Source organism: Salvelinus namaycush, chromosome 37, assembly GCF_016432855.1.
Source record: "Salvelinus namaycush isolate Seneca chromosome 37, SaNama_1.0, whole genome shotgun sequence".
NCBI lineage: Eukaryota > Metazoa > Chordata > Actinopteri > Salmoniformes > Salmonidae > Salvelinus > Salvelinus namaycush.
The window spans coordinates 1099060-1171148 of NC_052343.1; the positions used below are offsets into that span (position 1 = coordinate 1099060).

Consider the following 72089-nt stretch of genomic DNA (forward strand, 5'->3'; position numbering starts at 1 on the left):
TCTCTGATACTTTGCTGGGCCTGCAGGACTTTCTGTAGATTTATACAATGGCTTTCCAATGTGTTTTCCCCTGTTATATCCCAGACAGATCTCTACTTTACCTGTCAGCTCCTGGATGGGAATGGGGTGTTTTCTGAGAATTAAATCAGAAATTCCCTTTCAAGAGGGTTCACCCCCCCATTTCTGTTAAATGGAACAGAGAGAGGAGGGGGTCACTTCCTCCAGTGTGTTTTTTCGCTTGCACACATGTCATTTACATGCTACTGGGCGATGGGAGAAAGCAATGGGGTGTCGTATTTGTTTATCGATGTGCATTCCCCAGCTCTGCTGATTCGATAGATTTTATCCCCTCTATGTTGAGTAACCTAATACACAGGGAGGAATCATAACTGAACTGGCTTGCATCATGATTATCCCACTCTGATCAGAGATAATATTGTTGATAACAGGGATACTAGTTTGCATAGTGTTGTGAAACTCAAAGCTTGTCTGCAGCTAACTTTACAGTATAGGTTTTTGTTTAGCAGAGCTCAAGAAAAGTCTTAAAGGGTTCCCTCTGGGTAGCAGCCAGGGGCTGCTTTGCTCCAGTCCTGACAGGAAGGTGCTGTTGGGCGAGGGGTCGCAGCCCCTGCATTTTCTGCCTTTTGGGGCTGATGCGTAACAATATAAAGTCACCAACCCTATCAGTTCCAAGACCCCAGATATTTTTTCTTCATTTATCTGACTTTAATTTATCTGCATGTCCAGCCCTAATATTTAGGCTCACAATGAAGTGTTTTACCATTTTCTTTTCAGGACAACCAGGGCTATAAGTAAAACACAAAACAATTTGAGATAAATAGTTACATTCATGAGTTTAAGTGACAAATGTCAATAAAAGTAAACAATTGATAAAAATGAATGTATATGAATGCTGTAAGTACAGAAATTGTTTGCTCAGTCATTAGCCCCGGGCCCCTTCAGGATCCGCCCTTGTCTCACAAACACCGCTCTAGCTCAGCCTTTGTTAATCACACAGAAATAGACAAATACAATGGTACATACCAGAAGTCTGCAGCTCAAACACACAATGTTTAAAATGGGTTAGAAGTCCAAAACGTGCCGACGTCACAGTGAGACTGTAGCAGAGGAAGCAGTTGGTGTTGGGATGTCCCAGACATCCCAAGATGACTGGATTCTCTGGACGCCTCTTCCCGATAGCTAAACAACCGCATGCCTTCTGCACATGTGCTACTTTACCTTGAAAGGCATGTTGTGCAAACTTATTTGCTGTAACTATAAATTATGTACTAGACATGTTGTACAAACATCTTTCCCTGAAGTGTTGTAACTATAAACCACATAATAGACAAGTAGCCTACAAATTTTGATTGCAACTATAACAAATGACATGTTGTACAAAGTTGTATATGGCATTGAGGAGTACACCACATCAGTCACTGGCTTCATCAATAAGTCGTCCCCACAGGGACTGTGCATACATACCCCAACCAGAATCCATGGATTACAGGCAACATCCGCACTTAGCTAAAGGGTAGAGCTGCCACTTTCAAGGAGCGGGACTCTAACCTGGAAGCTTATAAGAAATCCCGCTATGCACTCTGACGAACCATCAAACACGCAAAGCAGGACTAAGATCGAATCGTACTACACCGGCTCCGACGCTCGTCGGATGTGGCAGGGCTTGCAAACTATTACAGACTACAAAGGGAAGCACAGCCGAGAGCTGCCCAGTGACACGAGCCTACCAGACGAGCTAAATTACTTCTGTGCTTGTGTTGTGCGTGGCTTAGATCTTCGTGGGCTATACTTGGTCTTGTCTCAGGATGGTAAATTGGTGGTTGAAGATATCCCTCTAGTGGTGTGGGGGCTTTGCTTTGGCAAAGTGGGTGGGGTTATATCCTGCCTGTTTGGCCCTGTCCGGGGCTATTGTCAGACGGGGCCACAGTGTCTCCTGACCCCTCCTGTCTCAGCCTCCAGTATTTATGCTGCAGTAGTTTATGTGTCGGGGGGCTAGGGTCAGTCTGTTATATCTGGAGTATTTCTCCGGTCGTATCCGGTGTCCTGTGTGAATGTAAGTATGCTCTCTCTAATTCTCTCTCTCTCTTTTCCCTCTTTTTCTCTCTTTCTTTCTTTCTCTCTTTCTTTCTCTCTTTCTTTCTTTCTTATTCTCTCTCAGGGAACCTGAGCCCTAGGACCATGCCTCAGGACTACCTGGCCTGATGACTCCTTGCTGTCCCCAGTTCACCTGGCCGTGCTGCTGCTCCAGTTTCAACTGTTCTGCCTGCGGCTATGGAACCCTGACCTGTTCACCGGACGTGTTACCTGTCACAGACCTGATGTTTTCAACTCTCTAGAGACAGCAGGAGCGATAGAGATACTCTGAATGATCGGCTATGAAAAGCCAACTGACATTTACTTATGAGGTGCTGACCTGTTACACCCTCGACAACCACTGTGATTATTATTATTTGACCCTGCTGGTCATCTATGAACATTTGAACATCTTGGCCATGTTCTGTTATAATCTCCACCCGGCACAGCCAGAAGAGGACTGGCCACCCCTCATAGCCTGGTTCCTCTCTAGGTTTCTTCCTAGGTTCTGGCCTTTCTAGGGAGTTTTTCCTATCCACCGTGCTTCTACGCCTGCATTGCTTGCTGTTTGGGGTTTTAGGCTGGGTTTCTGTACTGCACTTTGTGACGTCAGCTGATGTGAAAAGGGCTTTATAAATACATTTGATTGATTGATTGCTCGCTTTGAGGCAAGTAACACTGAAACATGCATGAGAGCCTCAGCTGTTCCGGACGACTGTGTGATCACGCTCTCCGCAGCCAATGTGAGTAAGACCTTTAAACAGGTCAAACATTCACCAGGCCGCAGGGCCAGACGGATTACCAGGACGTGTATTCCGAGCATGCGCTGACCAACTGACAAATGTCTTCACTGATATTTTCAACCTCTCCCTGTCTGAGTCTGTAATACCAACATTCTTCAGGCAGATCACCATAGTCCCTGTGCCCAAGAACACTAAGGTAACCTGCATAAATAACTACCGACCCGTAGCACTCACGTCTGTAGCCATGAAGTGCCTTGAAAGGCTGGTCATGGCTCACATCAACACCATCATCCCAGAAACCCTAGACCCAATCCAATTTGCATACCGCCCCAACAGATCCACAGATGATGCAATCTCTATTGCACTCCACACTGCCCTTTCCCACCTGGACAAAAGGAACACCTATGTGAGAATGCTATTCATTGACTACAGCTCAGCGTTCAACACCATAGTGCCCTCAAATCTCATCACTAAGCTAAGGACCCTGGGACTAAAGACCTCCCTCTGCAACTGGATCCTAGACTTCCTGATGGGCCGCCCCTAGGTGGTAAGGGTAGGTAACAACACGTCCGCAACGCTGATCCTCAACATGGGGGCCCCTCAGGGGTGCGTGCTCAGTCCTCTCCTGTACTTCCTGTTCACTCATGACTGCGTGGTCAGGCACGACTCCAACACCATCATTAAATTTGCCTTATGACACAACAGTGGTAGGCCTGATCACTGACAACGACGAGACATCCTATAGGGAGGAGGTCAGAGACTTGACCGTGTTGTGCAAGGACAACAACCTCCCTCAACGTGATCAAGACAAAAGAGATGATTGTGGACTACAGGAAAAGAAGGACCGAGCACACCCCCATTCTCATCGACGGGGCTGTAGTGGAGTAGTTTGAGAGCTTCACATCACCAACAAACTAACATGGTCCAAGCACATCAAGACAGTCGTGAAGAGGGCACGACCTAACCTATTCCCCCTCAGGAGACTGAAAAGATTTGGCATGGGTACTCAGATCCTCAAAAGGTTCTACAGCTGCACCATCGAGAGCATCCTGATGGGCTGCATCACTGCCTGGGTAAGCAACTGCTCGGCCTCTGACCGCAAGGCACTACAGAGGGTAGTGCACACGGCCGAGTACATCACAGGGGGCAAGCTTCCTGCCATCCAGGACCTCTATACCAGGCGGTGTCAGAGGAAGGCCCTAAAAATTGTCAAAGACTCCAGCCACCCTAGTCATAGAATGTTCTCTCTGCTACCGCATGGCAAGCGGTACCAGAGCGCCAAGTCTAGGTCCAAGAGGCTTCTAAACAGCTTCTTCCCCCAAGCCATAAGACTCCAGATCATCTAATCAAATGGCTACCCCGGACAATTTGCATTACACCCCGCCCTCTTTTACGCTGCTGCTACTCTCTCTTATTATCTATGCATAGTCACTTTAATAACTCTACCTACATGTACATTTTACCTCAATTACCTCGACTAACCGGTGCCCCCGCACTTGACTCTGTACCGGTACCCCCTGTATATAGCCTTGTTATTGTTATTTTACTGCTGGTGTTTAATTATGTTACTTTTATTTCTTACTTATTTTAGGTATATTTTCTTAAAACTGCTTTGTTGGTTAAGGGCTTGTAAGTAAGCATTTCACTGTAAGGTCTACAACTGTTTTTTGGCGCATGTAACAAATAAAAATGGATTTGATGTATATACACAAAAGTATGTCGACACCCCTTCAAATGAGTGGATTCGGCTATTTCAACCACACCTAACAGGTGTATAAAATCGAGCACACAGCCATGCAATCTCCATAGACAAAAATTGGCAGTAGAATGGCCTTACTGAAGAGCTCAGTGATTATCATCATGGCACCGTTATAAGATGCCACCTTTCCAATAAGTCAGTTCATCAAATTTCTGCCCTGCTACAGCTGTCCCGGTCAACTGTAAGTGCTGTTATTGTGAAGTGGAAACATCTAGGAGCAACAATGGCTCAGCCGCAAAGTGGTAGGCCACACAAGCTCACAGAATGGGACCGCCAAGTGCTGAAGCGTGTAGCACGTAAAAATCATCTGTACTCGGTTGCAACATTCACTGCCAAGTTCCAAACTGCCTCTGGAAGAAACGTCAGCACAATAACTGTTCGTCGGGAGCTTCATGAAATGGGTGTCCATTGCCGAGCAGCTGCACACAAGCCTAAAATCACCATGTGCAATGCCAAACGTCGACTGGAGTGGTGTAAAGCTCACTGCCATTGGACTCTGGAGCAGTGGAAACCCATTCTCTGGAGTGATGAATCACGCTTCACCATCTGGAAGTCCGACAGACAAATCTGGGTTTGGCTTATGCCAAGAGAATGCTACCTGCCCGAATGCATAATGCCAACTGTAAAGTTTGGTGTAGGAGGAATAATGGTCTGGGGCTGTTTTTTATGGTTCAGGCTAGGTCCCTTAGTTCCAGTGAAGGGAAATCTTAATGCTACAGCATACAATGACATTCAAGACAAACACAGGTGGGAACAGGCTGCCTAAGTATGACTCCCAATCAGAGACAACAATAGACAGCTGTCCCTGATTGAGAACCATACCCGGCCAAAACATAGAAATACAGAAACCTAGAAAACAAAACATAGAATGCCCACCCCACATCACATCCTGACCTAACCAAATAGAGAAATAAAACGGCTCTCATAGGTCAGGGCGTGACAGCTTCCAACTTTGTGGCAACAGTGTGGAGAAGGCCCTTTCCTGTTTCAGCATGAAAATGCCCCCGTACACAAAGTGAGGTCCATATGGAAATGGTTTGACGTGATTGGTGTGAAAGAACTTGACTGGCCTGCACAGAGCCCTGACCTCAACCCCATCGAACAAGTTTGGGATGAATTGGAACGCCGGCTGCGAGCCAGGCCTAATCACCCAACTTCAGTGCCTGATCTCACTAATGCTCTTGTGGCTGAATGGAAGCAAGTCCCTGCAGCAATGTTCTAACATCTAGTGGAAAGCTTTCCCAGAAGAGCGAAGGCTGTTATAGCAGCAAAGGGGGGACCAACTCTATATTAATGCCCATGATTTTGGAATGAGATGTTCGACGAGCAGGTGTCCACATACTGTTGGTCATGTAGGGTACATATAATGACATTGCAGTATTACATACACTGCCGTTCAGAAGTTTGGAGGAACTTATAAATGTCCCTGTTTTTGAAAGAAAGCAAAAGGCGTACAGAGCCCCATTATCAGCAATCATCACTCCTGTGTTCCAATGGCACGTTGTGTTAGCTAATCCAAGTTTATAATTTTAAAAGGCTAATTGATCATTAGAAAACCCTTTTGCATTTATGTTAGCACAGCTGAAAACTGTTGTCCTGATTAAAGAAGCAATAAAACTGTCCTTCTTTAGACTAGTTGAGTATCTGGAGCATCAGCATTTGTGGGTTCGATTACAGGCTCAAAATGTCCAGAAACAAAGAACTTTCTTCTGAAACTCATCAGTCTATTCTTGTTCTGAGAAATGAAGGCTATTCCATGCGATAAGTACATTAGAGTGTCTAGTTTGAGAAACAGATGCCTCACAAGTCCTCAACTGGCAGCTTCATTAAATAGTACCCGCAAAACACCAGTCTCAACATCAACAGTGAAGAGGCAACCCCGGGATGCTGGCCTTCTAGGCAGAGTTGCAAAGAAAAAGACATATCTCAGACTGGCCAATAAAAATAAACGATTAAGATGGGCAAAATAACACAGACACTGGACAGAGATATGTCTTTTTCTTTGCAACTCTGCCTAGAAGGCCAGCTTAGAGGTACCCAGCGTCATGGCTTCATTGCTCAAGACCACAACAAGGTGGAGTTAGAGCACGCATTTGGGTCCCAAGGTTTTTATTTGACCAATCATATCGAGTGGTTCCAATGATGAATTTGACGCGAGCCACCCGTCCCTGGGCCTTTCTTCAACAAAAATGGCTGACAAAACATTACGGTGGAACCAAATGTAAGTAGTTATAACGTCATAACAAGTCAAGCAAAAAATGTAGAATTGAGAGGAATATGTTAGTTAATGTAGAGACAACCGTTTGTGCATATTTTTTTGTCATAAAGTTAATTTACGAAAATCGCTATTTAGCAAGTTGTCTGACTAGCTAACATTAGCCAGCTAGCTAGCTAGTGTTATGACAGGAGAATGCATTTGTAATTCGTGTTGTTTAATGTTTTAGGGACTCCTGAGAAAACCAGCAAACCAGGCTGTCGTCTTGTGAAACAGTTGATATAAAGAATCTAGCTAGCTAAAGCATTTACTGCAAATTGAATGTACAATTGTGTAAGCTTGTCTTGCAATGCAGCTGAAGTAACATAGCTAGCTAACTATTTACTTGCTTATTGTGTAATGGAGGATAAAAATAGCTGTATGCCTATGGATGTGTAGCTAGCTACAGTGTGTCGCCGATCTGTAAATGGACCCTAAAACATTAGGTTCTGAACTAATATTCATACCAATCTATGAACCTCAGCTATCATAGTTGTTGTATCAACTTCAAGTCTGAATGGCATTAATGAAGCCTATGGATAGAGTAGAATATAATAACTTTATTGTGCCAAGGATGCAAGTCCTATATACATGCACTGTAGTTATTACCACGCATGAGATTCCCACATTGTAGCATGTACATTGAATATATTCACTGATCATGTACTCTTCTGGACAGAGATAGTACCTCTTCCTTGGCAAATAAAGGTGTGGTTCAGGTATGAATCGCTGAGACATTATTTTTCAGTCATATCAAACTCCATTATTTGATTGATGCTGTGTCTGTATGTATGTATTACAATTATATACTTCAACAGTGTTTACCATTGATGTCCTGGAACATCAATGATTACACATTATAACTATGCAATAGACTAGAAACATGATTGATTTGTAATTCATATATACAGAAAAAAAAAAACGATGCATATCTAACTCCCTTCATCTGCATTAATCTGAGGACACAGGATAGTATTTCAATGAGATACTTAATTTCAACCAGTGGAGAATGTGAAACGCTTTATTGAAAGAAGTTCATTATTCAGGTGTTATAATAGATAATACATGCATTATAATTATGATAATTGTAATATTATATTATAAATACAAGTTCAATCTGTACTTCAATGGACATATGGTGTGCATTATAAAACGAGGAAGAAAGACGAGGTGGGGAGAGATGTGTAGAAGACAGAAAGAGGTAAGAACAGCGGCAGATAGCATATGATTAATGAATTACAGTGCTACCCTAATATTCTCTCAGTTCATCACAATTGCGGTGTCTCCTAACCAGCCTTGGGCCCCCAGTTGGCCCGAAGGTTATCTTAAGAGCGGGTGAGGTGGCGATGACGGGACTGGCTTCCTCTCTCACATCAAAACATACCTACAGACGAGAGACAGATGGATAGAGAGAGAGAGCATGATTAAGCCTTGTTTTTTTTATTCTAACACGGTCAGTCATCATAATCATCAGGAGGTGAAATGCAAAACTGATCTTGGATCATTAACTCTGGGACTACTACATCTGTCACGTTCTGACCTTAGTTCTTTTGTTATTTCGTTGTTTTAGTATGGTCAGGGCGTGAGTTGGGTGGGTTATCTATGTTCGTTTTTCTATGTTGGTTTTTTCGTTTGGCCTGGTATAATTCTCAATCAGAGGCAGGTGTCGTTAGTTGTCTCTGATTGAGAATCATACTTAAGTAGCCTTTTTTCACCTGGGTTTCGTGGGTGGTTGTTTTCTGTGCCTGTGTGTTCCACACGGAACTGTTTCGGTTTTCGTTCGTTCACTTTATTGTTTTGTATTTCAGTGTTCAGTTTGATCCATTAAATATTCATCATGAACACTTACCACGCTGCGCATTGGTCCTCCTCTCTTTCTCCCAACGAAGATCGTTATAACATCTCTGTCTGTATTTCAATGTAAAGCATCTCTTTAATAATACTTCCTGTTACCCAACATTTATTGATTTGATTATTCCCGTCATAGTTGTTGTATGTTCTCAATGGACATTCGGGTGCTTTCGTAAATTCGCTCTGGCTATCTATAGGCTGGACAATAGAACGAGTCAAAATTCACCCAAGGCTGAAAAACGTCTAAAGAACTTTGGCTAAGCTGGAAACCTAGCGCAAACCCATAGCAAATTAATGGAATCAAACGTTCGCAGAGCCTGTTTTTACTGGAGTGATGCTTAGAATTCCAGTTCACCTAAATGGCACAAAAAAATGTATCCCTTTTTATTTTACCATGACAATCTGTTCGTCGGACGAAACTAGAAAGAAACGACTTGTGTAGAAAGTAAACATCCGCACCTCGATGATGTGAACTGTGCTTATGTCTGCGTATTGAGAAAGTAGGGAAAAAACGTCAGACTATTTTTGGTCTAGCGATCGATGACAAACGAGCTCACTGCCCAGACTTACATAATTACATGGTGCCCGACTTGAAAAAATTTAAATATACACAGTGAGATATTTGGCGAAATAGACCGGCATGCTTCTCCATAGGAAAACAATGGGAGGAGCTCAGCGTTCCAAGGGCAAAAAGTATTTTGGGGCTAGCATTTGATGACAGCTGAGCTAGCTGCCCAGGCTTACATAATTAGAAAGAGGAGATTCTCATGATTAAAATGCCATCCGACTTGAATTTTTTTTAAATATACACATTGCGAGATATTTGGCGCAATAGATAGACATGACTATATTCCCCCATAGGAAACAATGGGAAGACCGCAGAGTTCCAATATTATTTTGTTGTTGTTTACATTTTAACTATAAACAACGTGAGCAGGTCTCATTGCCAACAATAGCGAAGCAGGCATTGTGACGTTGAACAATAAACTGGGAATAGAATGTTCGGAAGGCGAGTTGGTGGCACAGTGCTCAATAGAACTAGGAGCTGGCAGGGTGAAAAATGCACTAAAATAAGGCCGGTTTTTCGCGATTACTTCAAAACGAAATACAGTCATGTTATGAAACTGGGCTCCACGGCAGATGCAATGAACTAGTTTTTATCAGAAAAGAACGTTGTTAAACATGTAATGTGTCCAGCCTACTATCTACACGGATTTCAGAGCACTCTCGTCTGAGTGTACCAGAGTGCAGAATAATTAATTTACTTCATTTACGAGCGCTCAACACCCGTTGAATATGGCCAGTGTCAGTAAACGTTGGCAAAAAAGCATGATTAAATTGTTTCCAGCAGCACAGATAGTCACCAACGCTCTGGTTAACACAAAAACTCTTACGAGCTCTGCTAGGGCGAGTAAAATGGTCATAGTGGTCTCATTTGTGTTTGGAAGTAGCTAGCAAGCTAGCCAACGTTAGCTTGGGTGCTTGACTGCTGTTGAAAGGCCAAAACGCTCAAACAACCCTACTCCTCGGCCCGAAAGTCCAGTGTGCGCTCCGAGAGCGAAACGGTCTGAATTTACAAACTGACAACGCTCTGAATTTATGAGCATCAGCATCACACCATATAAACCCAGAGGGTTTTTCATTTTTCATGGAATAGAAACACCATAATATTAATCAAATTAATTAAGCACCACACCTACTCATTCCAGGATTTTTCTTTATTTTTACTATTCTCTACATTGTAGAATAATAGTGAAGACATCACAACTATGAAATAACACCGGTCTCCTGTGAGCCCCGCACTCTGTAGTACAGACATGGCCTGCTCTCCCTTATGTAAGGAATTAGGCACTTTCCCATGTTACTACAGTATGTATTGTTGACAGCACAGTAGCCTAATAAACAAAAAAACACATGTTGTTATTAAAATAATGATAAAAAATACTCTTTCAAAATGCAGACGTTAGTTTAGCAATGGATCCATAACGAATTACTATGGGAATAAATATCACTGATTTACAGAAACATTGGAACAAAGTTGTCTAATGAAGGCAACCATTTTAGAATCCTCCAATCCTGTAGCCTTCTCCCGACTGTCACGTTGTACAGCGCTATATTTTACATTCCATCCTGACGGAAAACCTGAGGGTTTCGTTTTTTCGTTTTTCTCTGAATAGAAACACCATAATATCAAACAAATTAATTAAGCCAAATTTCTTAAAATCAAATCCCTTATACAATCCCTCAATCCCTGATACAAAAAAGGTTTTAAATTCTCTGGTAATGCCAATGCGGAATACTATCAAATGCTTCTCAAATATGCCCTTTGGTGGTCAAACTAGCAATAACTTGCAGTAACAGAAAAATGGATGACAATTTAATGACGTGCCACAGAATTCTGTGGCAGCACGCAAGGTGTGCTGCAGTATGACGCAACTTTTAAAGGAGGAACCACTGTAGTCTATAGGCCATGCTGAGTTCAACGAGGTGCCCCACTTGACCATAGCTTCTACACCTGCATTGCTTGCTGTTTGGGGTTTTAGGCTGGGTTTCTGTACAGCACTTCGAGATATTAGCTGATGTACGAAGGGCTATATAAAATAAACTTGATTTGATTTGATAGCTCACTCGGTCTGACCTCAGCGACCGTGCAAAAAAGTAGGCCCAAAATGAAGCCTGACTAGTAGTGATTTCAACATGCTTTTGACATATTGCGGCCTCTGGGTCACACAGAGACACACCGTTTTTGATGGGTTCATCTGGGGGAGGTTGAGGTGGATAAGCCACAGAGTTATTCTAGCTGCGCTTGCCGGTTCATGTAGTTTGACACATCCGAGTTTCGCCCTAAGGATAACATGGGTTTACTCTAACTCTGCTTCTGTGCAAGCAATTTTCTAAATTCCTTTTGTCACGTGTTCAGGGTCACCTGTACCTCTACAGATATCAACATGAAAAGATTGAATAGTCCCCTTCATATCCTCAAGGGGAAGTATGAACTTTACCACCATATCGGGCTGAAATCTACAAATGGGCAGGCTGGAATCATCACTGAAAGGGAAACAAATGGCATTACCATAGTCTCTAGGCCTTGTCGAGTTCAACGAGGTGCCCTACTTGACCGTAGCTCGCTCGGTCTGACAGCAGCGACCGTGCAAAAAAGTAGGTACAAAATGGAGCCTGACCTAAATTTGAGGTGCTTTTGGGTGACAGTGGCAGAACCGTTAAGGCTAGAAGCACAATTCAACCACAGAAACGTTCCTAAGGTCCTCCTGATCTCTGCAAGCCTAACATTGACCGTGTGGAATTAACCCTTAACAGTGAAAACGGGGTGTATTTCTTATAACACTTGACCTCGATCTCTCTCCCCATAGGAATACATTGCCTGTTGCCCTAACTTCGACCTGATGCCTATGGGGGTTATGATTGCCATATCAATCTATCTTTAATGACAATCCATCAGGCCACTATAAGGATTACCTGTGTTGATGTTAAGCTTCCTGGAGCAACCGGGGGCTGTTTCGAAGGGTTAAAAAGGTCACATCTTTCCAAAATGTCATATGTGTGATTAGGCAACCCTCATGAGCTGTAAAACAGTTATTTCTCCCATCAGATGTCCAAGACAAAACTCTCACACACACAGCCAGGATGGAGTGACAGTGTGGGGCTTACAGACACACAGAGCCTGCAATCGTTACCGGCATTCGCACCATCAAAGAACCGTCAGACCTAGAGCTCTGAAACTTTATAAACCTGTTCTAGAGCTTAAGTCGGTAGTGCACCGTGAGTTATGTAGCTCTAGAAGGTTTTCAGGCAGAGAAACAGCCTCGTCCATTTGCAATGTATTCAATAAATTTTTAACTGTGAAAATGACGACATTTTTTTTTTTTTTTTTTTTTTTCTTTTTTCTTTGGAGTGGATCAGCTTAATATTGCGGAAAGAATGTTGCTTCCAATGTAATTGTCTGCATCATTTCCAATCCCCCATATTTTTTTGGGTAAATATATATATCCATACACGCATGCATACATATATACATATATACATACACATACCTATATAGACATACATACTTTTTTAAAGAATATACCTTTATTATTATTCCCCGCAACCCTACCACCGCTCCCCCAATTGGAGTAAACTAATAAACACTTCTGCTTTTACCTTCAATTTATACATCTTATACCTATTTTACAGACACAGACTACTTTATAATAGTTCTCTCTTGTTTGTTCTTAGTCCTTCCTCTATTTCTGTTGTCCATCCAATTTTATTTCCACTTGTAACTGTGCTATTTCACAAAAGCTCCGCACCTATACACATTTCACAGATCCCGTATGCCCTACATTGTTTATCTTGTTATTAGTCCCACCCTTCAGTTCCACTCAACCCTTCCCATCTATCTTCCAACATCATCCATTTCGGATTTTTATTTGCCATATATTTTTCAACTGTGCTGTGATGCTTCACAAAAGATTTGAACCTTCCTATTCTCATAGCTTCTACAGATTGTAAATTAAAAATAAACATTTTTGCTAAAATAATTATTATATTATTGATTGATTGACTATGGCTTTTCAAATCCCCCAGTATTGCTATCTGTAGCGTTAGTTCTAGGCAAATGTTGCAATTCTTCAGCCATTCCTGGACCTGTGACCAAAAACGAGCTACATATGGACAATACCAAAATAAATGATCTAATGACTCTGCCTCCTCACAACAGAATCTGCAGAGCTGGGAAGATTGTATACCCCATATATATAACATTCTATTAGTTGCAAGAATTTTGTACAGTAATTTAAATTGAAAAATTCGAAGTTTTGAATCCGGCGTTGTTTTGCGTATCAATTCATAAACCATGTGCCATGGAATGGGTACATCGAAAATCTCTCTAAATGACGACATTTAGAAAAGTCCCAGAATCACAAAACAAGGTGCATTGAAACAGCTGCGGCCCATAGAGACTGACCCTACACGTTTCTGGCCGATAGCTCGTTCAGGGACCCCGTAGCAACCCCATAAATAAGTGAATTAAGATCTCTGCTCTGGCTCCAAATGACCTATCGAGCCGAAACTTGGGATTCGGGGTCGCCTCAGCGAGGCCTAAACATAATGTCAAAACTGGACCCGCAGCTCGAACGTAACTATGTTTCGAAGTTTTTTTAAATGGTTTTAAAACCTCTTGGCAATAGGGGGTGCTATTTGCACTTTGTAATAATTTCGTTCCCAAATTAAACTGCCTCGTACTCAATTCTTGCTCGTACAATATGCATATTATTATTACTATTGGATAGAAAACACTCTCTAGTTTCTAAAACCGTTTGAATTATTTCTCTGAGTGAAACAGAACTCATTCTGCAGCACATTTCCTGTCAGGAAGTGAGATTTCTGAAATCGAGGTCCCTGTTCTAGGGTCAGTTTATAAGTCCCCATGTAAGCTATGGGGCTACATGCACTGCATACGCCTTCCTCTAGATGTCAGTAAGCGGTGAGAATTTGAATGGAGTGGATTGCACCATCTGGGGCCCTATATAAGCTCATGGAACGGAAGTACCGTTCTTTTCAACGGGGCGCCTGGCGCAAGAGGGACATCACAATGGCGTCCTGCAAAGCTTTCGTTTTAGCAGTTCTATATCTCCGGTCATGTTTTTATTCGTTATAGTTGTTAAAGACATCATAAGGTAGTTAATTTAAACCGACTTATAGCAGTTTATATCAGTTTATTGCGATTTTCTGGGATTTCTTTGTGACGCGCTATCAGGAGTTGGACACCTTTCCGGCACATAGCTAACGTTAGCGGCTATTTCGACAGGAGAAGAGGACATCTTTCAACCAAAAGACGATTGTTCTGGAGAAAGGACACCTTGCCCAAGATTCTGATGGAAGCTCAGCAAATAGTAAGCAGTCTTTATGCTGTTAATTCGTATTTATGTTGACAAATGTCAAATAATAATTCAGCCATGAATTTCGGTGCGGTCTCGCTTTAGCGCACGCTGTATTGCGCAGTAACGTTAATTTTAAAATTCTAACACAGCGGTTGCATTAAGAACTAATGTATCTTTCATTTGCTGTCCAACATGTATTTTTTTAGTCAAGTTTATGATTACTTATCGATTAGAATAGGTGCTTCTCCAAGATGGCGCTGGACAGATTGCTTGAAGTTTTGGCCACTAATCACATTGTATAACAACGATTTGTGCCGCTAAATATGCACATTTTCGAACAAACCCTATATGCATTGTGTAATATGATGTTACAGGACTGTCATCTGATGAAGAATATCAAGGTTAGTCAAAAATTATATATCTTTTGCCTGTTTGTTACGATCGCTAACCTTTGCTGCTGGTAAATGGTGTTGTGTTTCTGGCTATTGTGGTAAGCTAATATAATGCTATATTGTGTTTTCGCTGTAAAACACTTAAAAAATCTGAAATATTGGCTGGATTCACAAGATCTGTGTCTTTCATTTGCTGTACGCTGTGTATTTTTAAGAAATGTTTTATGATGAGTAATTAGGTAATACACGTTGCTCTCTGTAGTTATTCTAGTCGCTTTGGTGAGAGTTGTGATGGTGAGTTTGTTGATAAAATGTTATCGGAGACAGGAGGCCAAGTTGAGACATTGGACGAGGTGGATAAGGTATAGTAAAGGCAGTTTATTCAAAGGTAAAGATATCTGGCAAAGCGTGCTGCACGGCCCTGTTCGTCTAGCTCGTATGGAACCATCGGAAGAGAGGCCCGAAACATATTGTGCAGTTCATTTATACAGTAAATGACGTAGGTTGAATCTGGTAGTCTGGCCTTCTGATTGGTCGATCTGGGTCGTGGGTAGTCCTGTTCGGGCCTGGTGTCGACGTTCCATTGGCTCTTAACATTGTTCTTTGTCTTCGATTCCCAACCTTGAAAAGAATGTGTATGCGTGTTGTTGTTGCAGGGGCCTTTTCTGGGTGTGTGTGTGTGTGTGTCTGTGGTTGGTATCTGATGAGAGCAGAATATGTCTGAGAGAAAAGAGGGGGTGGGTGCATTTTGTACAAAGGATAGCTTATGTTGAGAAGTTGTTATAACAAGTTTCCAGTATCTATTACAATTTCTTACAGCTGCAATGGTAAACTATGATTTATACCTGAAATATGCACATTTTTCTAACAAAATATATGCTGTACAATAAATATGTTATCAGACTGTCATCTGATGAAGTTGTTTCTTGGTTAGTGGCTATTTATATCTTTATTTGGTCGAATTTGTGATAGCTACTGATGGAGTAAAAAAATGGTGGAGTAAAAAAGTGGTGTCTTTTGCTAACGTGGTTAGCTAATAGATTTACATATTGTGTCTTCCCTGTAAAACATTTTAAAAATCAGAAATGATGGCTGGATTCACAAGATGTGTATCTTTCATCTGGTGTCTTGGACTTGTGATTTAATGATATTTAGATGCTAGTATTTACTTGTGACGCTATGCTAGGCTATGCTAGTCAGCTTTTTTACTGATGGGGGTGCTCCCGGATCCGGGTTTGGGAGGAATTAGAGGTTAACAGAAGGCGCTATGAATTGTGGGCCAGCTCTGAAATATGTGATAGTTGGCTTCTAAAAGAGTTGGACAAAGTAAGTTTGGTGTCAGTATGTATAAGTTTGGTTTCAGTATGATATCTTGTTGACTGATGGCTGACTTGATGGCAGTATAATGTATTGGCATTGTACATTTTATATTACAAATGGACAGTGTACATTTCCAATGTATTTAATGAGGAATTTACCATCACCAAATGGACAGGTTGAAATCAACACCAATGAGAGATGTGTCCATTACACATATGCTACAGTGGGGAGAACAAGTATTTGATACACTGCCAATTTTGCAGGTTTTCCTACTTACAAAGCATGTAGAGGTCTGTAATTTCTATCAAAGATACACTTCAACTGTGAGAGACGGAATCTAAAACAAAAATCCAGAAAATCACATTGTATGATTTTTAAGTAATTAATTAGCATTTTATTGCATGACATAAGTATTTGATCACCTACCAACCAGTAAGAATTCCGGCTCTCACAGACCTGTTAGTTTTTCTTTAAGAAGCCCTCCTGTTCTCCACTCATTACCTGTATTAACTGCATCTGTTTGAACTCGTTACCTGTATAAAAGACACCTGTCCACACACTCAATCAAAAAGACTCCAACCTCTCCACAATGGCTAAGACCAGAGAGCTGTGTAAGGACATCAGGGATACAATTGTAGACCTGCACAAGGCTGGGATGGGCTACAGGACAATAGGCAAGCAGCTTAGTGAGAAGGCAACAACTGTTGGACTAATTATTAGAAAATGGAAGAAGTTCAAGATGACGGTCAATCACCCTCGGTCTGGGGCGCCATGCAAGATCTCACCTCGTGGGGCATCAATGATCATGAGGAAGGTGAGGGATCAGCCCAGAACTACACGGCAGGACCTGGTCAATGACCTGAAGAGAGCTGGGACCACAGTCTCAAAGAAAACCATTAGTAACACACTACGCCGTCATGGATTAAAATCCTGCAGCGCACGCAAGGTCCCCCTGCTCAAGCCAGCGCATGTCCAGGCCCATCTGAAGTTTGCCAATGCCCATCTGGATGATCCAGAGGAGGAATGGGAGAAGGTCATGTGGGCTGATGAGACAAAAATAGAGCTTTTTGGTCTAAACTCCACTCGCCGTGTTTGGAGGAAGAAAAAGGATGAGTACAACCCCAAGAACACCATCCCAACCGTGAAGCATGGAGTTGGAAACATCATTATTTGGGGATGCTTTTCTGCAAAGGGGACAGGACGACTGCACCGTATTGAGGGGAGGATGGATGGGGCCATGTATCGCGAGATCTTGGTCAATAACCTCCTTCCCTCAGTAAGAGCATTGAAGATGGGTCGTGGCTGGGTCTTCCAGCATGACAACGACCCGAAACCCACAGCCAGGGCAACTAAGGAGTGGCTCCGTAAGAAGCATCTCAAGGTCCTGGAGTGGCCTAGCCAGTCTCCAGACCTGAACCCAATAGAAAATCTTTGGAGGGAGCTGAAAGTCCGTATTGCCCAGCGACAGCCCCGAAACCTGAAGGATCTGGAGAAGGTCTGTATGGAGGAGTGGGCCAAAATCCCTGCTGCAGTGTGTACAAACCTGGTCAAGAACTACAGGAAACGTATGATCTCTGTAATTGCAAACAAAGGTTTCTGTACCAAATATTAAGTTCTGCTTTCCTGATGTAACAAATACTTATGTCATGCAATAAAATGCAAATGAATTACTTAAAAATCATACAATGTGATTTTCTGTCTCTCACAGTTGAAGTGTACCTATGATAAAAATTACAGACCTCTACATGCTTTGTAAGTAGGAAAACCTGCAAAATCGGCAGTGTATCAAATACTTGTTCTCCCCACTGTATATTGTCAGTGTGAACATGCTCATCTGCAAGTTGACAGTGTCCATTACCAATGTATATCCATAAGCACTTCCCATTACAAAATGGACATGCTGAATCAAAACCAATAAGAAATTCTGACTTCCTATGACTTCCTATGATCAAACATGACAAGTAGACCTTTTAGGTTGATTCAGGGCTTAACATAGTGATATATATATAATTTGGTCAGTATATTGGCCATCTCAACATTATATATGCCATTTGCACATGGTCCACTGACTTTTGGGTTTGGAAGCCGACTTCCTATGATCATATATGGCAAATGGACATAACATCCTGATTTAGTACTTTCAATACTTACATATGCCATTTGGACAATCCTTATGCCATTTGGACATGGTTCACTGACTTTCAGGTTTGGAAACTGACTTCCTATGATCATATATGGCAAATGGACATAACATACTGATTTAGTACGTTCAATACTAATATATGCCACGCTGATCCTTAACACTGGGGCCCCTCAGGGGTGTGTACTTAGTCCCCTCCAGTACTCCCTGTTCACCCACGACTGCATGGCCAAACACGACTCTAACACCATCATTAAGTTTGCTGACGACACCGACAATGATGAGATGGCCTATAGGGAGGTCAGAGAACTGGCAGTGTGGTGCCAGGACAACAACCTCTCTCTCAATGTGAGCAAGACAAAGGAGCTGATCGTGGACTAAAGGAAAAGGCGGGCCGAACAGGCCCCCATTAACATTGATGGGGCTGTAGTGGAGTGGGTCAAGAGTTTCAAGTTCCTTGGTGTCCATATCACCAACAAACTATCATGGTCCAAACATACCAAGACAGTCATGAAGAGGGTACAACAAAACCATTTCCCCCTCAGGAGACTGAAAAGATTTGGCATGGGTCCCCAGATCCTCAAAAGGTTCTACAGCTGCACCATCGAGAGCATCCTGACCGGTTGCATCACCACCTGGTATGGCAACTGCTCAGCATCTGACCGTAAGGCGCTACAGAGGGTAGTGCGAATGGCCCAGTTCATCACTGGGGCCAAGCTTCCTGCCATCCAGGACCTATATAATAGGCGGTGTCAGAGGAAAGCCCATAAAATTGTCAGAGACTCCAGTCACCCAAGTTATAGACTGTTTTCTCTGCTACCGCACAGCAAGCGGTACCGGATGCACCAAGTCTAGGTCCAAAAGGCTCCTCAACAGCTTCTACTCCCAAGCCATAAGACTGGTGAACAATTAATAAAATCGCCACCGGACAATTTACATTGACCCCCTCTCCCTTTTGCACACTGCTGTTACTCGCTGTTTATTATCTATGCACAGTCACTTCACCCCTACCTACATGTACAAATGACCTCATCTAACCTGTACCCCCGCATACTGACTGGGTACCGTTGTCCCCTGTATATAGCCTCGTTATTGTTATTCTTATTGTGTTATTTTTTATTATTACTTTTTATTTTAGTCTACTTGGTAAATATTTTCTTAACACTTCTTGAACTGTACTGTTGGTTAAGGGATTTTAAGTAAGCATTTCACGGTAAGGTCTACACAAAGTTTGTTTTGATATGCCATTTGGACATGGTTCACTGACTTTTGGGTTTGGAAGCCTACTTCCTATGATCATATATGGCAAATGGACATAACATCCTGATTTAGAACTTCCAATACTTATATATGCCATTTAGACATTTCTTATGCCATTTGGACATGGTTCACTGACTTTTGCGCTGTGGCCGACTTTCTATGATCATATATGGCAAATGGACAAAACATAGGCCTTATGGACAAACTCAATAATATAAGACAAATGTATATCCATACGGTTACTACATATGTATTATTCACAAAGAAATCGACACATTTCGATAAACGGTCCAAAACACTTTTTATGAGGGTTTAACATTTAGAAATTTCACCCTTGACTTTGTGACCATCTCCCATATGAAATCCTATGTTGGAGCACGCTTGCCCCCTTTGGGATTTTTGGATTATGACACCCGGCATTTGCCATGTTCCGCTTGCAATATGTTTTTGATGACCTGACGTCCATTTGAGTGGTATTTGCAATTGTGTATATGGTTCGCCCAATGCCAATAAGTAGCCATTAATTTTTGTCCATTTCATGGAGGTCTTCCCTTACAAACAGAGTGCATTCTGGAAGTATTCAGACCCCTTGACTTTTTCCACTTTTTTTTACGTTACAGCCTTGTTCTAAAATTGAATAAATAGTTTTTCCCCTCATCAATCTACATATAATGACCCATAATGACAAAACAAAAACAGTTTTTTATAAATTTAAGAAAAATAAAAAGCTGAAATATCACATTTACATAAGTATTCCGACCCTTTACTCAGTACTTTGTTGAATCACCTTTGGCAGCTATTACAGCCTTGAGTTTTCTTGGGTATGACGCTACAAGCATGGCACACCTGTATTTGGGGAGTTTCTCCCATTCTTCTCTGCAGATCCTCTCAAACTCTGTCAGGTTGGATGGGGTGGATTGCTAAAATTTCTAAAAACCTGTTTTCGCTTTGTCATGGGGTATTGTGTGTGGATTGCTAAGGAATATTTTTTTATTTAATCCATTTTAGAATAAGGCTGTAACGTAACAAAATATGGAAAAACTCAAGGTCTGAATACTTTCCAAAGGCACTGTAGGCAGGACACAGACAGGCAGTCTAAGGCAGTATCTAGCTACAACATACAACATTCCAAAATAATGGAAACAGTTAGTAAATGAAGGATACAAAGAATATTGAAAGCAGGTGCTTCCACACAGGTGTGGCTCATGAGTTAATTAAGCAATTAACATCCCATCATGCTTAAGGTCATGTATACAAATGCTGGGGAGGCCATTATTTTGGCTACCTTGGCTATGCTCCCATAGGATGACAATGCCCCCATCCACAGGGAACGAGTGGTCACTGAATGGTTTGATGAGCATCAAAGACCTAGTTTTCCACCACCATCAACAAAGCATCAAATTATGTAATGTTTCATGGAAGAATAGTGTCCCATCCCTCCAATAGGGTTCCTGACACTTCAAGCCGGTTTGGCTCGTGGTGGCCCAACGCCCTATTAAAACACTTTATGTTGGTGTTTCCTTTATTTTGGCAGTTACCTGTAGGTTACATCAATTGATGGGGAGTTACAGACAGCATAAAACCAACAAAGATTTACACAAATGACGTCTTAAAATATATTCCACATAGGATACCGGCACATTCCACATAGGCTACCGGTAGATTGATTTGTGCGTAAAGTAACATGTGCAGAATGTGATATGGTTGTTTAGCTCTGGGGAGGAGTCCTGGGGGTTGGAGAGGGGCTTTTGATTCAGTCGCGCAGCCTCTGACATTATTGTATTACCCAGCCCATGCATGACTGAGAATGACTCATGCTCAGGCCTGCAGGAGTTTTGCATTTTACTGATTGCCCACTGCTGTCAGCACTTTCACTTACCTTGGGTCCATCATCACCAACAACCTGTCATTTGACGCCGAGCTCAGCAGCCTCACCGGAAAAGCAGCCACCACTTTTGGTAAATTAACATCTACAGTAGGGCAGGGGTATTCAAATCTAACCCTACAAGGTCCGGAGTACTGCTGGTTTTCTGTTCTACCTGATAAGTAATTGCAGTCACCTGGTGTCCCAGGTCTAAATATCTTCCTGATTAGAGTGGAAGAATGAAAAAAAGCAGTGGAACTGGCTTCGTGGTCCAGATTTGAATTTGAGGGATCTAGGGTATGGAACAACCACAAACTCACAGTCCACACAAAGGTACGGGTGTACAGAGCCTGTGTCACCAGCACGTTCCTGTATATGGTAGTGAAACCAGAACACCATAAGTACACCAAGAGCAGAGTCTAAACAACTTACACCTGCGCTGCCTGAGGTGAATACTGGGCATCACCTGGAAAGACAGGATCACGCATACATCCTGGTGAGAGCAGAGCTACCCAGTATGTACTCTCTTCTGAGGCAGTGACATCCCCACTGGCTGGGTCACATCAGTTGGATGGAGGACAGACGAATCCCGAAGGACATTCTCTATGCAGAATAATTCAGCTACCTAACTGACGTTATTATTCGTATCCCAGAGCTGTTTGCTTTTCTAGGTAGAGCCTAATGTTAGCTAGCTAACATTCAACCTAGTTGGTTAGCTCCCAGCACTGTGGCATTGTTGGCACCGTGTTCATTGTTGTTTAACTAGCTAACGTTAGCTGGCTGGCTCATTAGCTAACGTTACTTGACGTGTGTACAACACTCGTTGAATATGGCCAGAGTCAGTAAATGTCTGACAAAAAAGCGTCATTAAATTGGTGCCAGCGGAGCTGGCTAGCGTCAAGTGTGCGCTCTGAACGCTCCGAGAGCGAAACGAGATGGGTGGGGCTAAAGCTTAAGAGGGTGTGAACGATGCTGAAGGCCATTTTCTCAAAAGTGAGTTTACAAGTAGACCAACTTTCAAAGCAGAATTACTTTCCCATTGTTCCTCAAATGCAGTGTATGATATACCATTTTGTAGCTCTGAGTCTCTACTTTTATCCAATGTAAATAAAACTATTTCAAATTTTGCTACATAAGACCGAATCCAGGTGGTGTCACAATTGTCATCTGGAAAGAGACCAATTGGCCACCCACAGATACGCTACTAAGACGTCTGCAAGCAAGACCTCAAGTCCTTCGCCAGCAACACTGACACCTGGAAAGATGTGCTATTATATTCCCTGGCAACTTTAGGGAAATGTTTTGTGGTCGTTTTTTACAGATATTGCGAACAACATTTTAGTGAATGTTCTTTTATAGATATTTTTGTTATTTTTTTGAAAAATATATTTGGTGATCAAAAACATTCTTTGAATGTTTGTGGGATGTTATCATCCTAATGTTAGTTCACACCCTAACTAGAACTTAGCTAATGTTCTGGGAATGTTCCCTTTTCGCTGGGCTGTTTGTTTTTATCAATACACATCATTGTTTGTTATGCCTATACAGGATCTTAATTTGACCACCCTGTTGCAAAATAAATGTTCCTCCACTGCAGGAAATTAACACTTGTAGTGTATTCCAGATTTAAAAATATTTCTAAAGTTTGTCAATTCCACTTAAAAATGTCAGACTTGATTTGCCCTAATGAAAAATGTATCAACCCATACAAAAATGTCCATTAATTATAATCTACATAGTAATTCACACTTCCTGTTGCTGCAGGGTTATTTTTCACCAGTGAGAAACTGGTCAAATTAAGATCCTATACCTGGGTAGGTGTCTCGGGTCAACATCTCCATTAATGTTAGCCGAATGTTCCAGTAATGTTTTCTCAGAGCCAATTTAATTGAATCCAGACATAATTGCTGAAGAATGTTTAGGGGACGTTATTGGAACAATCATATCATAATGTCACACTATATCTTTGTGAGAGCATTGTGGGAATAATCCCTGCTTGTTGTTATGGGTGTTTTTAATTACATCTTCATCACCATTAGCAGAATGTTCCTGTAATGTTTTCTCAGAACCATTTCTATTGCTCTCACATTTTGTTGAGGCAGTATGTTCTAAAAACATTACTGGTACATTGTGTTATTACATTACCTGGAAACCTAATGAGAACATTTGGGGAATGTTCTGTGGTGGTTGTTACAGATGTTGTGCACCACGTTCCAAGGATATATCACTTAAAAGATTTTCTGGATACTATTTTTTTTAAAAATGTTTTGGGGATGTTATCATCCTAATAAGTAGAACTTAATGGGAATCTTAGATAATGTTCTGGGAATATTTCCAATTTGCTGCGTACTTTCCTCCACTTGAATCAACAACTTGAAGTGGCCTAATCTGAAATGGGTTAAGACTGATCAGAAAGTGCCTTTGAAGCAGAATTCCACTACCTTCAGATGTTAGAAACATGTGATGTAACTCTATACTAAAGGTTGACTTCAAAATGACAGAAAATACCTTTGCTCTACCTACAGCGCTGTACCTAACTTGTTCTGTCTGCAATTCAACACTATCTACTAATTACAGCTCTGTGGCATATGCATGTGCTCACTGGCCAACAAGGAAGTCCCATGAGTAAAAGAAAAAATGTGAGTCCACTCTTACATAATGATGAATTCTGAAAAGGTTTTATAGCCTTTTGAGGGTGATGGTTTGATCCTTCCCCCGCCTGCCAGTATGACTGTTTGTGTCCAGTTAGTCATTGTCAACCATATTGTCTGTGTCCCGAATGGAACCTTTTCCCTATAGTGTACTAATTTTTGAGCAGGGACCATAGGGCTCTGGTCAAATGATTTAGTGCACTAGGCCTATATAGGCAATATGGTGCCATTTGGGACCCAAACATTGTTTGGTAACATCTATTTACAGCTCTGCCTTACAACATGCTGACATCTTGCGTCATTCAGTCGGTTGAGTGACATTTATTTAACTGGATTCTCTGTTGTCTTTCTGTTGCTCTAGGGCCAAAGGTAGACTATTAATCATCAATGTAGTCAATGCTGCAATGTACAGCCATTGATTAGCCTCCATTATAATCAGACTACACTTCTCTCATTGATGTCTAAGACTGTGTCCTTAAATCAATTTCTCCATGGAGACAACTCAAGTGTCAAATATGTCTTCTGTTCAGGATTTAGATTGATGAAATTCGAAGTGGCTCCTTTTTTGCCTTGTTTGAGCATGAATAGTGCAGGATTAGTGGTTTGTTTTACGCACCATTTATTCAAGGTGTGATCAAATACTGCAAATCTCACCCCGCCTACAAGACTCACACTTCCAGTGTGCAGGACTCCACCAGGATGTGGCCTATGGTTCTGGGTCTAACATAGAGTTGGGTGGAAATAGAGAGTTTATTGGCTCTTGACCATTAGATACAGTAGGGATAGTAACTGATTATAATAGAGAAAAGTATTATCATTCAGCTCACAGTGCACACTATTTAATTCACTGCTTCCTCTGTCCTGTTTTTGCCTTTTTTTCCACGAATAGTGAACCCTTTACCTTGTTTGTAATGCACTTTGTTATGACACCTCTCATGATGTCAAACACTGACACATCTGATCCGTCTTACCCATCATCACTAGGGAGCTGGAACGGCAAGTGCTTTGACATTCTACATGGTCCAGGGTTGCCTCCCACGATGCCTGGCTGCCACATGGCAGGTTATTTATAGTTTGATGACGCAGGTGTCTCACATCACCACCTGTTGGACCCTTCGCTGGAGCTGCCTCTGCACAGCTGCCAAACGACCGAGGATGTTGTTGCCACGGAAACTGGATTATGTTGACATCAAGGCCTTTTAAATTGTTGTCCATGGAGACAAAATCCATGGTCCCTCAACATGCAGGACATGGTTATCATCCTCCCATAGCTTCAATGAGTCACTACACAGCAGCCAGCCCAGGTGAGGGCAATTTTGTAGCTGGAAAAAAGTCTAGCTGCCTGTCATGTGTGTCATCATCCACACACACAAACACACACACACACAAACAAGCACGAGCACATACGAGCCCACATAGTTATTCTAAGGGGAAATTAAGTGTGTGTGTTTCTTCAATGCATGACTTAATGAACACATGACAATAAACAAATCTCAATCAGCAAACAAACTTTATAATGTCATTAAAATTGCTCAGATGCTATAATTACCATTAAACCTGGCAGAGTCGAAGGATATTGGGTGTGGGTATGTGGCTTGTGTAAAACTACTGTCTGAGAACACGAGAGACATAATCAGTTTTACCATTGGGTAAGAGACCATGCTGACTACCTCTTATGTTATTCATTAGTCATCAGCACAAGACATTGCAAATAGTCAGCTGCATTGCAAAAAGTTATGTGCATTAACCAAACATGAGTTTCAGTAGAGACTCATGTTTGACTCTGTTTCTTATGTAGTATATTGCCGTGTAAGGCACAATACAAGGAAAATTGCAGTCTAATTCAGTTTTGAGTTCATGATTCATTACCACACTCCATTCTAAAACCGAAACATAATACAGACAGTACATACAGTATGTGAAAACATCAAAGACACACAAAGTCTACACAGCATTTATACTGAGTGTACAAAACATTAGGAACATCTGATCTTTCTATGACATAGACTGACCAGGTGAATGCTATGATCCCTTATTGATAATCCACTTCAATCACTGTAAAGGAAGGGAAGGAGACAGGTTAAATAAGGATTTTTAAGCTTTGAGAAAATTCAGAGATGGATTGTGTATGTGTGCCACTCAGAGCGTGAATGGGAAAGACAAAATATTTATGTGCCTTTGAATAGGGTAGTAGGTGCCAGGTGCATGCTGTTGGGTTTTTCACGCTCAACAGTTTCCCGTGAGTATCCAGAATGGTCCACCACCCAAAGGACATCCAGCCAACTTGACACAATTGTGGGAAGCATCGGAGTCAAGATGGGTCATTATCCTTGTAGAGTCCATGCCCCAATGAATTGAGGCTGTTCTGAGGACAAAAGGGGGTGCAACTAAATATTAGGAAGGTGTTCCTAATGTTTTGTACACTCAGTGTATATTCAAGATACTGCCGTCATTTGTTTCTCACATTTTGAAATACAGATGTGCCTATACATTACATACTGAGATGAGGAGTTTTCAACAGCATTATTCCTGCCAGAAACCCTTTGTTTTGCATAATGTGACATAATTTCTGGTTTTGTCTGCAAGATTTGCATGCTATTTTAATCCTGAAGAGTCTACTGACACACCTGTGCGTCAATCTACAATCTAAGTAACATAATAAAAAAATCCTTATCAAAATCCGGCAGTTTAAGCTAGAGTTATCATGGGCTGCGTCTCAATTCACCACATCCACCTATGTCAGCCTTCCACATCTGCGGTGGAAGGTGGTGTCATGACGTGGCCCTTTTTGGGTATAGATAGTGGCTTCTCCCTTTCTCTCTTACACAAAGGTTCTGTTATCTCAGGTTGTAAATTCCTGGAGGAGACTCTCTCCCCCTGGCCATGCAGAAAGAGACACATAGAGAGAATAAAGGATTTCACATGGCGAACTCCTAAATCCCCAAAATGAGGATTTGATACAAAATATCCACTTGTGAGAAGGTGGGAATGGTCCGTGGACACTAAAGGGACAGGTTTGACGAGTGTGTTTCATTTGGTGACCTCAGAGAGGACAGGAAACACACATAACTATATCTCTGAATATGTACAGTACATTTCTCAATTATGGGGTTTGCATCTAATTCTTGTATAAAATGAATGAGTAAAGATTAAACTATTTGTGAAATGATGTAAGGTGCTGTTAAACCTTTAATGAAAGAGAATTGTATTCCCTTTAAAGTTGAACTAAGTCATTGGCCCGTCCCCGTGAGCACAGACATGATCTGGCGTCATGGATACTGTTACGAATAAAAACCCTTCCTGAGGAAATCCTCTTCAGACCATGTGTACCTCGGTCAGCTGAGGGGGCAACGGTTTGAGTAGAGACCACAAAAACTTCAGTGTCCGCTAAGGTTGTAATGGTTGTTGAATTCCTAACCATACCACGTGGAGCATTGGCTACACGGGTGGAAATGGTTAAACTCTGAGACTATCGATCCCAACAGAATAAGAGCAAATCTTAGATACTAATTACTCGTCTGCAGCTAGAAATTATGTCAACCTGGGATGCGAAGACCGACAACTGACGAAACATCTATGAGAATATTTCTGAATGGTACTTTGAAGTATCCATTCTAAACACGAAAGACTGATCTTCAGGAAAGCAAAGAGAGAGAGGCGATGATGAACTGACTCCCAAACAGAAGGACTGACGTTTCCAACAGAGATCACGACGACACACTGGGCGTAAATATATATTGATTGAAATTATTCAAAGCAAAGGATTAGCATTTCAATTAATATAATTATCAACTGTATACTGACTCCTTTTGTTCTTTCCCGCCTTTCAGTCCACACCCATTTCCCTTTGTCCACCAAGCCGTCATATCGGCTTAGCCCACTAGGGAACCTCCCCTATCATTTCCTTGTAACCATATCTACTGTGTTGTTTGTTTATGCATTTCTGTGATTATTTAGTTAGTTAGTAAATAAATGATTAAGACAATTGATGTATGGATGATTCATAGTAAAGGCTGGGTTCGTGCGGATAACCAACAATTTACGACGTTTGGAATGAGACTAACGTGAGGTAAAGAATAATTCATTATTTAGAAGACTAATTGATCAAATATTAAAATATCTGATTAATTAGAAGACTAATTAATCAGATATTTATAGAGTTATATTAGGAAAATTATAACTTTGTAATCTGAAGATTTTCCTTTGTGCACCGACTTCCTAGTTAATTACATTTACATGATTAGTTTAATCATGTAATAATAATTACAGAGAATTGATTTTATAAAATAACTGTCTTCACTTTAATGATGCCAAAGACACGACAGTGGCCAAGCTAAAGCGACGTTCGTCAGACCACGAAAACGTCTGTAGCGTCCGAACGGTTTGGCCTACATACTATGATGGTGTTCTCCGTTTTGCTTGACGACCCCACAAGTGTCATGGAACTCGTCTGCAGCCTGTAATGCTGACACTTTGTAGCTTCCGAATTGTTTCAGCTACAAACTGTTGTTCTCCGTTTTGCTCTACGACCCCCACAAGTGTCATGGGACTCGTCTGAAGGTAACCCATACAAATGAATGGAAGTATATGGAGGTAGTTTTGTGCCAACAAAAATAAGGGGTTAGATACAGTGGGGCAAAAAAGTATTTAGTCAGCCACCAATTGTGCAAGTTCTCCCACTTAAAAAGATGAGAGAGGCCTGTAATTTTCATCATAGGTACACTTCAACTATGACAGACAAAATGAGAAAAAAAAATCCAGAAAATCACATTGTAGGATTTTTAATGAATTTATTTGCAAATTATGGTGGAAAATAAGTATTTGGTCACCTACAAACAAGCAAGATTTCTGGCTCTCACAGACCTGTAACTTCTTCTTTAAGAGGCTCCTCTGTCCTCCACTCGTTACCTGTATTAATGGCACCTGTTTGAACTTGTTATCAGTATAAAAGACACCTGTCCACAACCTCAAACAGTCACACTCCAAACTCCACTATGGCCAAGACCAAAGAGCTGTCAAAGGACACCAGAAACAAAATTGTAGACCTGCACCAGGCTGGGAAGACTGAATCTGCAATAGGTAAGCAGCTTGGTTTGAAGAAATCAACTGTGGGAGCAATTATTAGGAAATGGAAGACATACAAGACCACTGATAATCTCCCTCGATCTGGGGCTCCACGCAAGATCTCACCCCGTGGGGTCAAAATGATCACAAGAACGGTGAGCAAAAATCCCAGAACGACACGGGGGGACCTAGTGAATGACCTGCAGAAAGCTGGGACCAAAGTAACAAAGCCTACCATCAGTAACACACTACGCCGCCAGGGACTCAAATCCTGCAGTGCCAGACGTGTCCCCCTGCTTAAGCCAGTACATGTCCAGGCCCGTCTAAAGTTTGCTAGAGAGCATTTGGATGATCCAGAAGAAGATTGGGAGAATGTCATATGGTCAGATGAAACCAAAATAGAACTTTTTGGTAAAAACTCAACTCGTCGTGTTTGGAGGACAAAGAATGCTGAGTTGCATCCAAAGAACACCATACCTACTGTGAAGCATGGGGGTGGAAACATCATGCTTTGGGGCTGTTTTTCTGCAAAGGGACCAGGACGACTGATCCGTGTAAAGGAAAGAATGAATGGGGCCATGTATCGTGAGATTTTGAGTGAAAACCTCCTTCCATCAGCAAGGGCATTGAAGATGAAACGTGGCTGGGTCTTTCAGAATGACAATGATCCCAAACACACCGCCCGGGCAACGAAGGAGTGGCTTCGTAAGAAGCATTTCAAGGTCCTGGAGTGGCCTAGCCAGTCTCCAGATCTCAACCCCATAGAAAATCTTTGGAGGGAGTAGAAAGTCCGTGTTGCCCAGCAACAGCCCCAAAACATCACTGCTCTAGAGGAGATCTGCATGGAGGAATGGGCCAAAATACCAGCAACAGTGTTTGAAAACCTTGTGAAGACTTACAGAAAACATTTGACCTCTGTCATTGCCAACAAAGGGTATATAACAAAGTATTGAGATAAACTTTTGTTATTGACCAAATACTTATTTTCCACCATAATTTGCAAATAAATTCATTAAAAATCCTACAATGTGATTTTCTGGATTTTTTTTTCTCATTTTGTCTGTCATAGTTGAAGTGTACCTATGATGAAAATTACAGGCCTCTCTCATCTTTTTAAGTGGGAGAACTTGCACAATTGGTGGCTGACTAAATACTTTTTTGCCCCACTGTATGTGTAAAAACAAATAAAAAAACCATTTCAAAACCTTATTCCTTATGATTTTTTATGCAGTCTTTTTTTGCCATTCATGAATGTGTTATTGAATGCATTTCTATGGGCTATAGCAGTAAAGGCCAAATTCAATATTTTATGAAATAATCTTTTAATATTCATTTTTGTTATACCTAAAGGGGTCCCCCCGTCCCCTGGCTTTGACTTTTAGAGGATTAGTGACATTCCAAAGAATAAAAGTATACTTTTGTATTCTATGTTATTTTACGAATTAAGGGAACAACATGTTCTTTAGATGAAGAAGGGGAGTGGAAACAGGTGGTGATACTGTATCAGAAAGTATATAGAAAAGTGCAGCAGAAAGTTGTATGTGAATGATAGCTTTCCACATAACGGTTATCTTTGACTTCCAACATTAATGAAATCAAAACAAAACACACTCACAAGTGCCACGTACAGCAAATAGACTTCTTCTGATACGCTTGTGGATATTTTCCATTAGTTGACTCAGACAACAGCAAAATGATTACATTTCTCCCCATATCACATAATGTCACTCATTATTGATAATGGAAACTTGAAAGCTGTGTGCGCTTGGAAAACAGAACATTTGTTTCATATTCAACAGTTTCCTATTATGTATTGTTTATGTAGTTTAAGCATCAGTAGGCTTAGCCCATGCTTTTTGCTTTGCAAGTCTTAGCTTTTGCACCTCAAGGTAAACAACATAATCAAAAGGCAATACATTCTCATAAAATGTTGCACAGTAACTATATGCTTGTGATATTATTGTTATGGTATGCTTTGACAAATAGTCAACATTCGGCTAGTTTAGAGATTATGTGAACGTAAAAGAGGATGACAAATATTGTGAGTAGGCCTACAGTGCATTCGGAAAGTATTCAAACCCCTTGACTTTTTCCACATTTTGTTACATTACTGCCTTATTCTCAAATTGATTAAATACATGTTTTTCCTCACAATACCTAATAATTTATTTTGCAAATAAAAAAAGATGTACAGTACCGGTCAACAGTTTGGACACACCTACTCATTATAGGGTATTTCTTTGTTTGTACTATTTTCTAAATTGTAGAATAATAGTGAAGACATCACAACTATGAAAAAACACATATGGAATCATGTAGTAACCAAAAAAGTGTTAGAAAAATCTAAAATATATGTTGATTCGTTTAAGTAGCAACCCTTTGCCTTGATGACAGCTTTTCACCTTCTTGGCATTCTCTCAACCAGCTTCACCTAGAATGCTTTTCCAACAGTCTTCCCACATATGCTGAGCACTTGTTGGCTGCTTTTCCTTCACTCTGCAGTCCAACTCATCCCAAACCATCTCAATTGCGCTTAGTGGGACTACTTTTGACTGGTGCTGTATATATAAAGTCCCACAGTTGACAGTGCATGTCAGAGCACAAACCAAGCCATGAGGTCGAAGGAATCGTTTGTAGAACTCCAAGACAGGATTGTGTTGAGGCACAGATCTGGGGCAGAGTACCAAAACATTTCTGAATCATTGAAGGTCCCCAAGAACACAGTTCTTCATTATTCTTAAATGGAAGAAGTTTAGAAACCACCGGAGCAAATTACAGAGAAAAACCTGCTCCAGAGCACGCAGGACCTCAGACTGGGGTGAAGGTTCACCTTCCAACAGGACAACAACCTTAAGCACACAGCCAAGACAACACAGCCAGTGGCCCAGCCAGAGCCTGGACTTGAACCCGATCGAACATCTCTGGAGAGACCTGAAAATAGGGGTGCAGCGACACTCCCCATCCAACCTGACAGAGCTTAAAAGGATCTGCAGAGAATAATGGGAGAAACTCCCAAATACAGGTGTGCCAGTGTAACGGATGTGAAATGGCTAGCTAGTTAGCGGTGGTGCGCGCTAATAGCCTTTCAATCGGTTACGTCACTTGCTCTGAGACCTTGAAGTAGTGGTTCCCCTTGCTCTGCAAGGGCCGTGGCTTTTGTGGAGCGATGGGTAACGACGCTTCGTGTGTGACTGTTGTTGATGTGTGCAGAGGGTCCCTGGTTCACGCCCGGGTCGGGGCGAGGGGACGGACTAAAGTTAAACTGTTACACCAAGCCTTTTAGAAGACTCGAGGCTGTAATCACTGCCAAAGGTGCTTCAACAAAGTACTGAGTAATAAAGTGTGAATACTTATGTAAATGTGATATTTCAGTTTTTTGTTTTTAATACATTTGAAAAAAATCTAAAAACCTGTTTTTGCTTTGTCATTATGGGATATTGTGTGTAGATTGAAAAAAGAAAGAATAATAATAATTTTCATCGATTTTAGAATAAGGCTGTAATAAAATGTGGAAAAGTCAAGGGGTCTCAATACTTTCCAAATGCACTGTATGATGACCATAATATATGTAGAACTCTGAGGCATTGCCAACTAAACAATTTGACATATGTTTAGAAGGATGGTAAGTGAACAACAACTTATTTTATTGTAAATTGTAACTGATCTACTGACTAGTTATTTATGATGCAAGTTGATTTGTAGATTAGTCGGTCTCGACTCGAGTTTAATGTCAGCTGCAATAGAGCTTGCCAGCTTTTAGTCCTAAAAAACGGAAATGAGTTACCTCTGGTTTGTTCAGCGATTCATATGGTGGAAATGAATGGGGAAAGAATAGGGTTTTGTGTTAAATGCCAAACATACAGTCTGAGGTTAACACAGGCTTAGCAGATCTTATACGTTTTGTTCTATGAGATAATATCAGTCCGTTAACATGACCTTTATGAATTATGAAGCCTTTTATGTGCTTTATGTGCTTTTTTTATTACATGAATACTTAAAAATTCAGAAACAGTGACATTAGCTGATGAAGATTATCTCATAGGACTCAATGTACATGATCTCCTCAGCCTGTGTTTACAACATACCTTATTTTCTGCGTTTATCCAAAAACCCTACAAAAATGCATTTGTCCAACAAATGGCAGTGGGTGCTTTCAAAAATACTCTATTGCTCTCAATGTCGAACGCGCCCAATGTCTTGGAGGATATCAGTGAGTATGGAAAGGGGTGGAGGCTCTGGAAATGCGTCACTATTACACAGGTTGTGCCAAACTATTTTCTCTGCACTGACTGGTGGCACTCGCAACAAGGCAAGGTCTTGATAATTAATGAGTGAACAAAAAAAAATCTGATCCTCTATGCAAATGAGGAGCCTTTATAGACCTTGGATGAGCTTTTGGGATAACGATTCGCTGCAAACTTGTGACCGATCAGCTTAACATCTGTGGATAAAGAGTTAAGCGTGTCTTGCATTTCAAACTTCAAGTATCTGACAGTAATCACATCTTCATTACCTTGCTGAATGAGGAAACGGATACTGAACATTTGTAGGCTATTGGAATTTACCACGATTGACCAAACTCATCCATTCATTATTCCCCCCTGCATTTTTAAGACGCACACCTCAACCGATTGATCCGGGAGTGATACAGCAAGATTAGACTACCGCATTCATTCCAATATATTTTTACACTCTGTTCAGTGCCACATCGCCATGTCAAGCGATACGTCGGATCAGAGTAGGCGGTTCTGTGTGCTGTCTTGGGATCAAGTGCATCGTTTGAACTCAATCCTCAGAGAAGCAATCCCGATTCACGGCCGCGGAAATTTCCCTACACTCTCTGTACAACCCCGGCAGATCGTTCAGGTAAAGCGCGTGCGCCACAACTTCCATACTGAGTATATGCTGTCTACTCTGAATCGCTTCATGTTTTGTGATGTGCTGTTAGTATGCATGTCCTTTGTTCCAAATAAAATGTCCCTATGGCATATTAAAGTAGTCTATTCGCCTATATTCTATTGAGTGATGGAGCCATGTCTCTGACCGACCTGGTCTCAGAGGATGTTGTATTATTCTGTATGTCAATCCGAGATACTCATTTAGTAGGATGTGTTACCTTTCGTATGGTATGTATTAATTTGTGGATGTCCATCACTCATTTTGTATGATACGAATTTGCAAAAAGTACAATATGTTACGAATTTGCGAAGTTTCTGAGATTACGAATTCTAGCTAGAAGCTAACATCAGTTAGGCTAGGGGTTAGGGTTACGTTTAGGTTAAAGGGTTAGGGTTAGCAAAAATGGTAAGGGGAAGGGTTAGCTAACATGCAAAGTAGCTAAAAAGTAGTAAGTAGCTAAAGTTGCTAAAATGCTGAAGTTGTCCGTGATAAGATTTGCACTCTCAACCTTTGGGTTGCTCGACGTTTGCGTTTATATGCCCACTATCCACCCCGACCAACCACCCAACATTAGTTTTTGCCATATGTTACATTTGGCTACTTATCATACCAAGTTGAGTACCTCGGATTTAAATGTACTATGTTACGTCTTGTCTGAGACCAAACTAATGCCTATCAAACATATCTCTTCACTGTCATTCTCTAGTTCAGGTCAAAGTGTGAGCTGAACTCCAACCCTGCCCCATATAGGACCTTTACTGTTGACGTCCACTCTGTTCAGTAGTGAGCCTCAGTAGGTGTTAACCCAGTACTTAACAATAGCCATTGCGTTAACTCTTTGCAACAATTTTGATTACTGTAACTGTATTTAGAGAAAAGTAGCCTACAGCAATGTGCTGATTCATACAGTTAGTTAACAAAACAGGTCGCTTGATTTACCTTGCTGCTACAGCTTATGTTGTGCCATCAAATCTCAAATCTCTCTCATCAAATCCCTTTGTCATCAGTCACCATATATTAATTACCACTGATGAGTCACATTTTGACTGGAAGTGTTTTGCATCATAATGGGTCTGTTTCTAATATCCGTCCAGATGGGAGTTTTGATATACTCCACTTTTCTGATATGCATATTGAAAATACCTTTCCAATTGACGGTGGCAGAAGGCTCCGTCATTTTGTATCATTAGAGAATGATACAGTGGAGATCAGTGCCAATTAAGATAAGGGAGGACGATTTTTGTTTTCATGAGCATATTTCAGCATATTGGATGACTCATTCATATTCCATTCATATTCCATTCACCCAGTTCAATGTAACAGCGATACGTTTAGGCTACTACTTGATACTCAAATTTTCTCCTTACCCATCATGAGGTTGCTACAACCTAGCCTATAAAGGAAAGTTTACAACGTAGGTGCACACAGGTCGAGAGACAAATTTGAGTCACAGACAGTGACACATGGACAGACAATGAAATGAAATACCGTCGTGCACACTCTTTCCTGCATCTAGCTTATATAGTGTGTAATCATTAATCCAACAGTTGCAAACGAGAGTTTCTATTGGACAAATTCAGGTATGTTTATCCCCGTTTTGTTCCGTTTTCTTCCGTTTAAGAAACTTTTTCAACAGAATCAGCGGAATGAATACACCCCTGAAACACAGTTCACTTTCATAGCAGCCACTTTGTCTTCCTTGTTGCATCTATGCGCTCTACTCCTCTCACCTCTTCCCTTCGCTTGTGGACTTCAATGCACAACACATCAGCTGTATGGGATCAGGTGAAAAAACCTTTCCAAGCCAAACTGCTACACACAGCCTACATCGTTGTCACCATAGCTAAAGTGACGTCATAGTCAGCATATTCATAGTGTCCCTCCTCGAGCGTCCCACCTCGACAACAGCCAGTGAAATTGCAGGGCGCCAAATTCAAAACGACATAAATCCCATAATTAAAATTCCTCAAACATACAAGTATTATACACCATTTTAAAGAAAAACTTATTGTAAATCCAACCACAGTGTCCGATTTCAAAAAGGCTTTACTGCGAAAGCACACCATGCGATTATGTTAGGTCAGCAGCTAGTCACAGAAAACCATACAGCCATTTTTCCAGCCAAAGAGAGGAGTCACAAAAAGCAGAAATAGAGATCAAATTAATCACTAAGCTTTGATGATCTTCATCAGATGGCACTCATAGGATTTCATGTTACACAATACATGTATGTTTTGTTCGATAAAGTTCATATTTATATCCATAAATCTCAGTTTACATTAGCATGTTATGTTCAGAAATGCATTATCTCAAACAAACATCTGTGAAAGTGCAGAGCCACATCAAATTACAGAAATACTCATAAACATTGATAAACGATACAAGTGTTAAACATACGAATAAAGATAAACTTCTTCTTAATACAACCGCTGTGTCAGATTTCAAAAAGACTTTACGGCGAAAGCATACTTTGCGATTATGTTAGGTCTGCGCCTAGCCACAGAAAAACATACAGCCATTTTCCTACCAAGGAGAGGTGTCACAAAAGTCAGAAATAGCATTAAAATGAATCACTTACCTTTGATGATCTTCATCTGGTGGCACTCCCAGGTCTCCATGTTAGACAATAAATGTTCGTTTTGTTCGATAATATCCCTCTTTATGACCAAAAGCCTCCTTTTTGTTTGCGTGTTTTGTCCAGTAATCCGAATGCTCAAGGCGCGTGCACTAAGTCCAGACGAAAAGTTTTTTTAAAGTACAATAAAAGTTAGTAGAAACATGCCTAACGATGTTTAAAATCAATCCTCCGGTTGTTTTTCTCATAAATAATCAATAATATTTCAACCAGACAAAAGCTTCGTCAATAGAAAAAGAGAAACAAGAAAGGCGTGTTCCCGATCCGGCGCAGGACTCATGGCTGGAAATTTCCACTGGCCACTGATTGAAAGTGCTGTATCGCCCTCATTTTTCAGAGTAAAAGCCTGAAACAATTCCTAAAGACTGGCCACATATAGAGGAAGCCACAGAGCTCGTGAACTGGGTCCTAAGTCTTTGTACGGTGGATAGGCTTTCAATGGAAAAACAGCCTTTCAAAATAATAGTACTTCCTGGTTGGATTTTCCTCGGGTTTTCACCTGCCATATCAGTTCTGTTATACTCAGACATTATTTTAACAGTTTTGGAAACTTTAGAGTGTTTTCTATCCAAATCTACTAATTATATGCATATCCTAACTTCTGGGCCTGAGTAGCAGGCAGTTTAATTTGGGCACGCTTTTCATCCAAAATTCCGAATGCTGCCCCCTACCCTAGTGAAGTTAACTAGCTAGCTGCATTTGCTAAGTAAGTGAAACTGAAAGTGGAAAAAAAGAATCTTTCCCTATTTCTCTCTTGCTTCTCCTTCATTTTGGAAGAAATTAATTTGTTCAACTATTTTCTTTCTCTCTCTTTGAGTCAACTACTCACCACATTCCATACACTGCAGTGCTAGCTAGCTGTAGTTTATGCTTTCAGTACTAGATTCATTCTTTGATACTTGACTGGGTGGACAACATGTCCGTTCATGCTGGAGGACGTCATCCGGAAGTTGTCATAATTACTGTGTAAGTCTATGGAAGGGGTTGAGAACCATGAGCATCCTAGGTTTAGTATTGAAGTCAATGTACCCAGAGGAGGACAGAAGATGGCTGTACTCCGGGTATATCATGGTGCTACCCTACAGAGTGCTGTTGAGGCTACTGTAGACCTTCTTTGCAAAATAGTGTGTTTTAATTATTTGGTGACGTGATTATATTTAGTATAATTTTATCTAAAAAGGATCACTTTTTGACTGTTTTACCATTTACATTTTTATGAAATTGACTGAGGAGGATGGTCCTCCCCTTCCTCCTCTGAGGAGCTTCCAATGTTAGAGATCTTGTGCTCATGATAGTTTTAGGACCCCTGAGTGGTAGTTGGACCTCTGATTTCAAAGGTTCCCTTATTGGCCAGAGTCCCTGAAATATCCCCTAGGTCCTACACCTAGCTTATACCACAAAATGTTAAACACATTTACTTAAATTAATGGTATACCCACAGAACTATAATGAGATTCTATTTCTATGGGTATACCATCCAGATTCCAAGCAACTACAGACAGTTGATGCTCCCTGATATCTGGGGGGACCAGACAGTGCCTTGTGCTGTGTCTACCAAGGTGGTGCTGCTATCTGTCCAGGTCTCTCTTGAAAAATAGATTTTATCTCAATGAGACTAACCATGTTAAATAATCTGGACTGGCCAGTACCAGTATCTCCCTGCTGTAACTCTATCTCCAGCCCCCGTCTGCTAGTTTTCATTAATGTCCCCCTCTACATCAGACATGTTCTTATGCATGGGATGGATGGTGGTTATGTAATTGAAAGATCATGCCAGCTGGTTTAACAATTAACATATTGTTTTGACTGACAATTATGTAGTTAGTCATGATTAATTCATTCAGGATTTCTGGATGTGGTAGTGGATATGTCCAACCTTTATGATAAATGCTTGATTGACTATGCAGGTGCTGTTCCATATTTTGGAACAGCGTGTTCCCCAGGATTAGTGGGAACCATATGTCATCTTCCCAGCCTGACTTTCATAACAACCCCATTTGCTTGCGGAAATAGTTACCAATAAACTGGACACACTTCAGTTCTGTTCAAACAAAAACTTCACATTTTACTCTATAAGCCTCTTCTGAAGAAAAGTAAGTGTAATGAGAAACATGAATGAGGCTCTGAAGATCAGCTTGATTTTATGTTTTTTTTAAATAGTTTTAGTGGTAGGATTTTTGGGACTTTATTATGGCAGCACTCATAGGAATAGAATAATTGTTACCCAACAGTGTTTTGGGAACATATGTTTGACAACATTTCTGCTGTGAGTGTCAACATATTATTCAAATAATGTGTTGACAATAGTATTTACACCATATTGTCATCTGCTGTTGTCACTTGCCAGTCGCTGTAGCATCCTAATGTCAGGAGCGTTCTCTTGTGATCAGTGGCGGTTCTAGCTTGTATGGCTCCATGGGCGAAACCCCCCCCCCCCCCCCCCCCCGGCTTGTCTGGGATATATGCATTTTAGTTGATCCGCCTGTGTCTTAAATACATGACTAAAAATGTATTCACCCGTGCATTGATTTTAGACCTTTTAGAGTCCTAAGCACCAAGTCTTGATGGAGAAAGTATGCATGTTTGATGTTTAAGTTACCATAGTAATTATTAAGAATGTGAAGAACTTATATTAGAACCGGCTATGAAAAATGTATTGTTTTGTAACAACTTCAAAATGAACATGAGTAGTTTGTGCAAAACTTTGTTTGGTGATCATCCCCCAAATTTGGCCGTTAAAAAGCTTTAATAGTTGCATCCTTCCTCCGGGAACTGTCTGCTGACAACAGGATGGCAGGTCTTTTTGATGTGCTGCTCTGGAGTTCCATGGCCCAGCAGACTCACCTGGGTATAAGGGGATGGACACACGTTAGCATGAGTTTTAGAGTGAGTACAGTCAATCCAATCCAACCAGTCACACCTAGGATAATAATCTATATGTCATCACACAGACGGCCATAGCGAAGGAGGTTTACATAGTTTACATAGTGCATACTTCTCTGATCTGGAGAGATCGCAGGTAGTTGGTCAGAAGGTTCTGGAGGTCCTAGGAATATAGAGAGATGGATAGAGGTACTGAATGCAATTGAAAGAGAGTTAACATTTACATTGTTGATTATTGAGGACTATAAGGGTGCCTTCCAATCAGACACATGGATGCATAAAAGACACAGCATCCCAATGGCGTTCAAAGGGAGGAGTCAGTTGGGGAGAGGCTTGTGCTGTCTGTCAGAAAAGTTGGAAAGACTCTCGTTCAGCCAATTAAAAACGTAGAACAGCGTTTTTCCCGACCAAACATCTGCATTGGACATGCGTTTCATGCATTTTGGTTTGAAGGCAGCCTTACTCTGGTTCAAGTTGTATCTCATTTCCCCCTAAGTCCTCAGCCCCTCACCCTTGACCTCCCATTGACCCAGGGCCTCCTGCCAAACCCTCTGAGTTTCTTTGACAGGGAGTTCCTCCATGAGTAGACATGTTTAGGGTGCATAGGGCTTCTCCACTCCTCATATTAGTGGCATATTTTGTATACTGAAGGAAAATGTAAATGCAACAATTTCTAAGATTTTACTGAGTTACAGTTCATATAAGGAAATCAGTCAATTTAAATGGATTCATTAGGCCCTAATCTATGGATTTCACATGACTGGGAATACAGCTATGCATCTTTTGGTCACATAGAATACCTTTAAAAAAAGCTAGGGGCGTCGATCAGAAAACCAGTCAGTATGACCCCCATTTGCCTCATGCAGCGTGATACATCTCCTGGAAGAACTGGGACATGTTCTGCTTCCAGGAATTGTGCACAGATCCTTGCAACAATGGGGCTGTGCATTATCATGCTGAAACATTAGGTGTTGGCGGCGGGTGAATGGCACGACATTGGGCCTCAGGATCTCGTCACGGTATCTCTGTGCATTAAAATTGCCATCGATAAATTGCAATTGTTTGTTGTCCGTAGCTTGTGCCTCCCCATACCATAACCCCACCACCACCATGGGGCACTCTGTTCACAACATTGACATCAGCAAACCGCTCGCCCAACGCGGTCTGCCATCTTCCCGATACAGTTGAAACCGGGATCCATCCACGAAGAGCACATTTAACAATGGCAATCACACAATGGCGTTCGAAGGTTAACATTTTCCTACTGAAGTCAGTTACGACGCCGAACTCCAGTCAGGTCATGACCCTGGTGAGGACAACGAGCACGCAGATGAGCTTCCCTGGGACGGTTTCTGGCGGTTTGTGCCGAAATTTTTTGGTAGTGCAAACCCACAGTTTCAACAGCTGTCCGAGGGTGGCTGGTCTCAGATGATCCCGCAGATGAAGAAGCCGGATGTGGAGATCCTGGGCTGGCGTTGTTACAAGTGGTCTGCGGTTGTGAGGCCGGTTGCATATAATGCTAAATTCTCTAAAGGACGTTGGAGGCGGATTATGTTAGAGAAATTAACATTCAATTATCTGGCAACAGCTCTGGTGGACATTCCTGCAGTCAGCATGCCAATTGCACACTCCCTCAACTTGAGATATCTGTGGCATTTGTGTTGTGTGACAAAACTGCACATTTTAGTGGCCTTTTATTGTCCCCAGCACAAGGTGCAGCTGTGTAATGATCATGCTGTTTAATCAGCTTCTTGCTATGCCACACCTGTCAGGTGGATGGATTGTCTTGGCAAAGGAAAAATGCTCACTAACAGGGATGTAAACAAATTTGTGCACAAAATTTGAGAGAGATACGTTTATGGAAAATGTCTGGGATATTTTATTTCAGCTCATGAAACATGGGACCAACACTTTATATTTTGTGTGTGAGACTTACTGACATGGAGTACTGGTAGCAATCTTCAATCTGGATTAAGGGAAATGTCCTGTAGGAATCCTGCATTGGCAAATGGTTGTATCTACAGTATCTCCACCAGGCTCCTGTAATCAGATGACAAACCTGCATAGATTAACAGAATAAAATGGTACCTGTATTTACTCAATTTAAGTCATGACAGCCACTGTTTATTTTTGTTTTTTTACACAGGAATGTACAGGTTTTTTGTTCCAGCACTTCACTTACACCTCATTCAACTAACTGTGGTCTAAATTGAACAAGAACTTGCACACAGTTCAGTTCCCCGGGTGCAAAAATCACCCACGTCTGTATTATTGAATGAGCTTCCCAAGTTACAAGCATACAATTGCATGATGGAGAATAACGTGTGGATATATTTCTATCTAACTTTGTGAATAAACTCCAATAACATATTTCAATTTAGCTAGCTTGCTAATGGCATTTATCAACTTAATCAATCACATTTATTTATAAAGCCCTTTTCACATCAGCCGATGTCACAAAGTGCTCTACAGAAACCCAGCCTAAAACCCCAAACAGCAAGCAATGCAGATGTAGAAGCACGGTGGCTAGGAAAACTCCCTAGAAAGGCCAGAACCTAGGAAGAAACCTAGAGAGGAACCAGGCTCTGAGGGGTGGCCAGTCCTCTTCTGGCTGTGCCGGGTGTTGAACATGGCCAAGATGTTCAAACGTTCATAGATTACCAAAGGGTCAGATGATGATGATGATAATAATAAATCACAGCAGTTGTAGAGGGTGCAATGGGTCAGCACTTCAGGAGTAAATGTCAGTTGGCTTTTCATAGCCGATCATTCAGAGTTAGAGATAGCAGGTGTGGTAGAGAGTCCAAAACAGCAGGTCCGGGACAAGGTAGCACGTCCAGTGAACAGGTCAGGGTTCCATAGCCGCAGGCAGAACACTTGAAACTGGAGCAGCAGCATGACCAGGTGGACTGGGGACAGCAAGGAGTCATCAGGCCAGGTAGTCCTGAGGCATGGTCCTAGGGCTCGGGTCCTCGGAGAGAATTAGAGGGAGCATACTTAAATTCACAAAGGACACCGGATAGGACCGGAAAAATACTCTAGATATAACAGACCCCCGACACATAAACTTTTGCTGCATAAATACTGGAGGCTGAGACAGGAGGGGTCGAGAGACACTGTGGCCCTGTCCGACGATATCCCTGGACAGGGCCAAACAGACTAGATATAACCCCACCTACTTTGCCAAAGCACAGCCCCCACACCACTATAGGGATATCTTCAACCACCAACCTACTACCCTGAGACAAGGCCGAGTATTGCCCACGAAGATCTCCCCCACGGCACGAACCCAAAGGGGGCGCCAATCCGGACAGAAAAATCACGTTAGTGACTCAACCCACTCAAGTGACGCACCAGGCAGACCGATAGGCAGACCGTTCCATAAAAATGTATGTCTATAGGAGAAAGCCCTGCCTCCAGCTGTTTGCTTAGAAATTCTAGGGACAGTAAGGAGGCCTGCGTCTTGTGACCGTAGCGTACTGGTAGGTATGTACGGCAGGACCAAATTGGAAAGATGGGTAGGAGCAAGCCCATGTAATGCTTTGTAGGTTAGCAATAAAACCTTGAAATTTGCCCTAGCCTTAACAGGAAGCCAGAGTAGAGAGGCTAGCACTGGAGTAAATTTTATGTCTAGTCAAGATTCTAGCAGCCGTTTTTAGCACTAACTGAAGTTTATTTAGTGCATCATCCGGGTGGCGGGTAGCCGGAAAGTAGAGCATTGCAGTAGTCTAATCTAGAAGTGACAAAATAATGGATTATTTTTTCTGCATCATTTTTGGACAAAGTTTCTGATTTTTGCAATGTTACGAAGATGGAAAAAAGCTGTCTTTGAAATATTCTTGATATGTTCGTCAAAAGAGAGATCAGGGTCCAGAGTAATGCCGAGGTCCTTCCCAGTTTTATTTGAGTTGACTGTACAACCATCAAGATTAATTGTCAGATTCAACAGAAGATCTCTTTGTTTCTTGAGACCTAGAACAAGCATCTCTGTTTTGTCTGAGTTTAAAAGTAAAACATTTGCCGCCATCCACTTCCTTATGTCTGAAACACAGGCTTCCAGAGAGGGACATTTTGGGGCTTCACCATGTTTCATCAAAATGTACAGCTGTGTATCGTCCGCATAGCAGTGAAAGTTAACATTATGTTTCCGAATGACATCACCAAGAGGTAAAATATATATATAATATATATGTGTATATATATATATATTTTTTTTTTTATATAGTGAAAACCAATAGTGGTCCTAAAATAGAACCTTGAGGAACACTGAAATGTACAGTTGATTGTCAGAAGACAAACCATCCACAGAGACGAACTGATATCTTTCCGACAGATAAGATCTAAACCAGGCCAGAACTTGTCCATGTAGACCAATTTGGGTTTACAATCTCTCCAAAAGAATGTGTTGAATGATGGTATCAAAAGCAGCACTAAGGTCTAGGAGCACGAGAACAGTTGCAGAGCCTTGGTCTTAAAAGGTAATTTACCACCTTCACGAGTGCAGTCTTAGTGCTATGATGGGGTCTAAAACCAGACTGAAGCATTTCGTATACATTGTTTGTCTTCAGGAAGGCAGTGAGTTGCTGCGCAACAGCTTTTCAAATTTTTGGGAGCGGAATGGGAGATTCGATACAGGCAGATTTATTATTTTTTTTTCTGGGTCAAGGTTTGGCTTTTTCAAGAGGCTTTATTACTGCCACTTTAAGTGAGTTTGGTACATATCCGGTGGATAGGGAGCCATTTATTATATTCAACATAGGAGGGCACAGGAAGCAGCTCTTTCAGTAGTTTAGTTGGAATAGGGTCCAGTATGCAGCTTGAAGGTGTAGAGGCCAAGAGTATTTTCATGAATGTGTCGAGATATAGTATTAAAAAACTTGAGTGTCTCCCTTGATCCTAGGTCCTGGCAGTGTTGTACAGACTCAGGACAACTGAGCTTTGGAGAAATACGCAGATTTAAAGAGGAGTCCGTAATTTGATTTCTAATGATCATGATCTTTTCGTCAAAGAATTTCATTAATTTATCACTGTTGAAGTGAAAGCTTGGGGAATGCTGCTTTTTAGTTAGCTTTGCGATAGTATCAAAAATACATTTTGGATTGTTCTTATTCTCCTCAATTAAGGGTTAGGGTTAGGGCTCTTAGTACCGTGCAGTATCGGTCTTTCCAAGCTAGTCGGAAGACTTCCATTTTGGTGTAGCGCCATTTCCGTTCCATTTTTCTGGAAGCTTGATTCAGGGCTTGGGTATTCTCTGTATACCAGGGAGCTAGTTACTTATGACAAATGTTTTTTGCTTTCAGGGGTGCGACTGCATCTAGGGTATTATGAAATTTAGTTCCTCAGTTAGGTGGTTAACAGATTGTTGTACTCCGATGTCCTTGGGTAGGTGGACGGAGTATGGAAGGGCATCTAAGAATCTTTGGGTTGTCTGAGAATTTATAGCACAGCTTTTGATGTTCCTTGGTTGGGGTCTGAGCAGATTATTTGTTGCGATTGCAAACGTAATAAAATGGTGGTCCAATAGTCCAGGATTATGAGGAAAAACATTAAGATCCAAAATATTTATTCCATGGGACAAAACTAGGTCCAGAGTATGACTGTGGCAGTGAGTAGGTCGGGAGACATGTTGGACAAAGCCCACTGAGTCGATGATGGCTCCGGAAGCCTTTTGGAGTGGGTCTGTGGACTTTTCCATGTGAATATTAAAGTCACCAAAATATATATATATATATTTTTATATTTGAATATGCCATGACTACAAGGTCCGATAGGAATTTAGGGAACTCTGTGAGGAATGCTGTATACGGCCCAGTAGGCCTGTAAACAGTAGCTATAAAAAGTGATTGAGTAGGCGGCATAGATTTCATGACTAGAAGCTCAAAAGATGAAAACGCAGTCATTTTTGTTCTTTGTTAAATGAAATTTGCTATCGTAAATGTTAGCAACACCTCCGCCTTTGCGGGATGCGCGGGGGATATGGTCACTAGTGTAACCAGGAGGAGAGGCCTCATTTAACACTGTAAATTCATCAGGCTTAAGCCATGTTTTAGTCAGGCCAATCACATCAAGATTATGATCAGTGATTAGTTAATTGACTATAACTATAAGATTTCACAATCTCTTTCAATAATGACAGAAATGGAGGAGGTCTTTATTCCAGTGAGATTGCTAAAGCGAACACTGCCATGTTTAGTTTTGCCCATCCTAGATCGAGGCACAGACACAGTCTCAATGGGGATAGCTGAGCTGACTACACTGACTATGCTAGTGGCAGACTCCACTAAGATGGCAGGGTGGCTAACAGCCTGCTGCCTGGCCTTACCCTGGCCTGTACCCTATCTTATTGTGGAGCTAGATGAGTTAGACAGGGCTCTACGTTCATAGATAAGATGAGCACCCCTCCAGCTAGGATAGAGTCTGTCACTCCTCATCAAGCCAGGCTTGGTCCTGTTTGTGGGTGAGTCCCAGAAAGAGTGCAAATAATCTACAAATTCTATCTTGTGGGAGGGGCAGAAAACAGTTTAACCAGCGATTGAGTTGTGAGACTCTGCTGTAGAGCTCATCACTCCCCCTAACTGGGAGGGGGTCAGAGACAATTACTCGATGCTGATCTTTCTATCTGATTTACACGCTGAAGCTATGTTGCGCTTGGTGACCTCTGACTGTTTCATCCTAACGTCGTTGGTGCCGACGTGGATAACAATATCCCTATACTCTCTACACTCCTATACTCTCTACACAGTTTTAGCCTTAGCCAGCACCATCTTCAGATTAGCCTTAACGTCGATAGCCCTGCCCCCTGGTACAGTGTATGATCGCTGGATGATTATTCCTGTATATTATGAGTACAGCGACTGCAATTAGAAGGCATAATGTTAATGTTACTACTTAGCTTCGGCTGGTGGAGGTCGTGTAGAACCATGTCCAGATAAAGTGTCCGGGGTGAAAAAGTTGAGTGAAAAAAGTTGAGCGAGGGGGGGAAAAATAAAAAATATAAAACGGTAATAGTTAAAAACGTAAAGTTGGCAGGTAGCAAAGAAACGTTAGCAACAAATCGCACAGCAGCACGTAAACAAGTCTACAAGTTGTGAGCGGAAATGACGATAAGGAAAATGATGGTTAAGATGGTTAACTAGCAAATATTATATTTGTTTTCTCCTCTCATTTAAAGCTGCCTGATTTTTAAGCTAGCCAGTTGATAGTAATGCTAGGATGAATGTCATTCCACTTCTTTGGACACTGTGTTAACAAACCTCCAAACGAGCTTCAATGCCATACAACACTCTTTCCGTGGCCTCCAAATGCTAGTAAAACAAAATAGATGCTCTTCAACCGATCGCTGCCATACCCTCCCGCCCGACTAGCATCACTACGCTGGACGGTTCTGACTTAGAATATGTGGACAACTATAAATACCTACAGTTGAAGTCGGAAGTTTACATACACCTTAGCCAAATACATTTAAACTCAGTTTTTCACAATTCCCGACGTTTAATCCTAGTAAAAATTCCCTGTCTTAGGTCAGTTAGGATCACCACATATTTTAAGAATGTGAAATGTCAGAATAATAGTAGAGAGAATGATTTATTTCAGCTTTTATTTATTTCATCACATTCCCAGTGGGTCACAGGTTTACATGCACTCAATTAGTATTTGGTAGCATTGCCTTTAAATTGTTTAACTTGGTTCAAACATTTCGGGTAGCCTTCCACAAACTTCCCACAATAAGTTGGGTGAATTTTGGCCCATTCCTCCTGACAGAGCTGGTGTAACTGAGTCAGGTTTGTAGACCTCCTTGAGTGCCACACGCTTTTTGATGGCCACTCCAATACCTTGACTTTGTTGTCCTTAAGCCATTTTGCCACAACTTTGGAAGTATGCTTGGGGCCATTGTCCATTTGCAAGACCCATTTGCGACCAAGCTTTAACTTCCTGACTGATGTCTTGAGATGTTGCTTCAATATATCCACATAATTGTCCTTCCTCATGATGTCATCTATTTTGTGAAGTGCACCAGTCCCTCCTGCAGCAAAGCACCCCCACAACATGATGCAGCCACCCCCGTGCTTCATGGTTGGGATGGTGTTCTTTGGCTTGCAAGCCTCCCCCTTTTTCCTCCAAACATAACGATGGTCATTATGGCCAAACAGTTCTATTTTTGTTACATCAGACCAGAGGACATTTCTCCAAAAAGTACAATCTTTGTCCCGATGTGCAGTTGCAAACTGTAGTCTGTTTTTTATGGCTGTTTTGGAGCACTCGCTTCTTCCTTGCTGAGCGGCCTTTCAGGTTATGTCGATATAGGACTAGTTTTGATGTGGATATAGATACTTTTGTACCTGTTTCCTCCAGCATCTTCACATGGTCCTTTGCTGTTGTTCTGGGATTGATTTGCACTTTTCGCACCAAAGTACGTTCATCTCTAGGAGACAGAACGTGTCTTCTTCCTGAGCGATATGACGGCTGTGTGGTCCCATGGTGTTTATACTTGCGTACTATTGTTTGTACAGATGAATGTGGTACCTTCAGGCGTTTGAAAACTGCTCTCAAGGATGAACCAGACTTGAGGAGGTCTACAATTTATTTTCTGAGGTTTTGGCTGATTTCTTTAGATTTTCCCATAATGTGAAACAGAGGCACTGAGTTTGAAGGTAGGCCTTGAAATGCTTCCACAGGTACACCTCCAATTGACTCAAACAATGTCAATTAGCCTATCAGAACCTTCTAAAGCAATGACAATTTCTGGAACTTTCCAAGCTGTTTAAAGGCACAGTCAACTTAGTGTATATAAACTTCTGACCCACTGGAATTGTGATACAGTGAATTATAAATGAAATAATCTGCCTGTAAACAATTGTTGGATAAATTACTTGTCATGCACAAAGTAGATGTCCTAACCGACTTAACAAAACTATAGTTTGTTAACAGCTACCACCCCCCTTCTTTCAATTTCCGCCTGAAGACATACCCAAATCTAACTGCCTCTAGCTCAGGCCCAGGAGCAAGCATATTCTTGGTACCATTTGAAAGAAAACACTCTGAAGTTTGTGTAAATGTGAATTGAATGTAGGAGAATATAACACAATAGATCTGGTTTAGATAATACAATGAAAAAACCATACGTTTTTTCTTTTTAATTGTTGTATCGTCATCTTTAAAATGAACAAGATAAAACAAACATTCAGATACGAATATGGGGACAATTTCAGTGAAAAACATGAGAGGGCAACAGTACTTGTGCAAAGTTTCAGAATGATAACTTCATTTATCATGAAGTCACCCAGGTGTCCCACACAAGTAGCCCAAATGTACCCAAGTGGCCAAATTGGTGAAGGTATACATTTTGAAACAAATAACTATATACAAAATACCAAAATGGTATTCTAACACACCCCCCCAAGATATGGAGAAAAAAAATGGGGGAAAAAATGGGATAAAATATGAAGAAAAAAACCATATACATTTACAAAATAGCATGGGTAAATATTTACACACTTTCAATATTTGGAAGACCCTCAGTCCTCTATCAAATCAAATCAATTTATATAGCCCTCAAGAGTAAATATGAACAGTTTACCTCTAGATGGCCCGGGAGGTGTGGTGCCAGAGACAGCAGGGGTCCAGCTGGATGAAACAGCTTCAGAGGGGGATGGACACGTTGGCTGCAGACACACGCATCTCGACCATGCTCCCTCTAATCCATAATATGTAGACTGAGTTGAGGAAGCATGCCGCTGGAGGAAGTATAGCCAATGTGTACTTTACACATTTCATTACATTTTTATATATTGCAAATAAAATGTAAAAACAATCACAAATAATATTTTATATTATTAATTTCAAACAACGGCATTAGCATGAGAAGAACTTACCAGTCCAAAACAATGTCCTCTCCGTTCAAAAAATATGCTTCCATTTGAGTCATGGTCGCTAACTGAGTCGTCTTCCAAAAGCATATGTTTCACTTTCACGAACAATTTCCTCTATAATTTTGTCTACATTCGTATATCTAGTCTTAGATTTAGCTTTCCCTGACTTATTCGCCATGATGTTCGATTTATAAACATCTGAAGATGCTTGTTACCGAAACAGTGCTGTGCGTAATGAGTTTGGCTCCTTCAAGTATGAATCTTCAATGGCGAATGACGATCTTTACGCCGGAGTTTACTACATGGGTTGGTCTTCCAAAACACAAACGTTACATATTGCCGTTTACCTCTGCTCATTGGCTATCTACCCAGCTAGATTTGAAGACGGTGGTCATTGGGTTAAAATACAGTCAATCAACGAAACAGCGGTCATATAATTGGCGCACATTGAGGTCATTACTTGTTGTCTTCCAATCGGTTTCTTTGGGTCAATATTTGTGGCGATCACCGTATGTTGTCGAATTTAAACCCATATCCGGTATCTGTAGCGCAGAAAAGTTAACAAGAAATTTGTGGAGTGGTTGAAAAACAATTTTTAATGACTCCAACCTAAGTGTATGTAAACTTCCGACTAACTGTAGGTGTCTGGCTAGACTGTAAACTCTCCGTCCAGACTCACATTCAGCATCTCCAATCCAAAATTAAATCTGGAATTGGCTTCCTATTTCGCAACAAAACCTCCTTCACTCATGCTGCCAAACATACCCCCGTAAAACTGACTATCCTACTGATCCTTGACTTCGGCGATGTTATTTACAAAATGTTATATCTCCTTCACTAACTTTAAGCATCAGCTGTCAGAGCAGCTTACCGATCGCTGCAGCTGTACACAGCCCATCTGTAAATAGCCCATCCAACCAACTACCTACCTCTTCCCCATATTTGTTTTTCTTTTCTGCTCTTTTGCACACCAGTATTTCTACTTGCACATCCTCATCTGCACATCTATCACTTCAGTGTTAATTGCTAAATTGTAATTGCCTTACCTCCTTACTTCAATTGCACACACTGTATACAGATTTTTCTGTTGTGTTCTTGACTGTACGTTAGTTTATCCCATGTATAGCTCTGTTGTTTTTGTCGCACTGCTTTGCTTTATCTTGGCCAGGTCGCAGTTGTAAATGAGAACTTGTTCTCAACTGGCCTACCTGGTTAATCAGCATAGCCCCCTTTTTTTTCAATTTTTGCCTAAAATGACATACCAAATCTAACTGCCTGTAGCTCAGGCCCTGAAGCAAGGATATGCATATTCTTGGTACCATTTAAAGGAAACACTGAAGTTTGTGGAAACGTGAATTGAATGTAGGAGAATATAACACAATAGATCTGGTATAAGAATATACAAAGATTTTTTTTTTTTTCTACCACCATCTTTGAAACGCAACAGAAAGGTCCCAAATCTAGCCATCACTCTGATTGTAATTCCGATGGTGTCCACAGGAGGGTAGCAGTGTATGTGCAAAGTTTCAGACTGATAACTTGAAGTATGAGCAAGCTACTTGACATTTAGAGTGAAGTCACCCTTGTACATTTGGGCTAATCGTGAAGGACACATTTACATTTACATTACATTTTTCTGCAAGAATATCGTCAAATCTGTATACTTGGACTTTGATTTAGCTTTTCCAGTATTAGTAGCCATATTGTAAGTTCAACATTAGCAAAACACCCAGTTTTCAAAACTTCATAACTCTGAATATTCTTGCAGTTTTTCTCTAAAAGGAAAAGGCTTGCTGTCGCCAAGATCAGCAGCAAAATTTTGTGACAGATATGGGGTTTCCGCATACTACAGCAAAGCCCAGCTCATTGGCTATCCAGCTAGCTTTGTTTGACCCCGATTGGTTAGTCAATCAAGTGAAGACCGCCTGTGTCATCGGTGAGCCATTAGGCGTCGCTCTCTGACCAAATTTGGTTTCCTATAGGATATACTACACTCCCAATGATATAGTGAAGTCTGGTTACGTTCTAGGATCTCTGAGTAATAAATACGAACGTCATTTGACTTGTTGAAACAACGTTTAGGGTTAGATTTTCAGATTCCTTTCTTTGCAATTTGAATGAGTGGAAATACAAAATCGATCGTGCATGCTATATGGATCTTTTATGGATATGAAAAAGGATTTTATCTAACAAAACGACACTTCATGTTATCTCTGGGACCTTTGGGGTGATAAATCAGAGCAAGATTTCAGAATGTAAGTACACGTTTCACCTTCAGAGGTGAATTTATCAAACCTGTCGCTGTGAAAAAAGTGTTTTGTTGTTAGGAGCTCTCCTCAAACAATAGCACATCATTTTTTTCGCAGTAATAGCTACTGTAAATTGGAAAGTGCAGTTATATTAACAAGAATTTAAGCTTTCAGCCGATATAAGACACTATCATGACACATGGCGCTACATGATTTACATTTGTACCGTTGACAGAACTCCTATCTCTAAGATGTAATAAAGGTGAAATAAATGAAAAAATCTATAAAAATGAGCTGCTGTCAATTTAGTCTGAAATGTACCATTGTTAAACAAATTACCTTTACTTTGTAGACATGACTTCTCTTTAAGCTACCTCCTTAGATTTGATTGATGGAACAATCCAGCCAATGGTTGCAGCAATACTGCAAAAAAAAAAATGTATACAAACGTACAACACTTTCTATACGCTTATGAATCTCTTGGTAACGTGACAAGTGTGTGCAGATAAATCTGCAAGTGTGTTTTTGATTCACAGCAGAATATTAATAGTCGTAAATGGACTTGTAATAATTCTGCAAATCTTATTGAATGTATTCAAATGTCATGTTTCAAGTTTGTGACTAGGGATGTGATATGACATTTTTGTCTGATACCGATATTCTCTTTGCCAAAAAACCCGATACCGATATTTTTTTTATTTTAGCGGCCTTTTAAGCATTCTAGTACACTTAAATAGTTTAAACACACACACACTCTGACCAAAAAAGTTATACGTAAATGCCAACCATTTTTGGTTACTACAATTTTTGGTTATTACATGATTCCATGTGTTATTTCATAGATTTGATGACTTCACTATTATTCTACAGTGTAGAAAATAGTTAAAAAATAAAGAAAAACCCTGGAATGAGTAGGTGTCCAAACTTTTGACTGGTACTGTATGTAAATTTGCTTTCTGTATTACATTTTCAATAAATGGGTGAGGAAAAATATTATATTAATCCGTTTGAATTCAAGCTGTAACCCGACAAAATCCAGGGGTATGAAGTCAAGGGGTATCAAAACTTTCTGAAGGCACTATTAAGTGTTGAGTCTAGCTTAGTCTAGTTTCACAGCATCTGTAGTCCCTGTCCAATTGATAACTGTAATCTGACTGGACACACTGCTACTTTGTTGCAGAATTAGCACAGAAAGCAATATAAGGCTAGTGATCAAAAAGTTACTAAGAATTTAGTATCATTTGGCATCAAGGCGACCCACACCATTCAATTAGCTTTAATGATATACATACCAATCATGGAGCCCGTGTCTGTCTTTGCTATAGAGCCCATGATGTATGTCTATGCGCTTAGAGGTGCACTGTTGAATGAAACTGCAGGCCTTTGTCTGTCTGCAGCCTGACCCATTATGTATAAATAGAGGCAGCTTATGATCTGATGGACATGATGAGAGTGTTAATTACTGTCAGACTGACACTAATCTGTCAGGACGGGGAGATTTGAAGGCTGCAATGGAAGGAGGTAGGGAGGTAAGAGCTGGAGAGGTGTTTTGCTAAAGTGTGATGCAAGTACTTGAGTTGTAATATGTGTAGGATCTGTACAATAGGTTAGCCCAGTTTCCAGTTGTATTTAAGATTGTTTGCTCTTTGATATTTTAAATAAACAATTTTTGAACCAGGTAGGCCAGTTGAGAACAAGTTCTCATTTACAACTGCGACCTGGCCAAGATAAAGCAAAGCAGTGCGACACAAACAACAACACAGTTACACATGGAATAAACAAACATACAGTCAAAAACACAATAGAAAAAAAGTCTATATACAGTGTGTGCAAATGGCGTGAGGAGGTAAGGCAATAAATAGGCCATAGTAGCGAAGTAATTACAATTTAGCAAATTAACACTGAAGTGATAGATGTGCAGATGATGATGTTTCTTAAATTAAAAGTTAAATTAAAAGTGCAGATGATGATAATTCTTAAATTAAAAGTGTCTCTGCATTTCATTGCATTTTACTGCATATTGTTACATGCAAAATAATGTAAAAAAAATTGATGGTAGAATGTAGACTACACATTTCCTAGCATCTAGCTTACATATCTGCCTGCACTAAAGCTGTGCTAAAGCCTTATTGAGTGTGTTGTGGATTCTGACTGAAAGCTGTGATCACTTTCAAATGCAAGTTAAACCGATTCTTAACCGAAAGAGCTCTTTGGATTTTAAGAGTAAATTACATGTTTCCTTTACATGCACGAACTGTGCATTTTAATGGTGCCAACCCACCAAGTGGATTGAGTTTGAACAACTTTACTACTAACCCCTCGGCTTTAGTGTGCTGTTAGTGCCCCATCTTTGTCTTTCCTGAGGGCTTCTAGACACACTTTCTCAGTGTGACTGCCAGTGTCTGTTTAGCGTGCCATTCCTAGCACTACCTAACTATGGAGCACAGACCCAGTGATGTCAGACTTGGGACATCCTCTTCCCAGATGATTGTGGTGGCCTCTTTGCTGAACTGGTCCTGCAGATCACCGGGCCTCTGAAAGTGAAACCTTTGACCCAACGGTTGTGGGGATTGGAGCAAGATTTTCTCATTGTCTGCTCCACTAGGGCCTATGCTAAGCCAAGCACTTACTACCGGTGTGAATCGCAGTGCAGGGGTATAAATCCTATAGCACTAACTGCTGCCGCCTGGGTTGTGTTCATTAAAGCATGCAACAGAAAGCGTTTAAAAAAGTTTTGCAATAAAAAACGAAAGTACGTTTTTCTTATTTAATTTTGTGCCTACTGAACATGGCCCTGGTGAAACAGGCATGACCCAGCCAGTGAGTCAGATCCTCAGTGAGTAGTCCTAACTCTTCTGCTATCCTTCTGGGCCTGTTAGGTTCCATTCAAACTGATGGCGGTGATGATGAAATGTACTTTCGTGAGCAGTGTATTGATTTCTGCCTAGTGCTTACACAGCCTATTGACTTTTCCAGAGGCCCATGTTGGAACTTATTGATAAATGTCTCAAGATGTTTACTTGAGTCTTTGCAGGTTCGTGTGTGTGTGTGTGTGTGTGTGTTCTTTGGTTGAATAATGTTGGCAAGGAGGAGGCAGGTGGTCTGGCACCAAAGTCAGCACATGTTCCACAAGGGAAAGGCATGTCTGTCCTGTATGGGCAAGGAGTGCCTTTGGACATAACCAATTACATTTATATTACTTCAGAAATGTATTTTTCTTAATTAAACATAAAAATTAAAAGCGTTTGAGCGTATGTCTAATACATACTCTGTCTCTCTTCTTTACCCAGGTGGTGCGGGCGCGGTTGGAGGAGAGGGGCGTGTCAGTACGAGACGTGCGGCTGAACGGCTCTGCAGCCAGCCACGTGCTCTACCAGGACACTGGCATGGGCTACAAGGACCTGGACCTGATCTTCGGTGTGTCTCTGAAGGACGACCAGGCTTTCCGGCTGGTCAAGGACGTGGTAATGGACTGCCTATTGGACTTCCTACCAGCGGGGGTCAGTAAGGAGCGCATCTCGCCGCTAACCCTCAAAGAGGCCTACGTGCAGAAACTGGTGAAAGTATGCAACGACACAGACCGCTGGAGCCTTATCTCACTGTCCAACAACACGGGCAAGAATGTGGAGCTCAAGTTCGTGGACTCTCTCAGGCGGCAGTTTGAATTCAGCGTGGACTCCTTCCAGATTGGCTTGGACTCGCTGCTGCTGTTTGACCACTGCTCAGAGACGGCCATGTCCGAGAGCTTCCACCCCACCGTGATTGGGGAGAGTGTGTATGGGGACTTTGAGGGGGCCATGGGCCATCTGTGTCAGCGGATCATTGCCACGCGCAGCCCCGAGGAGATCCGAGGCGGGGGGCTACTTAAGTACTGCCACTTGCTGGCGCAGGGGTTCAGGCCCATCTGCGAAACAGAGATGAAGGCTCTGCAACGCTACATGTGCTCGCGCTTCTTCATCGACTTCTCTGACATCTGCGAGCAGCAGCGTAAGCTGGAGGCCTACCTGCAGAACCACTTTGCCGGCATGGAGCATAAGCGCTACGAGTGCCTGATGACTCTGCACCAGGTGGTGAATGAAAGCACTGTGTGTCTGATGGGCCATGAGCGGCGCCAGACGCTCAGCCTCATCTCTATGTTGGCGCTGCAGGTGCTGGCTGAGCAGAACGCCATCCCCACGGTGACGAACGTCACCTGCTTCTACCAGCCCGCACCCTACGTACGTGACAACAACTTCAGCAATTACTACATAGCACATGTGCAGCCACACCCACCGCAAGTTCACCACAGTAACTCTCACCATACGTGGCTGCACTGTAACTGAGCTAACAAGCATGTGCAGGGCAGAGGTGGATGTGGCATCCAATGTTTCTCTCCATTGGGTTGGAGTGAGGAGAAGGGCTCGGCGGAATGGCAGCATTGCTCTTTGTCTTTCAAAATAAATAAATAAACTAAGCAAATGGAAATGTGACTTGACTGAAACAATCCTTTACTGCTGTATGATTTTAGCCAATCTTCTCTCAAAAAATGTTTTTCCTCACACGTTTGTTAAGCTGATGGTCCTTTCCACATGTAGCAAGAATGTTGAAGAAGTGAGAAAGAAATCTTAGATTTTTTTAATAAGAAAATAAAAACGTTTATTTTGGAAGAAACAAACTATGAAGCTTTATTTTCAGACTGCTGCTTCAGTTGACTTATTTTTTAAACAACAGTTACAGAACCAAAGATGCATTTTGTTCAGAACAGAAGGGATTATTGTGATTCCAAGTGCCTAAAATGATCTGAGCAATTTACAAAAACGCCTCTATAAAGTGAGAGCTGTGTTTTTTTTTTTTTTTTAGGTTTGTGTTGCCTAGATTACTCCAAATCTCTTTTCAGGGACAGAGACATCCATCTTTATGCGATTTAAATACATTTAATTTAAAAAATCCCTATCCTCGTGTTTTTTAAATTCTGAAATATGTGTATTATAAGCATAGCCTGTGTAAATGGGAAAGAAAGGTCTTGATACTGTTGGGTTCTGAGAATATGAAATATACTTATTCATGTCACTGAGGGAGTGCTGAGGTTTAGAGCGTGTACACCAGAAGTGAATGGTTATAGGAGGAAGGTATATAGTGTGTGCAATTAAGCTTGGAATGTGTTGAGTTCAGGGAAGCAATTTACATGTGGCAGGCATTGATAAGGGGAGAGAGCCATGGATTAGTGATGGAGTGGGGTTGAGGTCAGGTAACATTAAGGGAGAAATAAAAGTTTCTGGCGCGTATCACTAGTGTCCTGCCTAGCAGTAAAGAACGATGTTTGTACAGATGTGTAGGAGGAGACTCAGCCTATGAGGAACGGTTAAATATCAGTGCTTGTGTGGAAATGTTTTTGTCTAATGCAGCTGTATTGATCCTCTGGCAAGAATAAACTTGGTTAAGCTTTCATAGTGTCTGTTGAGTTTTTTACTCTGAGAATTAGAACCTAACAATTCCAAAATAGCTCAATGGCCTTGAAATGAATTAGATCAACCTCCTAGTTTATGGATCCTGTCATCTGTTGTACATGCATCTTTAACTACCCATAAAGTGATAGGATTTCTACACCATAGAAACTGTGGGGACTGTAAGTTGCTCTAGATAACAACAAAAATGCAGCTTACATGTCCACCCTTTTTAGAGTAATGTAGCTTTGATTATCTTGATGACATACTGACAACTAAGACAACCCAGACCAGTTCCAGGAATTAGCCTGTGGAAAAGCATATTGTCTGTTGAGTGAGTGCCACTTCTTAAACTGGGCTTGTAAGATCCATTACAATCTGAGGACATGAACCATAAGAAGGCCTTTCTGAAGCACAATGGCCTCTCTCTGGTGTGATACAAAGGCTGGTTTGTTCTCCCACCCATGTTGCCAGTGGAAATGGAATCCTATTTGCTTGAATAATGCCATATCCATGTTATTTTGCTTGTGTATATATATCAGAATATGGTTGCGTCCCTCTGGTTGAGTGGCCAGCGTGGATTAATACATGGTAAAATGTGGCGGAGGGAGTGGATGCCCATCTGGAATTGCCATTTCCTTTCACTTGCTTGATTGATACTAGGGAGCATACATTAATGGTAACATTAAAAACTTACCGAACACTACAAAGTGCAATCATTTAGCTTAAGTTATCCAAATCCAGACATTCCCGAGAAGATGTATTCAGTTTAGCATGCATACACACATAATGGTACTCAAAATGTCAGTGCAAGGAACGTGATGTAGCTTCTCTCTTGCTATGTCGCTGCCATTTTATTTTCTCTCCAACAAATCCAAAAACAACACATTGAGCTACAGAATACATGAATAGTTTATATTGGTCTTAATGTGAACTAGTCTGCTTATACAGTGGCAAGAAAAAGTATGTGAACCCTTTGGAATTATCTGGATTTCTGCATAAATTGGTCATACAATTAGATCTGATCTTCATCTAAGTCACAACAACAGACAGTCTGCTTAAACTAAAAACACCCAAATTATTGCATTTTTCTTGTCTTTATTGAATACATAATTTAAACATTCACTGTGTAGGTTGGAAAATGTATGTGAACCCATAGGCTAATGACTTCTCCAAAAGCTAATTGGAGTCAGGAATCCGCTAACCTGGAGTACAATCATTGAGACGAGATTGGAGATGTTGGTTAGAGCTACCCTGCCCTATAAAAAACACTCACAAAATTTGAGTTTGCTATTCACAAGAAGCATTGCCTGATGTGAACCATGCCTCGAACAAAAGAGATCTCAGAAGACCCAAGATGAAGAATTGTTGACTTGCATAAAGCTGGAAAGGGTTACAAAAGTATCTCTAAAAGCCATGATGCTCATCAGTAAGACAAATTGTCTATAAATGGAGAAAGTTCAGCACTGTTGCTACTCTCCTTAGGAGTGGCCGTCCTGCAAAGATGACTGCAAGAGCACAGCGCAGAATGTGCAATGAGGTCAAGAAGAATCCTAAATTGTCAGCTAAAGACTTACAGACATCTCTGTAACATGCTAGCATCTCTGACGAGTCTACAATATGTAAAACACTAAACAAGAATGGTGTTCATGGGAGGATCTGGATGTTCCACAGCGCTACTGGCAAAATATTCTGTGGACAGATGAAACTAAAGTTGAGTTGTTTGGAAGGAACACACAACACTACAGTGGCTTGCGAAAGTATTCACGCCCTTGGCATTTTTTCTATTTTGTTGCCTTACAACCTGGAATTAAAATAGATTTTTTGGGGGTTTGTATCATTTGATTTACAATACATGCATACCACTTTGAAGATTCTAAATATTTTTTATTGTGAAACAAACAAGAAATAAGACAAATAAAACTGAACTTGAGCATGCAAAGTCAATACTTCGTAGAGCCACCTTTTGCAGCAATTCCAGCTGCAAGTCTCTTGGGATATGTCTCAATTTGTATTTATTATGGATCCCTGCCAAAGCAGCAGCTACTCTTCTTGGGGTCCAGCAAAATTAAGGCAGTTTATACAATTTTAAAACATTACAATATATTCACAGATTTCACAACACTCTGTGTGCCCTCAGGCCCCTACTCCACCACTACCACATATCTACATGACTAAATCTGTGTGTGTGTGTGTGCCAATGTTTGTGTTGCTTCACAGTCCCCGCTGTTCCATAAGGTGTTTTATTATCTGTTTATCTGCTTCTCCTGTGGCGGGCCGGGCGCAGTGCACAGACATGGTCGCCAGGTGTACTGTGTTTCCTCCGACACATTTGTGCGGCTGGCTTCCGGGTTAAGTGGGCATTGTGTCAAGAAGCAGTATAGGCTTGGTTGGGTTGTGTTTCGGAGGACGCACGGCTCTCGACCTTCGCCTCTCCGACCTTCGCCTCTCAAATGTATATACATTTGCAAACATTTCTAAATCTTGTTTTTGCTATGTCATTATGCTGTATTGTGTGTAGATTGATGAGGGAAAAAAACAATTCAATACATTTTAGAATAAAGCTGTAACGTAACAAAATGTGGAAAAAGTCCAGGGGTCTGAATACTTTCCAAATACACTGTATGTGTGTGCTGTGTGGAGAAGAGATGACAAGGCAGAGACATGCTAATGACAGACTTGCTTTTTAATGGCCTCCGCAACACACTTCCGCAATTTATTATGGTCTGTAGCTAAGAAGGGATGGTCCTGGTCGGTCCCTGGATGGGAGACCAGATGCTGCTGGAAGTGGTGTTGGAGGGCCAGTAGGAGGCACTCTTTCCCCTGATCGCCAAAAAATATCCCAATGCCCCATGGCTTTGATTGGGGACATTGCCCTGTGTAGGGTGCCGTCTTTCAGATGGGACGTTGTTAAACGGTTGCCCTGACTCTCTGTGGGCACTAAAGATCCCATGGCACTCATTGTAAGAGTGCGGGTGTTAACCCCGGTGTCCTGGCTAAATTCCCAATCTGCCCCTCATACCCTTATGGCCACCTAATCACCCCCAGCTTCCAATTGGCTCATTCATCCCCCCTCCTCTCCCCTATAACTATTCCCCATGTCGTTGCTGTAAATGACAATATGTTCTCAGTCAACTTACCTAGTTAAATAAGGGTTCAATAAATACAATCTATAGTACTTATCTCCAGTAATGAAAAAGGGCATGTTCGCCAAAGGGAGGGTTTACAACCTCTTGATCCCCATCATCTATGGGATTTGCTCCCAGGAATCTGCCCAGATTTTGTCTTCAAATTGTACATGTTGTAGAACAAATTTGATTGTCTGTCAGATTGTGTCAGCGCTGTTGTCTATATGCAGCGTTCAGAAAGTTTCACATCCCTGAATACACTGCAAGTCCATCGAGCATTGGGAGACTGGCAGGATATAGGTGTTTTTCATTAAGCTTTATAATGGTGATCACATGGCCTTTAGTGGAGTTACATCATGCTGTAGGAGTTGAAGGGTAACACCGCTGTCACCGCTGAACGGGATGATGGGCCAGACCTGATGGGCCAACTCCAGCTCAGAGACGTCTAGGAGGCATCTTGGATGGTAGCTTTTCTGACTAACGATTAGCTTTGCCATGGCACCACTTTCTGTCCCCCACCATTTGGGATTTTCACTCTATCCTCAGAATAGTTTGAAAGATTGAGACAGTGAGGAATATGCATCTTCATTTTGTTTATCTCCGTCTCTTCAATATAAACTCTCCTCTCTCTGTAATAAACCAACAGATGCTACCACTTTCACTCAGTAACCAGACGGTCTGAACAGTTTGTGTGTGTGCACACGTGGGTGTATGAATGCCTGTATGTGTCTGTGCGTGTCCATCTGTATGTGTCTGTGTTTGCATGTGTGTCTGTTTGTCTTTTCTGGTTCGCTCCATTGTCTTTGCCCTCTTTCAATGTCCAAAAAGTTATTGTTCATCTTAACGTCTTGAGTTCATCATGTAAAGTCTTTGTCAGCTTAAAAAATCTAGCTGTCTGGTAATAATGGTCATAGAAGTTTTCACTTATTTTAGCTGTAAGCGTATATTGTTAAAGACATCAGAATGTTGATGTAAGTTCTCCAGTTGCCTCCCTATGAAACTGAAAAACAGTCTACAGTCAGATCAGGTGATGGGTTAGGACCTCACTTTTCCATGGGCCCACCTACACAGCCTGGCGTCATGTGGAGCTCGTCTAAGGCTCCTCATTGTCTCCACTGCCTGCATTCCTGGAAGCAGACGGGATGTTTGATGGAGAAGGGGTCGTCTTGCTCTTCATCATTGGTGGAGAGGTGCTTCGCAGGCCTCTCAGTGGCTGTATCAGGAGACATGGTTAGTCCCCTGGGGTTGCTGGGTTAGCTGTTTAGATTATGATCCAATCAGATGTCGGTTTGTTTTAAAGTTTTCCACGTCTGATTCTGAAATCCTTCCCTCACTCCCCCTCACATTCTCTCTCTCTGTCAGTCTGCAAGCCGTCCTCTCTCTGTCAGGAATGTTGGTTTCCAGATTAATGAGATCTATTTGTAATGATTCCATTTCTTTGACATTAATCTCTGATATGCAAAGATATGACCTGATCCTGGATGTTGTGAACTGCTCCTCAGGAGTCTCAAAAATCCAGACTGCAGTGTTCAATAATCCAGACACTGGTTCACAATGTGTATGCTTTGGCCAGAGTACTAGTTTCATCCACAGTCTCTGGTTTTACCCAGAGCAGGTGTAGGCCTGTGTGGGATCAACGACCTGTCTGTTTCATCCAGTCATGTCAACTGGCATCACATTTACAAGCCTCCACTTGTTCAGTTTTCCCAATGAGGCAAACTCATAGTAAGTGGTGAGGGTGGACCCCCTCCCTACCCGCCACTTTCTCCAGATGTGTAGTCCAAATGTATTGACATTTCTCCCCTGTCTTTGGACAATGGTTCATCCTGTCCACGTTGCTTTCCTCTCACTGAAGTAAGGGGGTTCCAGTCTGGGATGTGATTTGTAGCAGCTATCTCACTCTTGGCTCACAGGGAGGGGAAGGGGATTAAATCAAATGTTATTTGTTACATGCTTCGTAAACAACAGGTGTAGACTAACAGTGAAATGCTTACTTTTGGACCCTTCCCAACAATGCAGGGAGAAAAATATATATATACAAAAAACAAAATAATAAAAATAATATGAGGAATAAATACACAATGAGTAATGATAACTTGGCTATATTCATGGGGTACCAGTACCGAGTCAATGTGCAGGGTACGAGGTAATTGAGGTAGATATATACTGTAGGTAGGGATAAAGTGACTAGGCAACAGGATAGATAATAAACAGTAACAGCAGCGTATGTGATGAGTCAAAAGAGTTAGTGCAAAAAGGGTAAATTCAGTTAGTCCGGGTAGCCATTGGTTAACTATTTAACTAACTATTTAGCAGTCTTATGGCTTGGGGGTAGAAGCTGTTTAGGGTCCTGTTGGTGCCGTGCGGTAGCAGAGAGAAAAGTCTATGACTTGAGTGGCTGGAGTCTTTGACAATTTTTAGGGCCTTCCTCTGACACCGACCGGTGTAGAGGTCCTAGATAGCAGGGAGCTGGCCCAAGTAATGTACTGAGCCGTACATACTACCATCTGTAGCACTTTGTGGTCGGATGCCAAACAGTTGCCATACTAAGCGGTGATGCAGCCAGTCAAGATGATCTCAATGGTGCAGCTGTAGAACTTTTTGAGGATATGAGGGCCCATGCTGAATCTTTTCAGTCTCCTGAGGGGGAAGAGGTATTGTTGTGTCCTCTTAACGAATGTGTTGGTGTATGTGGCCCAGGATAATTCCTTAGTGATGTGGACACCGAGGAACCTCTCGACCTGCTCCACTACAGCCCTGTCCATGTGCTTGCTCGGCTCGCCTTTAGCCAAATACATTTAAACTCAGTTTTTCACAATTCCTGACATTTAATCATTGTAAAAATTCCCTGTCTTAGGTCAGTTAGGTTCACCACTTTATTTAAGAATGTGAAATGTAAGAATAATAGTAGAGAGAATGATTTATTTCAGCTTTTATTTATTTCATCACATTCCCAGTGGGTCAGAAGTTTAAATACGCTCAATAAGTATTTGGTAGCATTGCCTTTAAATTGTTTAACTTGGGTCAAACGTTTTGGGTAGCCTTCCATAAGCTTAGCAACATAAGTTGGGTGAATTCCTCCTGACAGAGCTGGTGTAACTGAGTTAGGTTTCTAGGCCTCCTTGCTCGCACACGCTTTTTCAGTTCTGCCCAACAAATTTTCTGTACCGGTACCCCCTGTATATAGCCTCGCTATTGTTATTTTATTGCTGCTCTTGAATTATTTGTTACTTTTTTTTTTTTTTTTTGTATTTTTAACTGCATTGTTGGTTTAGGGGCTTGTAAGCACTTCACTGTGGCAAATACAATTTTATTTGATTTAAAGGGAATTCATTTAAGGGGAGTTATACTTGTAAGGGGTGCGTACTGGCGGCAGAGAAGTCAGGCGCAGGAGTGCAAAAACTGTGTTTACAATGGTGCAGTTTAATAATAACAACCACCGGAAACCGAACAAACAATCAATGGGTACAAAACCCGTTGCACACCAGATAAACCTGCACATGCACTTACAATAAACAATTCCGGACAAGGACATGGGGGGAAGAGGGTTAAATACACAACATGTAATGATGGAATTGAAACCAGGTGTGTGGGAAGACAAGACAAAACAAATGGAAAATGAAAAGTGGATCGATGATGGCTAGAAGACCGGCGACGCCGAACGCCGCCCGGAAAAGCGGAAGTCGTGACAATCCTAAATGTTTATTGCATGACTACCTAGTAAAGTTCGGAATACTGCAGCCAATGTTAATTGGTGATGTGTCCCAAAAGTATTGATATATTAAGTTTCCGACAGGATCGGGCATCAGCAAAAAAAAGTTGTGTAGTGAAAGTTTTCAAAATTATTACAACCAACCAGAATCAATTATTAATACATAATGCAGCTTTAATATTTAAATAAATGTATGATTTCTTAGAGTGGGATAACTGAGCATTATACAAAAGTTATGTAATGTATGTCAAGGGACTATATAATGTTACAATATGGGCAATGTTACCATAAAAACATCTTAAAACCTCTTGGAAATAGGGGGCGCCCTTTTCACTTTTGGATAAAATGGTGCCCAAATTAAACGGCCTCGTACTCTGTCCTAGATCATATGATATGCATATTATTATTACTATTGGATAGAAATCACTCTGAAGTTTCTAAAACTGTTTGAATTATATCTGTGAGTAAAACAGAACTCATTTGGCAGGCAAACTTCCAAACAGGAAGTGAAAATTCTGAAATGGGTCTCTGTGAAAGGCATCGCCTATTCAATTGCCTTGTATTTATGGATCTGTATGCACTTCATACGCCTTCCACTAGATGTCAACAGGCAGTAGAACGTGGAATGAGGTGTCTAGCCTGATGTGGGACCGAATGAGAGCTTTTGGAGTGACAGGTCAGCCATATTGGCAGTACTTGGCAACGCACCTGGGTATGTCATATCTTTGTCTGCAATGCGTTAGGTAGACACGAAGAAATGCTCCGTCTGGGACATTATTGGATATATATGAGAAAAACATCCTGAAGATTGATTCTCAACTGAGTTTGACCAGTTTATTCAACTTTTATTATCACATTTAGAAGTTTTCGTTCAATGCGTCAAATCTTCATGGACACGTGAGCTACACATGCTAGCCAAAGTTGCTAATTCGACAGAAGAAATGGACATTAAAACAAAACAACGATTTATTGTGGAACTAGGATTCCTGGCACTGCATTCTGATGAAAGTTCATCAAAGGTAAGGGAATATTTATGATGTTATTTCGTATTTTTGTTGACTCCAACATGGCGGAGAATGGCTGAGCGCTGTCTCAGATTATTGCATGCTGTGCTTTTTACTTAAGTTATTTTTTTAAATCTAACACAGCGGTTGCATTAAGAACCAGTGTATCTTTAATTATATGTACAACATGTATTTTTCAGCAAAGTTTATGATGAGTTTTTCTGTTAGATTATGTGGCTCTCTAAAATTTCTCCGGACATTTTGGAGCAATTTGTGACCATGGCGCCAATGTAAAACCACGATTTGTAGCTATAAATATGCACATTTTCGAACAAAACATAAATGTATTGTATAACATGATGTCATAAGACTGTCATCTGATGAAGTTGTTCAAAGGTTAGTGATTAATTTTATCTCTATTTGTGGGTTTTGTGAAAGCTATCTTTACGGTGAAAAAATGGCGTAGTGTTTTGGGCTATTGTGGTGAGCTAACATAAATATATGTTGTGTTTTCGCTGTAAAACATTTTAAAAATCGGACATGTTGGCTGGATTCACAAGATGTTTATCTTTCATTTGCTGTATTGGACTTGTGATTTCATGAAATTATATTATATCCCTGTGGCGCTAGGCTAGGCTATGCTAGTCAGCGTTTCTGATGACAATGATCCCGGATCCAGGATGGGTAGTCCAGAAAGGTTAAAGTAAATATGGACAACATTTCATTTACATGTGCTATGGCAATAAAAACAGACACTAGCTGCTAGACAGCTTGTGGTGCAGCTAATTGATGAGGGTTAGGGAGAAGCGCCGGTGGGACTTTTTGAGCTAAGTGTCTAAGGGCAGTAAAGGATATCAGGGTGCCTAGGAACTTGAAGCTGCTGATCATCTCCATGTCAATGTACAGTAGATGGGAGAATGGTCATTAAGTCTAACCATCTACTTTGTTTTGCTTACGCTGAGGCTGTTGTCCTCTCACCATTATGTCAGGTCCCACAGCTCCACATTTTTGTATTAATACAAATTTGTTATTACAGGGTTTTCACCCAGAGGCCTGAGTCTGCTAACCAGTTTGTGAGGCAGGATGGAAAGCAGAGCTATAAACGAAAATGCACTCTGACGCATGTAAAATGCATAATTGACAAATTTGTTGGGACAATAGGCAAACTGGAGTTGGTCCAGTGAATGTTTGCAACCATGTGCTACACGATATCTATTGTTCCAGTTTTTAAAATCGATATCTATTGTTCCAGTTTTTAAAATCGATATCGACCGGGCTGCAGTGGAGATGGTAAGAAGCTTCGATATCATGGGGACCTAACTTCTAACGTCCTTTCCTGGTACACCCACACAGACACTGCAGTCAAAAATGCCAACCAGCAGTTCTCCATCCTACGGTAGCTGAAGAAGTTTTGCCTGACTTCAAACATGAACAAGAGTGTCGGATTGAAGTGTCTGAAAAAATTTCAACAGAACCATAAGAGCAGATTCCTTTAAAAAAAATCTTTACTGGCACAGTGGTTTTAAAATAATTCCTTGACTCCAAGAACCATAGATTATTTGTAGTTCATAACATTAACACACAACTGACATTAAACGTTGCTTGACCGGTTCCCTTCTGCAAAACACAATTCATGGTTCCCTTCTGCAAGACACAATTGTGTAAAAATAAAGCAGAAGGAATGGGAACCCTATTCCTTTGAAGCAGTACTATATAGTACTGGGTATATACCTGAAGTTGTTATTTTACCCTAATAGGCTTCCATGGAATGTAAATATGACAAAAATGAAGTGAACGTGCACATTTAAGTCTACTCTGTTCGAAAACTGACATGTTGTAGATGTCAGCAAAGGTTTTACAAGGTTGTCACTGGCCAAATTTGCTTTATGTTAGCTTTTCAGTGTTTTCATGCTAATTGCGAGCTAACACTAGCATTGAAATGACAGTCAGTCAGGCTGAAGAAGTTCCCTACCTTTAGCTGTTGTTTTGCTTAAATAAATGGCTTTGGGCTAAAAACGTAACTCAAAAACATGTCCTGCTTTAGTACTAGCTGATAAGTCATATTTAGGTTGCTTGTCTTCCTTTAGTCAATGATAAAGCAAAATAGAGACAACATAGTCCAAAAGTCGACAACTACCAGGATTTTGAGCAGGATGTTTTTGTAGTATCTCCATTGTCTAATCTATGTATGCCTGGCCCTGCATTCAAGCAACAATCTTGCGGGTATGTAATTTACCTTGATAGTATTAACATAGTCCAATGTGTTTCTGTAGCTGTTATAGTTGACATGTTTTTTCAGCAGGGCTTTTAATAAAACACAAGACAGCGCCGTTCACTGCGGCTAGCAGTATGGCCGGGCAGAGTTTGAGGCTAACTATATAATATAATATGGCCGGGGTTCGAGGCTACCGACGTTAATTTAGTTAACTAGCCAGTATCTGACTTAGCTTATGCTAAGCACTGCTGATCCTGGTGCTAGATTAATGTTAGATGAAGCAGATGCTACGCCACAGCACTGTTTGCTAGCACAGATTGGAATATGTTCCGGGATTCCTCCGATGGCATTGAGGGGAACACCACATCAGTCATTGGCTTCATCAATAAGTGCATCGATGACGTTGTCCCCACAGTAACCGTACGTACATACCCCAACCAGAAGCCATGGAATACAGGCAGCATCCGCACAGAGCTAAAGGCTAGAGCTGCCGCTTTCAAGGAGCGGGACTCTAACCCGGAATCTTATAAGAAATCTCGCTATGCCCTCCAACAAACCATCAAACAGGCAAAGCGTCAATACAGGACTAAGATCGAATCGTACTACACCAGCTCTGACGCACGTCAGATGTGGCAGGGTTTGGAAACCATTACAGACTACAAAGGGAAGCACAGCCAAGAGCTGCCCAGTGACACGAGCCTACCGGACGAGCTAAACAACTTCTATGCTCGCTTCGAGGCAAATAACACTGAAACATGCATGAGAGCACCAACTGTTCCGGAAGACTGTGTGATCACACTCTCCGCAGCCAATGTGAGTAAGGTCAACATTCACATGGCCAGACGGATTACCAGGACGTGTACTGCGAGCATGCGCTGACCAACTGGCAAGTGTCTTGATTGACATTTTCAACCTCTCCCTGTCCGAGTCTGTAATACCAACATGTTTTAAGCAGACCACCATGGTGCCTGTGCCCAGAACACTAAGGTAACCTGCCTAAATGACTACCGACCCGTAGCACTCACGTCTGTAGCCAGGAAGTGCTTTGAAAGGCTGGTGATGGCTCACATCAACACCATCATCCCAGAAACTCTAGACCCACTCCAATTTGCATACCGCCCCAACAGATCCACAGATGATGCAGTCTCTATTGCACTCCACACTGCCCTTTCCCACCTGGACAAAAGGAACACCTATGTGAGAATGCTATTCATTGACTACAGCTCAGCGTTCAACACCATAATGCCCTCAAAGCTTATCAATAAGCTAAGGACCCTGGGACTAAACACATCTCTTTGCAACTGGATCCTGGACTTCCTGACTTCCCCAGGTGGTAAGGGTCAGTAACAACACATCCGCCACACTGATCCTCAACACAGGGGCCCCTCAGGTGTGCGTGCTCAGTCCCCTCTTGTTCTCCCTGTTCACTCATGACTGCACGGCCAGGCACGACTCAATCACCATCTATAAATTTGCCGATGACACAACAGCGGTAGGCCTGATCACCGACAAGACAGCCTATAGGGAGGCGATCAGAGACCTGGCCGTGTGGTGCCAGGACAACAACCTCTCGCTCAACTTGATCAAGACAAAAGAGATTATTGTGGACCACAGGAAGAAGAGGACCGAGCACGCCTCCATTCTCATCGACGGAGCTGCAGCGGAGAAGGTTGAGAGCTTCAAGTTCCTTGGTGTCCACATCACCAACAAACGAACATGGCCCAAGCACACCAAGATAGTTGTGAAGAAGGCACGACAAAACCTATTCCCCCTCAGGAGACTGAAAAGATTTGGCATGGGTCCTCCGATCCTCAAAAGGTTCTACAGCTGCACCATCGAGAGCATCACTGCCTGGTATGGCAACTGCTCGGCCTCCGACCGCAGGCACGACAGAGGGTAGTGCGAACGGCCCAATACATCACTGGGGCCAAGCTTCCTGCCATCCAGGACCTCTATACCAGGCGGTGTCAAAGGAAGGCCCTAATTGTCAAAGACTCCAGCCAACCTCATAGACTGTTCTCTCTGCTACCGCACGGCAAGCGGTACCGGAGCACCAAGCTTCTACACCCAAGCCATAAGACTCCTGAACATCTAGTCAACAGGCTACCCAGACGATTTGCATTTCCCCCCCTCTCTTCACCACTGCTACTCTTGTTGTCATCTATGCATAGTGACTTTAATAACTCTACCTACATGTACATACTACCTCAACTAACCGGTGCCCCCGCACAGTGACTCTGTATCGGTACCCCCCTGTATATAGTCTCGCTATGGCTATTTTACTGCTGCTCTTTAATTACTTGTTACATTTATCTCTTAGTCTTATCCGTATTTTTTTGAAACTGCATTGTTGGTAAGTAAGCATTTCACTGTTGTATTTGGTGCATGTGACTAATACAATTTGATTTGATTTGAACTATTCACCACATTTTATGTACTGCAGTACTAGATAGCTGTAGCTTATGCTTTCAGGACTAGATTAGTTGGATGGACAACATGTCAGTTCATGCTGCTAAAGCTCTCATTAGGTTGGAGAACTTTCGTCATAATTACTGTGTAAGTCTGTGCAAGGGGGTGAGAACCATGAGCCTCCTAGGTTTTGTATGGAAGTTAAATAGCTGTCCTCGGTGCTACACCAGAGAGTGCTGTTGAGGCTACTGTAAACCTTCATTATAAAACAGTGTGTTTTAATAAATAATTTGATGACGTGAATATATTTAGCATAGTTTTATCTCAAAAGGATACATTTAAATAGGGAAACATTAAACAAGTTTTCTGAAATTCACTGAGTAGGATGGTCCTTCCCTTCCTCCTCTGAGAACCCTCACTGGTGCACACTGCATAGCACAGAAGAAGCCTATCGATCCCAATGGCTAGCTGACTACACAACCACTTTTGCTAGGTGAAGCTGACCAGCCTAAACTTCCTTTAAATGTTCATAAGTACACTTATTGACTCAGTGTAACTCACTTTCTACATCTCATGGCTCCTCATTTCACCCAACATTTCTCCTTCTCTGTTCTCTAAGTTCCACCTCTGTTCTCGTCTTTCCAGCAAACCGATTCGCTGAGAGGAAAACTTTTTGCAACTTTTTTTTGGTTGAGAAAACTGTCCAGTTTTCAGCAAATGTCTCTTAAATCAGAGGTTCTTAAAGTGGGGTCTGCGGAGGTACTGCAGGGGGTCGTGGCCAGATAAAAAAATATTACATACAGCTTTTAGCACGATGTCTGGTCACTACAAGTACTTGGTGATGCCATTTGGCTTAGCCAATGCTCCGTCAGTGTTCCAGGCATTCGTCTAAGGAGGTGTTCCTGGACATGCTCGGATGCCAGGTGGTTGTGTATATCGACCACATCCTGGTCTACTTGGCTACCTTGGAGGATCACATTGCTCACGTCCGAGTAGTCCTGGAATGCCTCCTGGCTAACCAACTGTTTGTCAAGGCCGAGAAGTGCCAATTTTGTCAGGAGACTGTCTCCTTCCTAGGCTACCAAATGAGCCCACAAGGAGTGAAGATGGACGTCAAGAAGGTAGATGAAGTCAGGTTATGGCCAGTTCCAACCACCATAAAGGGGTTACAACAGTTTTTGGGGTTTGCCAATTTCTACCATCGTTTCATCAGGAACTTTAGCTCCATCGCCGCTCCTCTTTCCTCAAGGGTGGTCCCCGTAGGTTGGAGGGGAGTCCAGCAGCTGATGAGGCCTTCCGCCTATTGAAGTGACATTTCACCTCCGCCCCATTGCGCAAACACCCAGATCCCACAATAGCCTTTGTTATGGAGATGGACGCTTCAGAGGTGGGCGTGGGGTCAGTTTTGTCTCAACGACAAGGTAATTCACAAAAAGTGTGTCCGTATTACTCTAAGAAACTGTTCCCTGTAGAGAGGAATTACGACGTTGGCGATCGAGAGCTCCTGGCGGTGAAGTTGGCATTAAAGGAGTGGAGACACTGGCTGGAGGGCGCCTAGGACCCATTTGTCATCCTCACCAACCATCGGAACCTGGAGCACATACGAACAGCGAGGAGGCTGAATCCGCGCCAAGCAAGGTGGGCCCTTTTCTTTACGAGATTTGACTTCACGCTGACCTATCGCCCAGGCTCAAAGAACACCAACGCCGATGCCCTGTCCCATCTCTACGATTCGGGAGAGGGTCCTGAATGCACCCATAATCCCTTCCTCTCGAGTTGTAGCCCTTGTGGTCTGGGACGTAGATGTGGACATTTGCCAGGCTCTAGAGAAGGAGCCCGCACCCACTACCTGTCCTCCTGAGCGTATCTACATTCCCACGTGGATAAGGGATCAGCTGCGGATCTGGGAGCACACAGCTGTTGTTGCTGGAAATCTATATTTTATTATTTATTTCACCTTTATTTAACCAGGTAGGCTAGTTGAGAACAAGTTCTCATATGCAACTGCGACCTGGCCAAGAGAAAGCATAGCAGTTCGACACATACAACAACACAGAGTTACACATGGAATAAACAACATACAGTCAATATTACAGTAGAAAGAAAAGGAAAACAAAAGTCTATATACAGTGAGTGCAAATGAGGTAGGATAAGGGAGTTAAGGCAATAAATAGGCCATGGTGGTGAAGTAATTACAATATAGCAATTAAACACTGGAATGGTAGATGTGGAGAAGATGAATGTGCAAGTAGAGAACTGGAAGGAAAGGTGGCCAAAGTATGAATTGGCTTTGGGGGTGACCAGTGAGATATACCTGCTGGAGTGCAAGGTACGAGTGGGTGCTGTTATGGTAACCAGTGAGCTGTGATAAGGTGGGCTTTACCTAGCA

General features: G+C 41.7%; 1 protein-coding gene across 1 annotated transcript; it reads left to right on the forward strand.

Annotated features, from left to right (window-relative positions):
- Positions 1 to 33578: 33578 nt before the first annotated feature.
- LOC120031146 (terminal nucleotidyltransferase 5A-like) lies at positions 33579 to 57202 on the forward strand. Its single transcript, XM_038976743.1, has 2 exons — positions 33579 to 34140; positions 55100 to 57202. The coding sequence occupies exons 1-2, from the start codon at positions 33988 to 33990 to the stop codon at positions 56129 to 56131; spliced, it is 1185 nt and encodes a 394-aa protein (XP_038832671.1). The 5' UTR covers positions 33579 to 33987; the 3' UTR covers positions 56132 to 57202.
- Positions 57203 to 72089: the final 14887 nt, after the last annotated feature.

Coding starts and splice junctions, on each gene's coding strand:
- LOC120031146 (XM_038976743.1), top strand. CDS start 33,988: ATGTCAAGCGATACGTCGGATCAGAGTAGGCGGTTCTGTGTGCTGTCT. Junction 34,141..55,099: donor AACCCCGGCAGATCGTTCAG/GTAAAGCGCGTG, acceptor TTCTTTACCCAG/GTGGTGCGGGCGCGGTTGGA.